Here is a 72,089-nt window from a genome sequence, read left to right on the forward strand (position 1 = left end):
TTCAGAGCCCTAAAACAGTCCATGTTATTTGCTCTCACACAAAAAAAATGGCAAAGAGACCTTCAAGGAAGAAAAAGATTCAAAAAGTGTTAAAAAGAAAGTCTCAAAGTGATTCCAAGTGTCCACATTTTCAAAACTGCACAACAGTCCATTTTTTTTGTTTTGCAATAGTTTCTCACTATGGGCAATAACAGTCTCTGGGTAATGTTCTGTATAGTGGCATTTCATGCCTTCGACACAGGAACTAGTTATGGGGTGAAATTCATGTGGTCGTGCAATTTAAAGTTAATAGCACACATATGAAGGCTGGGGGTAACAAAGGGGTGTTGATGACCAGGGTGTCACAGCTGTCATCCCACTAGATGCAAAGTGTGGGTAGTGGTTGTTGCCCACTATCTGCACATTGTAGCATGATGGGGACCCAAGATTGTCATAGGTAAACTTTTTAGGCGTTTTCTCCTGGTGAACTGGTACCTGTTTTCTCCCTCGGAGGTCCTGTCTCTGCGTGATAACGCATTTCTTTTTTCTAGGCAATCACTGCTTTCCTGTGGTCTTATCTGGAAGGGCTCCACTTGAAAGTAGTATTCATCCTCTTCACTTTCATTATCGTCCTCTGACTCACATTCTCTTCCCCGGGCGGGCTGAGTTCTGCTGTTTCTTGGTTGCTGTCCTTGTTTTAGTTTAGTACTTTGAGCTGGTGTGATTTCAAGAGGTGGATGGTCACATGGAAGGAGAAGATTGCGATGTAAAACTTGTGATCTGCCTTTACTCTGTTCAGGTTTTACTTCGTAGACTGGAGCATCATCTGCCACCTGGCGTGTAACAACATGAACCTCATCCTCCCAGAAATTTCGCAGTTTCCCGGTCCCACCTCTTGGAGTCAGGTTTTTTACGAGGACCCTGCTTCCTGGGAACAGGTCAGTACACCTCACTCGTTGGTCATGATTCCTTTTGTTTCTTTCTGCACACTTATTTGCCTGTTCTCTTGCAATCTCACAAGCTTCCTGCATTCCTTTTGTCCATCTTTCCATGTACTCACTGTAACTTTGGGAGTTATTGTCGGAGTTGAGTCCGAAGAGGTGGTCGACGATTACCAAAATGTACTCATAGCCCCCTTTGCATTTGTCCAGATGGAGAAATTCAATGGACACCAATTCAAATGGGTGGGTCGTTTTGATATTTTTAAGAGGCGCTCTTGTCTCACGACAGGTTTTTTTTTTGTTTGATACAGCAGCAGGTTCTCAGAACATAATTTTCAATGTCTTTCTGCATGTAGGGCCAGAAAAACCGATCCCTAATGAGGCTTGTGGTGCGATCAAGTCCCTGATGACCCATCTCATCATGCATCTCTCTCAGAACAGTTCTTTTGAATTGTGTTGGTAACACCAGCTGTTTTCTTTGTGACGTCTGGTGGAACAGGATGCCATGTTCATCTAGCTTCAGCTTCTCCCACTCTCTCAGAAGAACTTTGGCCGGTGAGTTGACTGAACGCCACTGCTGAGGAGGTCTAGATCCTGCTTGTAAGTGTTCACTTATTACTCTAGTGTCCGTATCATCCTTTTGTGCTTGTCTGATTTCCTCTTTTGACAGGGGTTTGAGGTGTCCCTCATTTTTCTCCACACTTGCCAGTACACTCTGACAGGCTACTACAAAAGTCACATCTGGATTCCCTTGGGACTCCACAGCTTGGATCACGGCTCCCACACAGTCAGGTGAAAACTGCTCAGTACATTCTCTCATCGTCGTTTCCAGATCCGCTGGCATCCTGGAGAGTGAGTCAGCGTCTATGTTTTCTTTACCTGGACGGTAGCGGATGGTGAAGTGAAAATCTGCAAGCTCTGACACCCACCTACACCCGGTGGCGTTCAACTTCGCAGAGGTCAGGACATAGGTCAATGGATTATTGTCACTGAAAACTGTAAAGGTTGGTGCATAGTATAGGTAGTCTCTGAACTTTTCAGTGATGGCCCATTTCAGAGCTAAGAATTCCAACTTCCCACTGTGCAGATGGTAATTTTTCTCAGCTGCCGTCAAAGTCCGAGAACCATAGGCAATTACTCTCAGCTTGCCATTCTGCTGCTGGTATAAAACAGCTCCCAACCCTTGGTTGGACGCATCCGTATGAAGGATGAACGGTTGAGAGAAGTCGGGGAATCCCAGGATCGGAGGTTGAGTCAAGCAGTTAATCAACTTTTCTTGTATCTCCTGATGTTTTTGTCCACTCAATTAATTTACTTGACGGCACCACATGATTTCATTTGTTATTTCTTACTTTGTGTCTCCCCTTTCTCTGTGGCCCAGCACCTTCTGTGTTACTTTTTAGCAGGTCATAGAGGGGACTGGCAATTCGGGAAAAGTCTTTAATGTATTGCCGATAATAGCTGAGCAGGCCCAAAATCTTGCGTAGTTCCCCCACCGTGCTTGGTGTCTGTTCCTTCAGTGCCGTTACAGCGACGGTGTCTGCGGGATCAATACGACTGCCTTCAGCTGACACAATTCTCCCCAGATATCGCACCTCTTTCTTAAAGAGCTCACATTTTCTTGGCTTTAACTTGACTCCACGGGACTGTAACCTCTGCAGTACTTTCTTCACCGCTTCCACTTGTTCATCGAAGGACTCAGTGAAGACTAGGATGTCGTCTAAGTACGGTATGCAAATTTTGTCTCTTAACCCTTCCAGGCTCTCTTCCATAAACCGTTGGAACACTGCAGGCGCATTCATAAGGCCAAAAGGAATACGAATCCATTCGTATAGGCCCCACGGTGTTGCGAATGCAGTCAGGTACTGGCTCTCTGGGGACATGAAACCTTGGTGGTAGGCCTTCCCTTGATCTAGCAGTGAGAACCACGCATTACCTCCCAGCCCATCTAGGATATCCTGCACCCTGGGTATTGGCTAGCGATCAGGGATTGTTTTGCTGTTCAGGTCCCTGTAATCAATACATAGCCTGAGGCTGCCATCCTTCTTACGGACGCAGACAATTGGGGACGAGTAAGGGGAATGAGACTTGGCCACCCACCCTTGAGCAATCAGGTCATGTAAGTAGTCCTTCATCTCTTGATATAACGGTTTAGGGACTGATGTGTATGTGCGGGCAACAGGGGTGTAATCATTTAATAAGATACTCAGATGCAAACCTGGGACACAGCCGATATCGTCGTCTGACTTCGAAAAGGCATGACACTCTTCACGTAACATCCTCTTGACTTGTTGTTGTTGGGGCGGAGTTAAATGGCTCACATCCACTGGAGGGTCCCATCGATCTGTATTGGGAGCTGCCTCAGTGATCTCTGGTAGGACCTGCGTAACAGATGCTGTGGCTTCACACTGTGCATTTGATATTGGTAAAACAGACTTAACTGGCTGCAGAATTCCTAGCTCTGTTCTACCACCGAGCTTGATGTCGTGATCTATTCCATTCTGCACATTGATAGTAATTATTGGGCGGGCCCCCTTTTCCAGAAGGAAGAGAGTATCAAAGAGTTCAAGGCCATCTGGGTACATTGGGTTAACGTGTGGCTCAAACAGTAGCACCATATCTTGTTTCACGTGAGGCATTTTTACCAGACACTGAATTTGCATAATGGTGTGCTTCTCTATGTTCACAGGTTCCTTCCTGGTTCTTACTACGTACTCGCTGAGCCTCTCTGCAGTCACCAAATTGTTGAAGGTATGTACACTTTTCTTCTTTATGCTAGGGAAAGCACTTCTGACAGTTCTGTACAAACAAGCATTAGTCACATCAAGGGATCCACTTTCGCTTCGTCTCATTATTTGTTCTATCACGTTATACCCGACGATAGGTCTGGGCAATTCTTGGTCCTTCAAAACAAGCACAGGAATGTTTAACTCTTTCTCATTGGTTACAGGGGATGCCAGCTTGAAAGTCAACTCCACCCATCCACTGTATGGCATGTTCGCTCCATTTGCTGCCACCAGGCGCAGACTGTCTGGCGCTTCGGTCGCCTCGGAAATATTTCTCAGTGTCACTTCAGGTGCATATTTGGCTTTCCACTCCTCATCTATAATGCATACTTGGGAGCCTGTATCCCATAATGCTTCAGTCTTTTTTCCCTGTAGATAACAGGTAACAAGGCACTGTTTTCCCACTAAGGACGTGATGGCAGAATGCTGGTTAACCTGACAAGGGACAGTTAAAATACTATCCAGCGGCTGGGGCTCAATCTGCCTCTGATGGCCCATGCTACATTTCTCATTTTTCTGGGACCTCTCTGCCGCTCGGGTCACACCCTGTCCCTTGGAGGTAACCCGCTCCCGTTTAACGGAGCTCCACGCTGAGGCCTGGCACCTTTACTCTTACAGCCAGCTGAGAAATGCTCGCTGCTTCCACAGTGGTAACAATGGGTGCAAGGTTCTTCTGCGTTGCGCTGCTGGCAATGGAAACATTGTCTGGCTCGTGAGGGACGGGACTGGCGGAACTGATGGGGGTGCTGTCGTGGTGGCTCCATATACTGCTGTGGATAATACTGCGGTGCTGCAAAGCTTGACGGCTGAGTTACATAGTTGACGGACATGGGGCGCTGCTGAGGAGAAGGATACACATACGGCTGTCCATGGTGCATCTCTATTATTGAATAATGCTGACGTGACTGGAGAGAATGTTCTGGTGGAACAGTGGACAACTGAACTGGGTTTGCAGGTGGGGGAGGTATTTTCTGTTCCCTCACCTGTTGTTGGCTTTGTGAGAACTGGTGTGGAGACATGTATGGGCTTCCCTGCCGTTGGTATGTAGCCGTCTCGGGTTTCCAGGTCTGATGCTCTTGGACTTGTGTCCATCCTGATGTCTGTTGGGACACTGCTGAAGCTGGGTCTTTGTCGTAAACTGCAAAACACTGCTGAGGGACAGGTAGGGCTGCTGGATGGACTCTTTAATCTGTATGATATCATCACTCAGGCTTTTTAGTTGTGACATTAAATCGAACTTCGACTGTTTGGACTGAAGCTTTTGTTCAGGGGCAGGCTCATTCAACTGTACAGCATGAACAGTACCATTTTTTTTCATATTTTCGCTTATTTTGTCTTTCAGATTCATTGGAACAAGCTACATTGAGTTTCTCCAGCAACACTTCGTCTGGGACAGCGGGATCTGAAAGGTATGGTTGAAGGTGGCTTTGGATGCGGTCGTTTTGTAATCCAGTCAAGACGGTGTGCAAGAAAATATTCTGAACTAGGGCGGGATCATATTTCAACCCGGAGTCATCCTCCTGAGAAGCAAACAGAATTTTCTGTCTCAGATCAAGAGCTCGAATTAGGAAGCTTTGTGGGGTTTCTCTAGCGTGCTGAGCTTCTTTGGTGAGCTGTTTATATAATTCAGTCGCATTTTTCTCCTGATAATGAGAACGAAGTATCCGCCTTACCGTCGGGAGTGTCAGCCCTGCCTTCCCCTCAAGATAGCTCCGCAGCTGAAGCCCTGATGACAGAATCTACTATTTCCTGTTCTGCATAGCCCTTTTTAAGTCCACCTTCTATCTGCCGTGCCAGACTGGAGAATGAGAGACGGTCCTTCTGCCCTACATCTCCTATTAGACCAGAGATTTTGAAGTCTTTCTGCCATGTCGCGTTCACTTGTCTCTGATATGTGGGTGAAGAATAAGCTGGGTTCTGGGCTGCATATGTCTGTCTGTCTGCTGTATTTTGTAATGCTGTGGGGCTAATATACATGGTAGAAAACAATTCAGCTGTACTCTCTCCACTTTCTTGTATTGTTCTCTGGGCTGTGTTAACATCTCCAAGTTTAATTTCCTCCCTCTCTGTATCTTTTTCAGGAGCATTACTTGTGATTCCCGTGAGCTGGATCAGTTTGTCATTTATTGTTAACAGTTCAGCCATACCGCCATCTTCTAAATCCTCTAGCTCAGCTCTTAGTAAATGGTTACTAAGGAGGCTCAACAGGAATAAACGAGTCACATTTGTCTCATCTTCTCGTGTTAGGTGAAGAAAGACACTGAGTTTTGTCAGTTTTTCCCGTGATAGTGTGCATAATTTCTCACAAATTTCCTCTTGAAGATGTTTAAGCTCCTCCATTTCTGCTGCTATGTAGACAGGCCGATGAGAGTGGTGTTTCACTTACTGACTTGACCGCCGCTGGTATCAGATCACTCCAGCGCACGCACTGCTCAATCAGATCTTTTTTTTTTTCACCACTCGTCCTGAATGTCTCACACAGTCGCTCGTCTGGATCACTAGTAAGGGGGATGATGTTGCTTAATGGGCTCTGCCGGTCAGGGAGTCACTCCACCGAACATCAATCCCAGCGGTGCCTCCAATTTGATGTAGCACTCCTGTAAGGGAGCACGTTTATTAATAAACAGTCAGACGAGATGCTTCATATACAGAGTTTTTACTTAGAATGAAGCGTCTCGCGAGAACTCCCCAACTATTAGTAAAAGCACGCGCACACACACGACCAATCAGATACACTCATCCCAAACATGTCATCATTACATTTTTAACCTCATACGAAATCACTAAACATATGAATTAATGCAAAACATAACATTTCAACGTCCTTGACAACATTAATATTTTATAATTATTTAAAGTGATTACTGGATTAAACCTCAGGTGAACACATACAGTAAATCTTGTTCACATTTTACTCAGCATATTACAGCTACATCAGCTGTGAGTAACCATAGCAACAGGCAGTAAACTGAAGGTGCGCTGCGCGTCGGACGGTTCATGCCTTGCCGTCGTCCATAAATACCTGACAATGGACACCTCGTCGGTCATTAACCCTTACATAACATGGGGTTAAAAATGTGTTTCATTTGACGTCACCATAACGGTGATTAGTGTTTCCATTAGTGTTTGAGGGTGCTGGCTGTGCAGACTGTGAACAGCTTCCTTTAAGGACGCTCCGCTTCCGCTCAGGCTCGGGTTCCTCAGAGTTCGAAGTCTCGCTGTTGCAGAGGCACAGTGGCAATCTATCATGTGGATCGCAAATGGATCTATCAGAGGGGTTTGAGACGGGCCCAGCCTTACCTCAGCCCTCACCTGATATATCTGGTGCCTTTTCCCAGTGTCAGAAAGCACACACTGCGGTTCCTTCCGCACCGGTGCGTCATATATCCAGCTCTGAGGATGTAGAAAGCATCGAAGCAGAGGGTGATGATGACTCGCAATCTCTGAAGAATGATTGCGAAAGGATTGCGTCCCATTCTGAATCAGTCGGTCATGTAGTTCGAATTCAAAATGCTAACCTTGAGACAGATCGTACCAAAGATCAGATCAGAGGACTGGTTTGTCACGATAGATCCTTCCACGTATGATACTTCCACGTATCCATCCTTCCTAACACAGGGATTTCCTCAGGTTCGCTTTCAGGGGCAAAGCTTACACCCTGCCCTCCCCACACCCTGTAGTTCTGTTGAATGCCATTTATTCGCATTGTAGCAGTGACTCCTGTCCACCCACATACTTGCAAATCCTTCATTTCCAATCATTCTGGCCAAAAAGAGCACGTAATGAGTCCATTGACTTCCTTTTGTGTGTGATAAAATGTAAAAGAAACAATAAAGTGCTATTTCTTGCAGTTTTTGTATTATGGAGTGGTTAACACTTGTTAAGTTTAACACTTTAATTTATAGTTGACAACAGAAAATATTCTGAATTTATTCAACATGTTAATGGTGATTCTGATATAATCATACACTGAGAAAACTTTCATTTTAATTCTGTGGGTATTAAATTGTCATTTTTAATTTGCAGCGTAGCTACTTAGAAATACTAAGAATACAAACTAGAAATCAGGGGCCAGTTGCATAAACTCAGCCATTATGTTAAGACAGTGTTTTAAGTTCTAGTATGATGATCCACTAGCAGGTAGTCAAGGGACGATTAGTCTTACTTATCAGGCCAATGTACGTTTTTAGGTAACTGACTTAAAAAAGTTTTCTGCTTGAAAAAAAAAAAAAAATGGATGACCAACTTGTAAGACTAGTGCATAAGGTTATGTAACCGCCATTATGACTTGTTCTTGGTAAGTTTACGCACCTTAAGTGGGAAGAAAATAATGTTTAAGGGCGCGTATGCAAACCCCTGTTTTATTAGAGCTGTCTGTTTCCAAGGAATAAGAAAGTCTGAACACACGATTTACTGCAAACTTATCAGGGCACCGACAAGAACCTCCTTAGAGTTACTTCACAGCATTCTCACATTAATGAAGATTATCTGAGTGTCCAGTGAGAAGACTGATTTAAATTGTTTTGTAAGCTATTATATTGGGTGTGCCGGTGGACTGACTGTCTCCCTCTCGCGCATACCCCGCATTCTCCAGCGCGCGCCCGAAGCCCCGCCCCCGCTGACCGTTAGTCAGTCCGTGACCGTGTCAGAGAGAGTTCCGCGAGTAACGGCAGGAGAAGCGGCCGGAGAATGGCGAAGCTCTGCGGGATCTCACTCTTCGTGGTGCTGCTGAGTCTGGCGGTGAGCAAAAAGATTCAAAAGTTGTTTCCAGTGTTCATGCTGACACGAATATAATCTTAAAACTGTTGTGTGTATCCTGAAAGTTTCGTTTGTTTCATTTGGATTGTTTTCTAAACACTTTATCAACACTCTTTCATCAATCTGTGCTAATAAGAGAATTGTTTTATATGTGATTTAAGAGCGTACATGGTTGTTTTCTGTTTATATTAACTTGTGTGTGTGTGTGTGTGTGTGTGTGTGTGTGTGTGTGTGTGTGCGTGGGTGGGTGTGTGTTTGTTCTTTCTGCTGGTCATTCTTACACAGATGTGTGATAAGTTAGTCTGAGAGGGGATATGAGTGTGTTATTAATCAGCTTTAGGAGAGAAATATACTGAAGAACTGTATATGTAGGCTATAGCCTTTGTCACAATACTCTGTTTTTATGGAGACAGACATTATTGGTAGGTTAAACTTGTATTACCAGATTTCCAGAGGAAGAGAGCATAATCTTACTCAGGGTGGGAATTACAGAGTTGTTTGAAGAAGTCAAAACAAAAGGTTGGCAGTCTTAAAATTTGGCTATTATTATTATTTTTCTTATGGCAAATCTTCAACTTTGGCACTTTATGTAGCAACCAGGTAACTTAGTGCTGGGCGGTATGACCAAAAATCCATATCACTAGGGCTGGGTATCGTTCAAAAAATGTCGATACCAATACTGATACCTTGATTTCGATACCAATTTTATGAAATCCATTTTAACAAGATTACATATCACTTTACCTCAGAAAAACTTTGGTTTTATTTGATCAGTTTGACTCATGCTCCTTAGCCAGTGCACAAACGAACACATTTTTTTATATAAAGAGCTCATGCTCACCAAAGCTGAATTTGTTTGATCAAAAATACAGTAAAACTTGTAACATTGTGAAATAGTATTAATTTCAAATCTTTTTTTTATATATTTCAAAATGTAATTTATTCCTGTGATGTCAAAGCTGAATTTTCAAAATCATTACTTCAGTGTCACAGGATCCTTCAGAAATATGAAAACAATGTGCTGCTTAATATTTTGGAAACTATGATACATTTTTTTCATGTTTCTTTGATGAATAGAATTTTCAAAAGAACAGCATTTTTTTGAAACAGAAATCTTTTGTAACATTACACATGTTTTAAGGCCATTTTTTAACACTTTAATGCATCCTTACTGAAATAAAATTCTTACTAACCAACACATTTTTGAACGGCAGTGTACACTCAGTAGGTCATTATTGCAATATAAACACTGTCAGAGTGATCAACAAGGTATCTCTTCATTTACCAGTAGAAGACGGAGCAACTTTCTGCTCTTATGTTTACTCCGTGCACTGTCAAGGGCTTCATCATATCTGTCGCGGTACAGGTGTCGTGCCGAATTTTGACTCCTGCCAAATTATTACCCCCCTAGTATTGGTAAGTTTAGGATTAGTTGTGGGGGAGGGGTTAGGATTAGGGGTGGGGTTAGGATTAGGCAATCAGGTACTGACTTCAGCGAGGGGGGTAATAATTTGGCAGGGGGTCGAAATTCGGCACAACACCGGTCTTTGCAGCAATTATTTTACCGCAAATATTGCATCGCGCGCTGTTGGCATCGAGCCTGGAGAAATGTAGCCACACTTTTGATCAACTTTTCCACATCTTTAGGGTATTGTGTGTGTGTGTGCGCGCGCGCGCGCTATGTGCGTGGAGAGTTTGTGTGTGCGCGGAGAGTTCCGCACGTCTCGTGTGTGTAGAATTTGCGCGTGAGCGACTTTAGGCGTGTCGTTGTGCATTTCATATGTATTTGTTTGAGCACTGACGTTGACGAGTTAACCCCTTAGGTATCGAAATCTGGTACCGAACAACAAGTCATTTTTCGATACTCGATAGTATCGAGGCAATTCGGCCGGTACCTAAAAAGTAGCCTATCGAACTCGGTACCCAGCCCTACATATCACGGTATTTTTCAAAATTATACCGGTTTCACAGTATATGACCGTTTTTATTTTTCAAGCATAACTGACTGGGTGTTAAAGCTCCAATATGTAACAATTTTGTAATAGAATTTCCGAAAATAACTTGCACAGTGTGATATATTTCCTCCAGTTGTGTACTTACAATATCTCAAAAGTCTCCAAAGATTTTTTATTTCAGAGAAATTCCGATTTTAAATAACTGTCCGTCCCGGAAAATAAATGTCGCCTCTCAGTGACGCAATGTCCGCTCTATCCTTTTTTTCCGGTGTGGACCATGTGATATTCCACCACACCGGAATATCACATGGTCAAATGCGGAAGTGGTGGTTATAGCGTTATCCATAGACTGTATGGTTATAGCTGTTATGGATCATGATTACTCTTTGGCGAGTATTGAAGTGCCAACAAAACGAAAGCGTCCATATTCGGATACACGCAGACTGTGTGACAAACGGAGGAATAAAACCCGGATAAATATCGGCCAGGCGTTTTCGAGATGGAGAGAGCTGCGCGACAATCTTGGACTTGACAGAGACTCTGCTCTCGCGAGTGTATTGATAGACAGGTAAGCAAATCAATTTTTTTTTAATTGTACAAGTAACGTAATAGTTACAGTAAAGATGATTTTAATAGATATGAATTAATGACAAATAGCTGTAAGTTGTAACGGGATAATATAACATTTCACGTTCCTTGCAGTTCATTAATTATGATGACATAAAATAATACGATCAGACATACAGGTAATACAAAAACGAATATATTACCTCATCCGTGATCATGATTCATTAATTCCATTTAGATACATCGCTAGATGGTGAAAATGCATTAAAAACGGCATCTCCCATCGTCACCTCCTTCATAGCGTCATCAAGCTTCGCCTTTGTTATTGTTGGAAACTGCGCCCTCTTGTGGTAAAAAATTTTTACATATTGGAGCTTTAACCACATTTTCTACTGAGTGAGAGAGGAAATACTGCAGTAGATTGACTTATAATGCCATAATTTACTGTCATGAGTGAATATTGTAGAAAAAAATCCACACTGGTATCAATACAGGTTTGCAAGGCTGTTTACAAAGAGGTCCAGCAGGAGGTGCTGTAGGAGCGGCAGAAACAGCGGTTTCCCCGGTAACGCAGAAACAGCGGTTTCCCTGGTAACGGCTGTACACAAAATGGCTCAGACAAAATCGCTTTATTATATAAGTCATTTGAACTACGTTATAACGCTCATTAATGTTTCATACTAGTATAACCAAAGCTATAGATTGCGAAGTTAAACATTTCTCGTTCTTAGTGTTTTTTTTTTTTAGTTAGCTTACATAGTAGTATAGCATACAGCTATGAAACATGACATATTATTGCTTATTGTCTTATTGTTACTGCTTAATAACAATTAACATGTCGCAAAACATACCTAAAAATGCAATTTCTTTCACTTTAGCTAAATAATCAGGATAAGGGGTTAATAATAATAATAGTAATTAAGGGGTTTGATTGATTACGTTAAGAATCGCGAGAACAGCTTTAGATCAGGCATACTACTGGCTACTACTGGTATTGCGGTATATCATATAACAAAAATAAACACTGGTATTTGGTATGAACTGGTATACCTCCCAGCACTATAACCAGGGAATAAGTTTTCTTAAAACTAACACAAACTTCATTTACACTAGTTTATTTTTTATTTTTTTCAACATTTATATTTGCTACTTTCGCATTTCAGTCGTCCCATAGTTGTGAATTTGTTTCCATCATCCCAAACAATGTAGCCTCAATGTAGCTGTCATGATCCCTGTCTGGTGTTCCCCTTGACTTGTGTGGACTTTTATGTTATTTCCTGTTCGGTGCCAAGTTTTGTACTCCTTTGTAGTTTTTCTTGTTTATTAGTCCCTGATTGTTCCCAGGGGTGTTGGCCAATCTCCCCTTGAGTGTATTTATACCCAAGTGTTTGTCATGTTCTTTGTCTGGTGTTGTCCTTTGTTGGATGTGTTTGGTGATGCTCATGTTTATTTTGTTATTAAACTATTTCTGCATTTGGATCCAGCTCTTCTTTTGTTTTTTTGTGTTCACCTAGCGTTACAGTAGCCTGAGCAGAATATTTTTTATTGTGCATCATCATGTCCAATCGAGCTGTAATTCTGTCAAATTATGAAACAAAAAGTATAAACTTATGATTTAATTGCATATATTTTGTATTCTTACATCTGTTTTACTCCTAAAAGCTTATCCAGTGTAGTTTATCACATTATTTGGGTAAAATAGACACTGACGTGCTTTTGTGTTTGTGTAGATACTGAACACTTCAGCTTCTGGAGGACAACAGAAGAAAATCAGACAGAAGAGAGAATGGATAATCCCACCCCGAAGACTGAGGGAAAATAAGGATTATACGAGTTGGGAATACATAGCCAAAGTAAGATCTTCATTGTTTTTTGTTTTTTTTCTGCAGTGTTTTTTGGGGGAATAAACCGTAGTGAAAAATAAATATACTTAAATGTGTTTGAAATACATTTATTTTATGCTAAGTATAGGCTACTACTGTTGTAAAGTTTTCTTGTTCGAAGCAGAGACCAGTGAGACAGTCGGGATCGCGTTCAACAGAAGTTATTCTTTATTGAGAACTCTGCTGTACGCGGCTGTAGAAACTTCCAACATGATCTAATCTAACATAACTTTACATGGTATCTTATAGGCATTTTAGGAGGAGGGACTTTTGGGGGTGGAGACAAATTCAAACAAAGCATGTAAATGAGTATACAGGTTAAGGTAACACCCTAGACTGAGGGTCTAGCCAATCCTAATTCAATCAGCATAAGGCTCCAAGGGCCATTTGGGTCTGAAAGCCATTTGCAGAACAAAAGGTGAGATTCTCAGTGAATCATTCGTGTGCTAATCCCATCAGTCTGAGTGATACTGGGACTCAAAGAGCCATTAAAGACAATGAGGAGAAAACAGGAAAGGCAACTTTGCCGAGCAGAATCATTATCTTACCCTTAAACACTAAATACAATATTCTTTACCGTGATGTTATGTAAGGAAGCATATTTGAAATAGATTCTTAAATTTGAATTACTGTTGGTATACTAAATTGGTATACTTAAAGTCTGCTAAATTGGAACTAGTAATTTTGTGCTTAATGTACTTTAGTTTTCTGGAAATTGTGCTGAGGAAAACATGGGATGTTTGCACAACATGCAAACCATCAGACATATCTTGCAAAAGCAAACACTTCATTCAAAACTATTTTAACTCATTAAAAAATTGTGTTTTTACATAGTAACTCTACACACAAACATCAAATGATTAGCCACATAAACACAACAAACACAGATGTGAAAAATGTAAAACACTTCTATCCTGTGTCTTTTGCTTGTTCAGTGTGCAGGAGTGTGTCACACGCACATGTCTGTGCCAAAAATACACCGCATATACAGTATGTGTGCACAACAGATACATTTTACATTTATGGAACTGAGCTCAATCAATACTGAACTGACTTGAGCTGAATATTGACACATGTGCTGATGTTCATGTGCATTTTATCTCATAAATACATTCTTTCCGACATGACTTGAAAACACTGTAACTGCCGAAGCTAAACCTTGACCCCCATTGGCCTGCCCAACGTCCTATCATTGGTTGATCCAGAAGTTGACACGTCAGACTGTTATATGCTTATAGACCATAAAGCCAATGCATCACACTCACCAACAACGCTTTTGCTTTACTTTAGCTAAAGAACCGAACTCGCTAGAGTGTGGGATCTGTGTTGCAGATTTGACACATTTGTCAGAAGGAAACATTTCTCAAGTCTCATCATGTACTTTAAATCTGAGAATAATTTCTTTAGATGATGCCATGTATTCTTTTTTGCAGATAAGACTTTGTTTTTGTGGAAACCAAAGAAACTGTGAGGAATGAACTGAAATAGTTTATTTCTGCTAACAGGTGCTGTAAGGGCAGAATTTCCAAACACAACTTTTGCCTACAGTGCAAATGTAACAATGAGCAATTTGCAAATAAAATGATTTAATTTGTTAAATATTTAAGTATAAAATATTTAAATCATATTTAACCTTTTCAAAAATGTACCCACACTTTGAATATCAGGTATGCTATTGCTTAATTCAATTCAGATTTATTTTTATAGCACTTTTCACAATTTTGCATGGTTGCAAAGCAGCTTTAAATAGGCTACATATAGAAAGTAGTTACAAAAGTAAAGATATGTAATTATGACAAATAAAGAAACAACATAGCCTATAGTCAGTTTGAAATAGTGAAAAATAAATAAAATCATGTATGCCTACCTGATCAGAGGTTTGTTACTTTAGTGTATTCCTAATAGACTCTAATGCACCTACTGTAGTGCATCTTTTCCCATTAAAGGAACTTTAATGTCAAATAAAATGTCAAATACTCTCTGTGGTCATTAAAAAATCCCAAAACAGAGTAGGGGTTTAACCCCGGCATCCTGGCCAAATTTGCCCCTTGGCCTCTGTCCATCATGGCCTCCTAATCATCCCCATATACACTGATTGGCTTCATCACGGTCTCCTCTCCACCAGTAAGCTGGTGTGTGGTGGGCGTTCTGGAGCAATATGCCTGCCGTCGCCTCATCCAGGTGGAGCTCACATTAGCACACTTCAAGTTTACTTGGAATGTCATTGCAATGTGTTTTAAAATCACTAAAAGTGTGTTCAGTATATCAGTATAATAGTAATGTATGTTCAACACACTTACAGTGTAACTGAATTACAATTGTAATGTCACCAAAATACATTTGAGTGAATTCTACATTTCAAAACTAACTTCAGCACTGCTTTTGTACAACTAAACTGCATTTAATACAAAATTAGTTGTTCCAATTTAGCAGACTTTTAAGTATACCAATTTATAGCATGCCACAAATACATTTAGTTATACTAAAGTACATGCAAATAAATTGTGCTTAAGTATACAATTTTTTCACTAGGGAACACTTCAGGTTTTTTTTATTAAATAGAGGAACAGGAAACAATGAGAATCTCTCCAGATCAAATAATTATAAGCACTTTTCCAGATGCTCCTTTTTAAACCCATATTAAATAATGAGATTTATTTGATTTCAGATCCGTTCAGACGAGGAGACCAGGACAAGTATCCGGTATTCACTGAGTGGATCAGGGGCGGACCAGCCCCCCGTCCACCTGTTCATTGTTAACAGTGAGAATGGCTTGGTCAGGATCACTGGAGTGTTGGACAGAGAGAAAACTCCCATTTATTACGTGAGCAGCCCTTTCATCTTTCATGCACGCCTATAAACGTTTATTGTATGGGTGTCTGTCCTTCCCTGAGTAATCTATGAAAGTGTACTGATGACTCAGTATGAAAGATAGCAGCTCGCAGCAACATTTCACAGGAGAGCTTCATTGTCATGAAGTGGTGAATGTCATGCATTCTGTCTGAATGACAAGATTACTAAATGAGGTGCGGCTCATACTTAAAAAAAACACAACTTTTCTTAGCCTTAGCACACGTTAAAGAGAGGGAAAGTAAAGTCTGTGCGTGTATTTGTTATCACAACGAAATCATGATACGTTAATAAGTTCAAATTTAAGTTGAAATGAAACAAGAATAAATGTGGAGCTTGATTTTGTCCATGGGGGAATTGATTGAATGGTTGTGGTTTGCTGGTGGATCTCATTTGAGTGACAGGTTGCCTGCAAGAGGGAGGGGAAGATATTCTTATTAAATGTTACGAGGTATAAAAAAAAACCCTAGCATACTTTGGACTTAAGCCGTGAGTTAAATATGTTGATTTACACAGCTTACATGAACATGATCATCACTAGGCGACAAATGAGTTGCTTATCAAAGTGCAGCTAGCTAATGTGAAGGGATAGAGAGAGTTTGTGTTTGTGGATCAGAGTTCACACACTTCAACCGAGCAGATAAACAGCATTTACTGAGAGGAGATCTGATTGGGGAGCTTTTATGATATTCTGATATTTTTTAGCACACCCTGGTTTATCCTCTCTATCAGGACTGCCTATCATATTTGAGTTCATTTGACGGGGTGTTTCACGTCATTTGTGTTGCAATGTTCTCATTAAATGCAGTTTTGGAAAACATATTTGTTATGGGAGGATGATGTGTAGGAGTAAGAGTGGGGAAATATGAATGCCTGCCAATAAATAAGAATTTATACTGAAAAATGAATGGCTGATGATAAAAGTTAAAAAGATTAAAAGTTTGTGAGAATATATCCAATTTCACAACTTAACGTTCATGTCACCAAAAACCAGTTTGACCATGTTGAAATGTTTGGTGATTTCCTGTATTCCAGCTTCGAGGGGTGGCAACATTTCTGAATGGGAGTAAAGCTGAGAAGGATATTGAGTTAAGAATCGTGGTGGAGGATGAGAACGATTGCACTCCTGTGTTCAACTTGACAATTGGATCTGTTCCTGAGCTGAGCGCCATAGGTACTGGGATAATTCATGAAACTCATGGAATTGCTTCCATCATTTGAAGTGTTCAAATTGTTTGTACAGCTGACTAAATGAAGAGTTGCATTATGAATTAGATTCATGATTTGTCAGGCTAGTGGTCTAAGTTTAATTTAAAGGTGACGTGGGTTTAAAAAAAAAAAAAAAATCTAAATGTGCAATGCATGCAACATTACCATAACTCATAAACATGGCAGAAAAAGTCACGGGTAATGGAACATTCTCATTTTCCACTAGATATTTTCCTCTGCATCTCATCAGCAATTTCGATTTTGGCACGCTCTGCAGCAGCTGACCACTACGGAGCGAATGTACAGTGACGTGACCAGAGTCAAACTGTGCTTTCGTGCTATGGCTGGCGCTGAGCCAAAGACGGACGTGCTCAGCTCTTGTCATATATCACAACTATTCAGTGTTTTTAACCACATAATGTTTATTTTAGGTTTCAGACATTTAAATACAAATAATTTACAGCAAAACAATACATTTATAGTTTGTAAAATACACAATGGTGTCTATGGAAGCAGCAATAACAATCCATTCAAACGTGTTTTATTCATATCAGATACACTGTGTTAGTAACTATAAAGTTTAATCTATTCTTCTCCCAGTTCACCGGCCACTTACTTTCATGTATTTCGGGAGAAACTGATGAATTCACGTGCTGTAATAAAACCAACAGTGATGCCGGCTCAACATCGTGAATGTCTGTCAGCCATTGCGATGGACTGTAAGACGCTTTGGATAAATGTAAATAGGGTAGAGACGCATCGTCTATCGGCCCAACCCTATTTACATACTTTTATCCAAAGTGTCTTACAGTTAAGCAATATAACAAGCATTTCATCTTAAAAAGGCAATAAATACGCAAGTGCCAGTAATACAAAGTTTCAGTCATCGTTCAAGATATTATAAGCTAGAACAAGGAATAATGAGAGCATAGAGATTATTATTTTTTTAGCAGGATGCAGTTAAGTGCCGTGAGTCCTTTCAAGCTACAATTGGAGGAGAATTTGCACCACTCCTAATGATTGATGAGGATGTTGAACCTATGACAACTACCTTCAACACAGTCATGAGGGAAACTGCCAGAGACATCGTTGGCCCCTATCGCTCAAAGAACAAACCTTGGGTTACAGAAGAGATTCTTGAAATGTGTGATACCCGGAGAAATCTCACAACTAGGCACACAACTGGGGCAGCAGAATACCATGAATTCAATAAAAAGATCAGAAAAAGCATGAAAAAGCCTAAATAAGACTGGACAGGACAGCAGTGCTTAGAAATAGAGAATAGTTTGGATAAAAACATCAGCAGAAAAGCATTCCAAATTGTGAAAGACCTGACTAAACAAAACAAAAAACAATCAAAAATCATTTCATACCAGGTAAAGACGGGAAATGCCTCACTGAGGAAAGCAACCCAGTGTCATGACAACACCGGCCCTCCTGGCCAATAAAACAGACCGGCCCACCGGGAATTCTCCCGGTGATCCCGATTAGCCAATCCGGGCATGTCACTGTTTGTCATTAACTTTGTCTTCTCAGCGCTTATCTCCATGCCAAACCTAGAGGATGTTTCATCCAGGTTTTCACTAAGGCGGCCAGCTCAGCTTCGCTAACAGCTAGTCCATCAATGTCGTCTGCAAATCGGAGATTGGTGATGTTTCTTACTCCAATGCTGACTGTGCCACAGTGGTTCTCCAGGACAGGGGTTCCCAAACTTTTTAGCCCGCGACCCCCATGATAAATGCGCTGCTGCCCCACGACCCCGCACCTCCCCCACCCCAGGGTCCGAAATTAACTTTTTGGCTCACCTGCCACGGGGACTGGTAGATGAAAAAATCCACCAGCCAAGCATATTTTTTCCGGCCAAAATAATAAACAGCCTTTTTTTTGTCACATATACATTCATTTCAGTACTTTTAATTGAGATAATAAGGTAACGTTAGGCCTATTATGTTGAATACAAACATAAAAACATGTCCAGAGCAAAATTTGAAATGTATAATAAAAAAAATCTCTCTCTATATATATATTGATCAAAATGTGAGAAATATATGAAATATTACTATCACAAATATTACTACATTTTTTTTTTTTTTGTCAGTTTTGTTACTGACTCATGTGGAAGGGAAGGCAGAACGTACTTGGTTACTTACTTATGTTACCTCGGTTCCCTGAGAGATAAGGGAACGAGTGGAGTGCGTTGCAAAAGCTATGGGAAAACTCGTTTTCTCGAGAAAAGAATGGTGTGTAAAGCAGAAGCAGCCTGGCCAGCGGCGGAGTATGCACGATCCGCGAGTGCTGAAGACGTTCTGCATGGCTGGGTGCACAGCCTTTGCTCTCCAAATGCCAGCAGGACACAAATGGGCGGCGACCGCTTCTTCCAGTGGCGGGAGCTTTTTCCTCAGCGCCGTCAACAGATAGAGCGTTAACTGTACGAACACACCGCCGTCGACTTGAGCTGCAAAGAAGCTCTGGCCGTCCTGTCAAGGACGCTTGTCAAAAAGTACGGGGAAGCTTGACGCTTGGCCGCTCTGAATATTGAATGCGCGCGCGCGGCCGGGGTTCTCTCTCTCTCTCTCTGCTCGTAGAAGATTTAAAATGTCATATTTTGGGAACATACACCCGCCAGTGTGGCGGATAGCCTTTTGAGATTTAGCCTACTCGCCAAACAGAAAATCGACCTGGTGTGATCGTACGTGCGAAAGGGTTAAATTAATTGCAACAAAAATATATAGGGCCACTTTTTTTAAAAATCATCTCGCGACCCCCACTTTGGGAACCACTGCTCCAGGACATCACTCATGATGTGCTCTAAATATATATTAAAGAGCGTGGGTGACAAAAGGCAACCTTGCCATACGCCTACTGTTGTACAGAACCACTGTCCCACAGAGCCCTGGGTGACTACTGCACTGCTGGCCTTCTCAAACAGTCTGATGTTGTTGGTTATCTTTTGTCCCATGGTGTACTACTTCATTGTTGCCCATAAAGCATCATGCCATACTCTGTCTCTGTGTTGCAAGTACTTTGATACTCTATTCTTGATGAGTTCTGCTGGGATGTTGTCTACTCCAGCTGCCTTCCCACTCTTCAGCGAACTTACTGCTGCCTCAACCTCTTCTTTGAGAATGGGAAGTTGTCATAATTTGAGGACTCTGATACCTCAAGCACTTCTGGGTCTCCTTTGGTCTGATGGTTCTAGAGTTCTTTCCAGTACTCAGTCCATCTGCCTATAATGTCACTTTCCCTATATAGGCTCCAGTCACAGCTCAGCCCCACTATTTGTTTATTATTATTTTCTCACAGCCCCACAAAAAAAGTCAGTTGTTAAAGATGTGCGGAAAAAAAAAAAGAGTTCTGTCTTCGCGAGGTTGAGAGATGTCTACCAAGCAGTCTTGGATCCATGAAGTTACTGTGGGATTATCTGGTTGAAATGAAAAGTAGAGCTGTGTGTCATCAGCATTGCAATGGTAGGACAAACCATGTGCCTGTATAATGGGTCACAGTGATGTGGTGTACATGGAGAAGAGGAGGGGTCCAAGAACTGATCCCTGAGGAACCCCTGTGACCAGTTGATGTAATTTGGATACCTTCTCTCCCCAAGAAACCTTAAAGGACCTATCAGTGAGGTGAGATTCAAATCAGCAAAGTGGAGTTCCAGTGATGCCCAGTGATAAGAGGGTGGACAGAAGGATTTGATGATTAATGGTGTTGAATGCTGCAGATATATCTAGCATAATGAGAACTGATGACTCAGCTCTTGTACTCCGCTACATTTCAGAGACTTATGGATCATGTGTTGTCTGGCCTATCTGATTACGCAGCTGCATACTTGGAAAACATTATTGTGTATAGTTCATCCTGGGAGCAATATCTTCAACATCTGAACGAGGTGCTCCATCGCATTCGGGAGGCGGGTCTCACCATTAACTCTTCCAAGTGTGCCCTAGCTAAAAAGGAAACTGAGTACCTAGGGTATGTAATTGGTAATGGGGTCATTAGACCCCAGCTTAAAAAAAGTTAGGCTATCCAAAACTGCCTTCTTCCAAAGACAAAAACTCAGATCCGATCATTCTTAGAATTCCAGATTTGCTGGACAGAGAAAGCAAAGAAAGCTTCCTCTGTGGCTTCCTCTCATTGGCAGATAAGCACATGATACGTATGCACGATTTTTTCAACAATCCAGTTCAGCGCAAACTCCGCCCCACAGCTGATTCTACAGTGCTGATTTCCTCCTACTTCAACAAATTCTAACCCTTAATCCTACCCTACACCTGACCCTAACCTTAACCAGTGAAATAGACTGCATGGCAATTAATAAGATTATGCGATATGAGATCGTCGAGCTGGGCAGATCCGTAACTCCCCAACTGTACCTCAGGACAATGGGACCTTTTTAGTTGCACTCAGCGTCACTACACCCTCCTTCCCTGCGAATCTCAAGCCCTGGGACTCCCCCATTGCTTAGAACACAGAGATAAAGTAAAAACTCCAGCATGTGCCTGGAAAAAGTAATACCACTGCTGACTTCCTCTCCAGCTTACCAGCATGAGATCTTAGGTGAGGGTGTGTGTGATGGCCAGGATTTATGCCACACATAATTCTTATACATTCATCTTTGCATTGATCACTAAATAAAAGGACATTACTATATTGGTTTGTTTAAAGATCTTGTTTTTGAGTTTGAGCCAGTTAAAACCAGTTAAAAATCTAAAATTAGCTAAAAAAAAAAGTTATTTTTTTAATTAAGATGACTTGAAATGTTTAGTACCTGGTGTGTTGTGGTAATGGACCAGCCAAGTGATGAAGAGATTCAAACAGGAAGTTGATCTGTTTTTATAGGAGTTCTAAAGGAAGTGAGAATGGAGGAATTGTACTTTCCTAATCTGAAACTCAGTGGGCAGTTGGTTATCACCTTTTATAGTTTAAATATTTTCTATTGAGCTAGATCTAAAGGAAATTTCGATCAGATTTGAAGGGGTGGTGCAGATCTGAAATAAGTGTAAAAAATATAACAAATATTATATCAATTTGATAAAAAAAAAGAAGTCATTTGCTTGCATATGCCTTATGACCTGGTCAGTGGAGGAGCCTGAATATTTATCAAATATTTTCATTTTTATTTATATCTCTTTTTAGATGTGTCGTTGTAACGGATCCACTACTGGAGGATTTAGAATCCATTTTCTGGAGTTTATTAAACAAATCAGCAAGTCCAGGGCAAACAAACCAGTTAAACGTTAAACAGGAAATCGTAATCAGTGTCCAGACAGAAATCAAGAAACCCAAATAAGCAGTCAAAAAGCAAACAAACCCAAAAACAAGATCCAAAGACAGTAATCCAGAGAAAGGGTCATGCACATGAGACATGATAGTGGTCTGTAAAAAACAGGTTTTACCTGGCATGTTTAGGATTCAACCTTTTTGCTTCATTGATGAACTCCAAATTCTTGTGATCTTAATGGTTACGCCTTCTTAACTTTGTTCATAACTGGCTATTCCAGAGACTGCCTTGAACTTATTAATATCCACATCCATTCTGCTTGTTCAAATGACATAGCCAAGAAAAAGAAAAAAAAAACACAGAAGAGACTTGAAATTCACACTTCTCTAACTCTAATTGATTGTTTGCTAGGTGAGGCTGTAGCACTGTTTTCACATGTTTAATGTATTGAGCTCTGGGAAGAAAACATGCTTACATAGCAGTAAAGCATGTCAAGAATGCCATTTTTCTGGAGTTAGTGAGATGCGGGCTGTTAGTGAAACCAAAGAGTATAATCCCATACTCATACTTGAAAGTCAGCAGGGGGTATTTATTATTCAAGGTAGCCAAGACTTGGTCTTAGTTCAAATCAGTAAATGATTGATCAGCCACAACGTTAAAACCACTGACAGTTGAAGTGAATAACATATCGTTATCACGGCACCTGTGAAAGGGTGGGATATATTAGGCAGCAAGTGAACAGTCAGTTCTTGAATTGCATGTGTTGGAAGCTGGAAAATGGACATGTGCAAAGATCTCTGACGAGGATGACTGGGTCAGAGCATCTCCAAAACAGTGAGTCTTGTGGGCTGTTCCCAGTATGCATGTGCTTTTAAAGTTGTGGCTGATCGGTGTATGCTATGCAGGTCACTTTAAATAAACAATAAGTCTAATTTAACATCAGATCCTCCTTATAATTAACAGTAATTACCATTTGTTATATAAATATTTACCTGAGCAGATGATAAGAATTGCACATTCTGTACTGCACATACTTATGCATCAATCATCAGAATGCACACTGTGAAACAAAACAATTAACTGAACTCTGAGTTTTTTAAGTCAGGAATCTTCATGCTTTGGGCATGTAAGCACAGGCACACAGATAAAGTCTTGCCCACATGTTCATGCTCTGATGGTGCATTAACCCTGGTGCCTGTTCCACAATAGACGAAGCAGGAGCTTCCACTCTACATACACACACCTTATACACAGCTTCCATTCTGCTTACGTGTCCAGTGTGAAACAGAAGTAAGATTCTATCCTTATAAAAACATATGATTGGGTTAGAATGAATGACTACTCTGACTTAATACAGTAGTCAACAAGTGGATCAAAAGACTTCATCAAAGTTGTCAAGAACGGGTATTGTTCAAAAATGTATGTATAACTTTGATGAAAGGTTTTGATCCACTTCAAAAGTTGACTACTGTACTATAGGGGCTTTTGCACCGGATTAACCTTTTCATAGTTCCTAGAAATAAGGGCAGAAGTACATGCTTTTTGGCATATTCGCACCACAGGAACTGGGAACCATTTTAGATCTAGGAACGCTTTTAGGGGAACTTAATAAACTCCTACTTCAGAGTAGGGTCTAAACCAGCACTATAGACCTTATGCGCCAGAGAAACGAGGGTGCCGCCATCTTTAGAATATTGTCTTTGAACTTCCGTTTTTGCAGTCGCTCTGTATATTTCTATGGCATCGCTGTCCAGGAGTAATTAGCTTTTGAAGTGGATTTTACTTAATGTAAAGTTAACAAAAGTTATCATGAGGATTGTAATGTTTAAAGCAGATGTCTTAACAAATGTCAGTAGACCTGGAAGATTTTAAAACGAGCCGTTCATTCATAAATACGCAAGATCGCTGTGAAAATACAGACCGGAAGTCAAAAGACAACGAGTGCAGCGCTGAAAAAGGGCGGGGCTACATAAGGTCTACACCAGGGGTGGGCAAACTTTTTGGCTCAAGGGCCACACTGGGTTTTAAAATTTGACAGAGGGCCGGCCCAGTAGCAGATTATGAAACACGATCTCATGAAAGTGCGTATCTATACCACGAATTTTATTTCTCGTGCCATTTATATGCCAAAAATGTTTTTTTTGCGTGCATATGCTACGCACTGTAAACCCCTTGGTTAGGATTAGGGGTGCGGAGTGCGTGCCTATTACACGCCATAAAGTGCGTATCATATGCACGCGAAAACTGCGTATCATAAGCACTACAAATACAATTCGTGGTTATTCGCACTTTCATGAGATCGGGGTGAGCACACATTCACGTTGTGTCAACATCTGAGCGAAATTCAACAACTGAGAGACGATCGACATTCTGACAATACATTTTTTATACTAGATATCCCCCATTTAGCATGTTATGTTTTGAGGTTAATTTTTAATTAGTCAGATGTTAGATAATTATAGCCTATACTTTTTAAATATTGTTTATCCTTATTATTATTTAATGGGCCTAACAGTAAATTAGAAACAAAACACCTGCAAGTGTACACTTAGAAGAGTAAAAATGACAGAACGTTACGTTAATTCAACTTTATTAAAACTGCATATGGCAATCAATTTGCACTTCCAAAAGTCATACATTTGTGGAAAAAAACGAAAAAAACGAATATACAAATTTATTTTAAGAATAATAAAATAAAACATAAAAAGCAAAGGCAGATCAGAACATTTGATGAACAAAACTGGGTTCTGTACATGGCACACAGGGGAGCGTAGTCGAAAGCCGGGCGATAAAGGTCGGTAAACGGAATCAGTCAGGATACGTCCACAAATCCAGAGGAGCAAAGAAATAGCAGACAAATCAAAGGAAAAACTAAACAGGTGTGCAAGCAGGTTTTTTTTTTTCTGTGAGTTTCCAAAAAAGGAAAAAACATTAACGTGCAACAAGTCTATGCGCTCAAGTCGCTGTCTGTTTGGTTTCCATGGTGACGCGTCATTGCTTGTTACGTGACACACCGCAGCCACAACAGCGCTGAATGAATGATGATCTGCTTTCATGTCATTTTTCCTTTTTTACAATTGTTAGCTATGGCATGAAATATCTGATATTCCGATTGTCAAGTATATGCAACGCAATATATAACGCAAAGTATTGCAAGAAAAATGCTAAATGAATGCGATCTTAAGACAATTTTTTAAATACTCGACGGGCCGGATTAAACAGCCTAACGGGCCGTATGTGGCCCGCGGGCCGTAGTTTGCCCACCCCTGGTCTATAGGAACTACCAGTGGCGTAAGTGTACGCTGACTGGCCGAACACACGCAAAACACCAACACTTTGCTTTTACTTTCATGTTGTTTATATATTTTTTTATTATTAAAGTTATGTTTACCATTCGCCGGTTCCAGCCTCCTCCTTTCCTTATGAATAAAGCTTGTTGTCGGCCCAGGATGTATCCAGGAGACTGCCCCGTGAAGGGCATCAGGCTGTACCCGTTCTTGTGCACCAGCATTGTCATGTCTCTTTCTATTTTCCTTGAATTCATGGAGCATTTAGCACTCTCATTCATCTCAAAGCTTAAAGACAGCATGAAAACTCTGCTCATACGCACTCAGTTTTGTTTTGGTGCAAATTCCATGTGACTAATCTCTTTGGAGCTGCAGGAAAATATGCCAAGATGGCATTGACTGGCTGATAGCACCACAATGACTCATACAGTGGTCAGAGGTGTGGCATGCTGGCCTGTGTTATCGTTAACTGAAACTAAAACATTTACCATTCAGATTTTTTGTTTAGTTTAACTTAAAGTATTAAATAAGTAAAAGACAAATAAATCTAACAAACAAACAAAATAAATTTCCTACTATATATTGAAAAAAGAGCTCGTACAGGTTGTTTGAACACTTCTTCACAAGTTTATTTGTATTTAAGGTGTGCTATATTTTACCCTTGTTTCTGCATGTCATTTTTCAGACACGGCTGTGATGAAAATCACAGCAACTGACGCAGATGAACCAGGAAAACTGAATTCGAAAATTTCCTACAGCATTGTTCAAGAGAGTCACACTAACATGTTCTACATTAACCGAGAGACTGGTTGGATATACGTCATGCGCAACACGCTAGACAGAGAGGTATACTGTACAGTCACTAACATGAGTTTAGATTATTGAACCGCTTAGCATACAGACTCATTTAAAACTGATTTTGTAGTTCATTTCAGACTTAGGTGTTAAGTCAAATTTATTCTTGAATAAATGTTAGATTAAAGATTGAAAATTTCCCATTGACTGACATTCAGAACATTGATTTCTTCTACTTTTCTGGGTCGTTTTACCACAGACATTAACTGAAGGTTTTGAAATGAAGTTTTCAGAATTCAACGTTTTTCGAAGTTAAATAAAACTGTTAAAATGAATCCTAATTATATTTCTGATATTTGTCTTCCTCATAAGTTTGTGCTTTTCTCATCGCAGAAAAAAGACACTTACACGTTGACCATTAAAGGAAACGATCTGGATGGAGCTTCAAACGGAAATATAGGGACGGGGACAGCCATCATCAACATTCTTGACGTCAATGACAACATTCCTACTTTGGAGAAAAACTTTGTAAGATGTCTTTTTTTTTGGAGTATCACTACATCTCAGGTCCAGCTAGAGCCACTGCAACATATACCAGATGACTTAAAATGACATCTTTAGTTCATGATGTGATGACAGATTTATGCAAACGTGAGCTTGTAAAATGCATGTATTATATTTTATATTACATATTTAAATTACACTTCATAAGAATTGAAAGGACAGGGCATTTCATTGATATGAAATGTTTTCTAGTATAGTTTGTAAGTTATAGTATAGTTCACCCTAATATTAAAATCAAGTCTTCATTTACTCACCCTGCTGTTGTATCCCGCTCTTTCTTTTTCTGACCACATAAGGAGAGTTTTTAAAAATGTCCCACTCGCGCTCGTCCATATAATGGCAGTGAATAGCGATCAAAAAGACGCAAAAGCATCACAGAATGATCTCATTTATTCCAAGTGTTCTGGGGTTCACGATAGGGTTTGGCGAAAAATAAACAAAAATATAATGTATTATTTAACAAAAATCCTTGGTCTTCTGTGGATGGCACATGTTCATGACACTCTATTAGCTCCGACTCGCCCAGAAAAAGCACACAAAACACTGCATGCAACACAATGTCTACAAATCCCAAAAAAGTATCCGTGTAGTTTTCTTCACCAAGTTGAATATCTCCGGACCAGAACAGTCAGAATGGCGGCTGACAGATGTGAACACAGTAATAACTTGTGTTGTGACGAACACATCGGATATATTCACCTCAGAGAAGTACTGTAAAAATGAAATTGTATTTCATGTCCCATTTTTCTTAATCTTGATTTCTCACACCTTGTGTGTTTTCCTGGGTGAGTCGGAGTGAACTGAGTCTCATGAACGCGCAGTCGAGCACAGATCAACCGCCAAGGTCAGGATTTTCGTTTTAAGTCCCCCTTTGGTGAAAATCCAGCTTTTAGTGTTATTTATATGTCTATGTGGTGTTATTAATATGTTTTAAGACTAACCATGTGCAAATTCATAAGTCGACAGCATTGCTGAGTATTTTCTCCTTAAAACTGCAGTGAACCAAAGACAGTCTCAAAAACACGCTTTGAAATCGCTGGTGTTTCTGACATCACAAACTACCCTGTAACCAATCAGATCAACGTGTGATCGTCAACCAGTGGATCTCTGATCTGAGTGAGTGAGTGGAGGCGGGGCTCATTTGCATATTCATAGTTTTCCGCCTGGGAACGCTGGGGGAGCGGGAAAAGTCACCATTCTCACCAGAACAGGTTATTTAACCATCCAAATGATTTCCAAACGGTTTTATTAAGTTGAAATAGTTGCCAAGTTCCCCTTTAAGGGATACAATTATTTACTAAAGGGGGACTTACATTTTGTTTCGCCAAACCCTGTCATGAACCCTAGAACACTTGGAATACACGAAATGTGTAGCATCGGACCATTCGGTCATGCTTTTCATATTTTTAAAAAAGCTTGATGCTGGTCGCTATTCATTGCCATTATATAAAAGAGCACAAGCGCAACATTTACATTTTTTTTTTTATTCTCATTTTGTGGTCCAAAAAAGAAAGAATGGCATAAGGCATTAGAACAACACCAGGGTGAGTAAACGATGACTTAATTTACTTTTAGGGTGAAGTAACTCTTATTATTAATACATGTGTAATCATTTTGTTTGGTTTGTAGTATGAGTGCAGGGTGGAGGAAAACACTAAAAATGTGGAAGTGACGAGAATTAAAGCGATTGATGCTGATCTGATCTATTCTGAGAACTGGCTGGCTGTCTTCACAATCGTGTCTGGAAACGAGGCCAGTTATTTCTCCATAACCACAGACAACAAGACCAATGAAGGCATCTTGATTCTCACTAAGGTAAACTGACCAAACTGTCCTTTTTTTCTGTTCTGCCTTTACAAACAGGGCTTTGTTTTCCCTTGTTCACTAGCTGTGTTCAAAAACCGGGGGAAAAGAATGGCCATGTATTGTTCAATTTCTGATTAGTTTTGATGTAAAAATCTTACCAGCATTAAGTGGACCTCATGGAACAGGAATAAATGTGAAGCAGTTCGATAGGAAGTGTCCTACATCCTTGCATCCCCCATTTCCTGCTTTTCACCCTTTGTTTCGTTTTGAAGGAACTGGACTATGAAGAGCTGAAGGAAATCAGTCTGCAGGTGTCTGTCTCTAACAAGGCACAGTATCACTCGTCAGTAGTTATAACAGAGAGCAAGACGTACACCATCCAAGTCAGTGTGGTCAACCAGCCCGAGGGCCCTCGCTTCAAACCTGCAGTCAAAGTCATCACCGTATCTGAAGAAAGCACCACTAGTATTTTAACTAAAGTCATAACCAACTACGCAGCAATCGACAGCGACACACTATTAGTTGCTACTAATGTGAGGTGAGACTGCAAACATTTTGTGAAAATGAACATGCCTTTACAACATACTCAAGAATGTGGTTTTGTTCAGATGTTGTAATAAAAGTAGGGATGTCCAGATCCGATCACATGGTTTCAGACTCGATCGGAATCAGGACTCGGATATATATGTATATATATTCTCATAATTTTTTAACACATCTATAGTTATGCGGTGGCACAGAGTTAGACCCTTTTGACTCCACACAGAAACAGCAACGCGTGCGGCATGACATCACTTTGTTGCAAAGACGTATGATGTGTAAAACCAAGTGAAAGCGTGGGCGCACCGCTGTCTCCTTCTTTCCACAAGCGCTTGCTCTCTGTGGCGTCTGTCGTTGCTATGCAACCATGAACTGCGCTCTCCCTGATGACAAGGAAGTATCAGCAAAAGATTAATAGATTTCTAGCCCTTGCATTAGCTTTACTACTAGATATATTTATGGAGATGAAAAATAAGGCGGCGCCCTGTACAGCTATGATCAGCTGTTCGGCCGAGCATTCAATGTTGTTATGCTGCGAGCTGATCAGTTGGTTCGTTGCTGCCGCGCTCTATCACTCGCACATCATAAAGAGCAGATTGTTTTTTAATGTTTCAGTTTCTTGATTAAAATGGCATAATTTGGAAGCGGATAATTTCTTCACAAACAGCTCATTATGACTCAAAATGATAGAATGCTGCACCTACACTCGATAGTGTGAATAAGATCAGCGCAACGCAGACCACTGCATTGACAGCGTGAAACATATGATCTGTCTACGGCCAGGGCTCAGCGGAATAAAAGACAGTTTGACATTTTTTCTCGCATCTGTGAATTTTTTTTTAAATCATTTGCTCTGAGATGAAGCAAATATATTTGTGCGGGAATTTCTCGCACTATAAAAGCTAGCCTTGCGGGAATGGTTTAAATTATGCGCAACCCCCGCATTCACGCACCGAAAATTCTGAAGAATTTATGTTATTTATTACATAAATGATTGTTCAAGCTACCTCACAGAAGTGCTCTGTTTGTAAGAGTTGTTGAATGTTAAAATAAGGTGAATTAAATACAAAAAATAAGGAACATCCTGGATCTGTGTTTTTTTTTTTGCTCGTCTTTATTCTTTTTTATCGAAGTATCGGATCGGGACTCGGTATCGGTAGATACTCAAAATCAAATGACTCGGACTCGGGGGCAAAAAAACCTGATCGGGACATCCCTAAATAAAAGTTCTCATTTCATTCATTTTAGGTATGCAAAAGGCCAAGACGTTGACAACTGGCTAATTATAGATGAGAGGACGGCTGATATAAGACTCAATAAAATTCCAGATTATGAGTCCAAGTTTCTAGTCAATGGCACATATTATGCCCACATAATCTGCATCACCAATGGTAAGTCAATCTGTGTACATTTCATGATACGGATGTAAGACAGTTAGCATTGGCAAGCATAAAAAAAGAAGAAGCAATAAACATTAGGGGTGTAACGATACCCTCATGTCACGATTCGATACATATCACGATACTGAACACACAATACGATATAATTTCGATACTCCAAGACATGATAAAAGGTTAACAGGTTTTTTTGTTGATTAAACAGGGTATTATTGTCTTGTGTGTATTAAATTTGGTATTACACATTGTGGGTGTAAATGAATAGGCTTGGACTTGGTGCTGGAAACCCACTGAACAGGACAATAGAGACACCAGAATAAAAATATCCATGATTCTGAAGCTGAAAACACAGAATTATTGTAGACGAATATGCTTGCTCTCTGTCACTGATTAGATATATTTCAAATAATTTAGGCCACTTTTTACTGGTAACGTAAGACATTTGGCATTATCAGGACCCACAAATATTCCCCATTGCATTATTATACATTATATTCAACATTATATATAGTAGATTAATGTAGTACTGACACTAAACATTTGTTTCTTTGGGTGAACTATCCACGATTATAAATATTGTCACTATCCACGATACATATTGTTGCATTTTTGTATTACGATATATTGTGACACGATATATTGTTATATATATTGTTGTGTTGCAAACATTTTAATTGCATTTAAAGTCATGGGAGGAATATATCACTTCTGTTACAGAAGTCCCAGCTAAAACTGCTACAGGTACCATTGCCATTCAAGTAAAGGACTTTAATGACCACTGTCCTGTGCTGATCCATGAGTCTCAAAGACTGTGCTATGAAGAGCACGTGGTTTATGTCACGGCGAAGGACGAAGATCATTTCCCCAATGGAGCGCCCTTTGGTTTCACAGTGGACACCAAAAGAACGAAGGAGTCATGGCGTGTCGAACATCTCAACGGTAATGAAAACTAGGACTGAAACTTATTGTCTTATGTGTACATTTTAAGATTTTAAAATACTTTATTAACCATACTTTCCAAGATTACTCCAGCTACTGTCATCATAATCGTGTTTCAACAATAATATAAGATAGCGATTGTAGCTGTCAAAATCAAACGCCACATAAAAGTAGTCCATATTATTCATGTGCATTATTTCTACTGTCTATCTATTCGATTGCTGTGGTGTGAAAGCAATTGATTGATTGACTGATTGATGTGAAAACAGGCTGTAATTTAATTCTTCAGTCATAAACATCCATAATTATCATCCGTTCACACTTAATAAGCAGTGTCTGTAGAAATCACTAGCTATGTTTCCATCCACCTATTTTTATGCGCATTTTGGGATATCGCATCAAAAAAATCATGTGACTTTGCACTTTGGGACGGCATAACTGGACTAACCAGCAGACGATCTTTTAGCACAGCATCTGAAATAATGTTTTGGTCGTTCTGAAAAGCCTCTGAAAGCAAGATTATTGTGTTTTTTTAGCAAGTGTAATGCATTTTATCTGAGTGCTCTGAGACACAAGTAATGAATTATATATGAAAATTATTATATCCAGTCAGTGGCTTCCCCTGCTTTTCTTAGTTATATTTAGCACCTGTTTATCAGGAAGTGAAGATTTTGTTCTTTATGACTCACTGGATGGAAACTGTGTTGGAAATGTTCTGTGTTATATTCCAATTTCGCACATAAGTTTAATTCCCAACTTTGGATGGAAACAGCTACTGAGATGGGTTTGTCTCCTGCATTTACACAATGTCATCACTTGTTTCTGACCTATCACAATGTATTTAGCTGTTCTAATTTATTATGCTGGAAATATTAAAACATGACCATATATCAAAAAATAACTTTTGACATTAGCGAGCCTGTAATCACCCTCGCTTCACTCTATTCCAGTCACAACGTTACATGCCTGGCTGCTTTTTTATTTTCGTAACCAAAAGAAAATACAGTCCTTTCTTTGTCTTTTATGGGGCTAACAAAATGTCAACAATTTGAACATTTTAAAATGAATTTAGAGTTGTATTACAAGTTTAATGACTCTTAAACTGTATTACCTAATGACAGCATAATGAAATGCTTGAGAAAAACATGCTTCACCTCTTTAAGTGGGAAGGGCATCAGTTCGTTTAGTTTTGTTGCGGCCAGTGCCACATTATTATAAATATAAAGATTTGCCATATTATGTGCCATATTTATATATTTATATTAACAACACATTATATATATATGTGTATATGTGTGTGTGTGTGTGTGTGTGTGTGTGTGTGTATGTATATAATAATTCAATAATTCTTGGGAACGTCAAAGCCATGAGGTATTATTTATCATCATGAATCACCCACTAGCGAAAGACGGAAAAATGCTGACTTGAAATCAGCATGAGGGGCAATAGAGTTTGCCTGTTATATCTCTTTTAAAACACTTTAAACCCCCTTCATGGGAATAATGCTGTAGATGCAGATGCATGACAGATGTGTTATGTAAGCATTGCATTTAGATTTTCCATTAAAATGGAAACCATCAATAAGTAACTGATTGTAATTAAAACCAAGAAACTGAGAAACACAGGGAACAGAACAGAGCATGCAGATTAAACATCCATGTATAAACAAGACCTGACAATGAACACTTGAAACACAAGGGCTTAAAGACACAATAACTAATAGATTAAGACACACCTGGAAACAAGGACTAATGAGGAGAAACATGACCAGAACAGACTACAAACTGAAAGTCCACACAACAAAAGAAAAGCACAATGAACATGTTACACTAGTGAATAAATAACTGGATGCAGTCTAGTGCATCAGCAGCCTGAGGGTACTTTCAAGGACATTTCTTTACAAGCACAAGAATGCACTGTTCAGAAAAAGTCTGATTTTGGACAGTATGACACTATGTTGCTGTCTGGGATCCTGGAGAAGCTCTGGTAATTATCACATTACCCCACATCCCATCAGAATAGGGCTTAAGAGTATGTTTACATGACAACGATGTACTAAAAACAGACGATAACGTTGTCTAAACGATCCCCGTTCACACAGATCTGCGAAAATGACCAAAAAGGCTGTATTATGCATGCCAGGCCAGTAGTTGGCGATGTCAAGAAACACCCCACGAACACGTAATACACATGTGTGCAGCGTGAACATGTAGTATGCATGCGCATGACGTCACTTTGAAACCCGTTTTTAAAAGCTTTTCAGGCCCCCAAAATGCCGTTGCCGTGTAAATGAACGGCCAAAACGCATTAAAAAAATGCGGTTTTCAGTTGAAAACGGTGTCCTGTAAACATACCCTAAGACTGTTAGAAAATGAAGTCATGCAATTAGTAACCTAAAAATATTAGAAACTAATTTTTGCCTCAAAACAGGTCATTAATCATGTATGAATCTTTTGATGTCTTCTTGTTTACCATCATATTTTCAGACACTACAGCGATATTCAGATCTCAAACAACACTATGGCCCGGTGCGTACGATGTGTTTGTGGATGTGAGGGACCAGCAGGGGAAGATCTGTGCTGCTCAGAGGCTCAGCATAGACGTCTGCATATGTGACGCATCCAAAGTTTGCCTGCCACAAAAAACAGTCTCTAGATTTGGGATATCTGGTGTCTTTCTAATGTTGCTGGGACTGCTGCTCCTTCTGTGTGAGTAGCAACATTTAACCTCTCTCTTGCTGTAGGGACGCGCTGTTTGTCAACATAGAAATGCTTGCATCATGATTTAAAAGTAAAATGTGTGTTTTCCTAGAAATATCTTTTTTACAGCTTTCACACAGACAGTTTAGCATGGAAGCTTGTTTCCGCCAAAGAATAAAAAATACAAAATTGCGACTTTTTATCTAGCAATTCGGACTGATGGATCCTACACCCACGACCAACAGCACAGGGCATCGTACCCATAGACTGTAAAAAAAATATGGACGTAGTGTCCGTGACGTCACCCGTAGGTTTCTGAAGACCGTTTTTGAAGCCTAAAGTGGGCGTGGCCGACTGTCGCCATCTTGGTAGCGCGTCACTCCCGAATTTTTTTATTTATTTTGAACAAAAACCTTTATTTACCCACCTCTGACATCTGTCACACCACTGGACTGACGCAATGCTTCACGACGCAATGCCATGTGCTTCACGACGCAATCACGCAGAGTGTTCCCACAGTGTCAATCGTCCTTGAAAGGGAACCTTAATTTCAAGAGGCATATTATTCCCTTTTACAAAGTCAAGATGTGTTTTTTGGGCTCTACTAGAACAGTTTTTCCTGCTTGAATGTTGATTATTTTCCCCATATTCTCCATTGTTGCAGCTTCTCTCTTCCCAGTCTCTATGAAGCCCCTCCTTCTGAAAAGCACAATGCACTCTGATTGGTCGGTGGACCAGTGTGTTGTGATTGGTCAAGCGCTTAGAGAGAAATGGGAAATGTTTGGGAAAATGTCACACGCAGGACCATCACAAAGCTCGCAATTATCTTTTAAAATGTTTTATTCTGTGGCGGAAACAAGCTTCCATAGTTTAGTTTGAAGCAGAGCAGGGTTTGCATGAACATTTGTTAATGTGGAAGCTGTCATGTGTACAGAGGAGTGCAGAACCCGAGACTACCTGTAGAAAGTGGTCAGAGCTCAGTTGCACTTGAACTGTGGCGCGGTTCACGGTTGAAAGCAACTAGAACTTGGGTCCGCACTTGTTCAGGAAGTAATGTGCATTCTACCCGATGACAATGTCATTAGTTCAACATGTATAGGGTGGCAGTGGTGATGATTTACCGTGGATACGAGTGAGAGTGAGCCGTAAGTGCGATTAGCGGCAAATGAGTGGCTCTCGATCAGCTGTCTGTCTTTATCAATTATTTTATTATCAATCATTATGACATTTTTTTCTTTACACTCTACATTCTACTAACTATAAGTAAATGTGCAACTACATGTCAATTGGCAGTCATTAGTTAGGGTTAAGGTTAGGGTTAGGAGAATAAGTTGACAGGTAGTTGCAAAGTTACTTATAATTAGTCAGGCATGAAAACTCCTCACCTTTCGGCGAAATTCGCCGTTTTAAAACCTAAAAGGGTCACCTACGTGATTTGTGCAGATCCGATGAGAAAATATTTAGAGGGGGGGGGGGGGGTCGAGGTCGAGGTCGAGGCCAGCATTTATCCCCTATAAAGTTACCATAAACTTCGCAGCTTTAAAAAACAATCATCATTCCTAATGCCGAAACATGACAGCCAATACGAGTCAGAGTAACGTTAGGGCAGAAATGTTTTCAAAGTCTTTTACACCGCGAGTCTGACAACTGGACACACACTGCCGAACAAAGTACCGCACGTCGGAAAGAAAGCCTGAGGTAAGTTAGCTTACAATGTTAACTGTCCTGTCAGATACAGACAGCGATGTTGCCAATGTCATTATTTTGACATAGAAGTGGGCGAGATAATATCGCGAGCGGGCGCGGGCGCCGTGAGCGCTGAGCGAGCAGGAACAGTGCAGTGTTATTCATTGCGCGGCTCGCGAGACTCATGTGTCTCGCCAAGCTTTAATTTGTGGCTCGCATGGCGATAAATAATACGGTGATATGATGCATTCACTAGAGATATTTCATAAAAACATTAATAACATGTAGGGCTTTAACATAACCCGTTAAAAACTCAAAGTGTCAGCTCTATTACAAATAATTTCGATCGGATTGAAAGGGGTGGTTTATCGAGAGAACGTGAAAAAACTCGATCGATTGAAAACCGAAACTGAAAGGACGACGTATGACGCGCTGAACGAGCCGTTCTCCTGATGAATAAAGTGTCATATAAATGAGTATCCTTTCATTCTATAATTCTCCTTTCACTCAGCATCTGTGAAGTGAAGCAGGACAACGGCCCACCAGTCCTTGTTTCAGATTATCATACAGACGACTGGTTTGGGGCATTTTTAATGCGTGATAAATAGTAGTAGTAAATAGTTTTTTTTCTCTGACACTCGATGAAACACGTAGATCAGCGGCCCATTGGTTCTTTTCTTGATTGACACTGGGCTAGCCCAATCAAATCTTTAATGTGAAGTATAGAAATATACTCTTTCAAGTATAGAAATTAGTACAAAACTAATTATGAAAGTTTCCTTTATTTTTCAGTGCATTTGTTTTACAATATATGGCTATTACTATCATGGGATTAATATTATAACTATTATTGTAGTAGTAATGTAGACAGACACTGTAACTAAAAGAGTTTTGAATTTTTCTTTGTTTAATTTGCACCAGATTGATGAATTTAACATTAAAAAGCACCAAATTTTCTTACGGGGGAGCATGCCCCCGAACCCTCCTAGAGTGGCAGAGGTCCATAAATGAGAATTTTGTACTTATTTCAGCTGTGCGTGTTAACTCACGCGTTCCTACTCACTCATTACATTTATTTATTTGTTTATTTATTTATTCATTTTTTTTTGGGGGGGGGGGGGGGGGGGGGGGTATATATATGCCGCATCCTTCTCACCTTTTTTACCCCTGACCTGTTTTCATGCCTGATTAGTAGAATGTCTAAAGTGGACCATCGAAATAAAGTGTTGCCTATTTTTTGGAGCCCTACATCACTGTCACACTAAAGGCTACTCTATTCAAGTAATAAGCACTTAAAATAACAAAATACTAATTACATCTGGTCCTCCATGTACACATCCTGGATTTTGAAATCTAAGTATACCTGTACGTACTAGTGAAATGTAAGTGTTGCATAAGAATAAGTGGTTGTGGACATGTTTAAAGACGACTACAGCTGAATGAACACTGGGTTGTCTGTGTTTGCAGTGGTTCCTCTTCTGCTGCTGTTCTGTGTTTGTGGCAGTGCCGCAGCTGCAGCAGATTTCAAGACCATCCCATTTGATGCTAAAGAGCACCTTATCCCATATAACACTGAAGGACCGGGAGAGGACAAGGTATGTGACACTACAGTACAAGGCAGAATTTTACTCTTACACATGCCCTAACCAGTCGTGGCGCAGTAGAGGCATTTCTGTCATGGTAATGAGAGTTTTTGTCCCAGCCAGCCGTGACGATGACACGAGTCTGTTGAGGTTTATCTCATAAAACCCAATTGTGTCACATGCCTGTCCTGTCTTGTGCTGCACATGGGTGTTTTGTTATTTTGGGCCATGTGCTCGTGTCTATTGTCTAGCCCCTCCCATCTTGTTATCTGATTATTGGTTTATTTGTCCCACCTGTCTGTCTCGTTACCCTCCTTTGTTTGTTCCCCTATTTAGCCTCCTTGTGTTTGTAGTCTTGTGCTGGTTCGTTGTCCGAGTTTCCCCGTTCCTGGAGTCCTGAGTTTTTTAGTTTTTGTACCTTGTCTGCATGTTACTAATAAATTTCCTCTGCATCTGTATCCTCGTCTCATGATCATCTATCCCGTGACAAATTGTCTTTTTCACAAAACACGGTTTCTTTTGAGGATCTAAATATAAAGAGACTCAAGAAGCATAATGTTCCTCCACAGATGATCTGTTGATGTGGAGATTTTGTTCCATTTTTGTGGCTTTATGTAAGGGATATTGCACATTTAAGGAAGGGGAAAAAAACTAAAGACGTCCCAGATTAAATTTAGAGCAAACGTCTGGTTGTATGTTTTAATTTCAGACGGTCTAAAGTTCTGATGTTTTATTTAGTAGTAAGAAAAAAGAGTTTTCTTTTTGTCTTTCATCATCATGCACATCCCTTACATCTGCAAGGGTCAAACTATCATTCCTATCAAGTTAAAGTGATTTGGTTATATATAATTTACTCGCCAAAGATGATTTTCATACCTAGCAAGTGTTAATTTAAGACCCTGCATTTTGCTTGCATGTGAATATTGTGCAACAGGCACTGTTAACAGAGGCATATAAATATGTTGTGCTCTGCCCTACAGGAAATGGCTTTCTTACAGATGTCAAAAGGTCATGATGACATCATCAATTTGCGCCCTTTAAAAGTGGAATACGGGGGTCATATAGGGAATGTGGGAAAAGATGGTGGAGGGAGAGCTGAAGGATCACACTGGTCCTCTTTCCACCGATATGACCAGCACGATAAGGCATATCATCACCACAAGAGTCAGATTGATGGGGACTACATGCATACAAAAAGGAAAGACATGTATAGCAGATTTGACACCGATGATGGGCTTGCACTGTCTGGCGCTTTCTTAGGCAACTACTATTCTCAAGTAAGTATGAGTTTTATACAGCTTAAGAAATTAAATAGCAATGCCGCATTGAGTTTAAAGGGGTCATGACATAAAAGATCAAGGAAAGTTTGATTTAATCGATTCCAATAAGTTAAAAAAACAACAACTAAGATAAAGATATCATTCACATTTAGTCTTATAGCAAAACATTTAATTGTAGCTGAATATCTTGAACATAAATCAACAGGCTAAAGAACACTTACACAAGGAGTGTTTGCCTGTGGTTTAAAAATACCACAGATAAACAACTAGCCTAACTTATATAAATTTCAAGCATTATTAAAGACATGTAAACACTCAGTAATTAAAAAAAGGACATATAAAAAATGAGCAATCGCAACAAATAGATACAACTGAACAAATATATGATTGAATTAAACAGTGTTGTAAGATTTTCAGGTATTCAAGTACAGAAACTAATCAAATGTAAAATAACACTGCACTATACATTACAAATATAGTTACAAAACGTATTCAGTCGAGAACGAGTGCATTTTCCAGTTGTTGTTTGATTAGTGTTATTTTAGAGCAGGAATATTAGTCTGCGGTCACTTTAAGAGCTGCCCAATATAGTTACTCATGCCTGCAGCACTGAAGACAGCGTGCGAGTCGTCTTGCGCTTGAATGGTTTAAAATCACTTTTTCTGTAAGCGCGCTTTGGATGTGTGTGCAGAACATAAAACAGCTTGTGAGTCGTCTCACACTTGAATTGTTTAAAGTCATATTAAAATGCACACAAATGAATCGATAAGAGGAATCGAAATTAAAATTTTATAACAAGCATCCGATTCCTGACCTCGATTCCCAACCCTATCGACAGACCATGACTACGTTTACAAGCTGTCAAATATCGGGTTATGGTCGGGTTAAGGTCACTATTTGGGTTTCTGAAACATTCGGAATAACCCGTTTACATGCGTGAGCAGAGAGAGTTACTCCTGTATACATGGAATTTGTAATCAATATGCAATTTCCCGATGTAAACGGCGACGCACGGTTAGCGTCTGGACGTACGGACAACCTTATGACGCAATATGCGTCATTTCCGATTCTTCTTCCTGTTTCCAAAGACAACAACAGCAGCAGCACGCGGATAATGAATATTTCGGGGCAGATAGTGATCGCCTTTGTTTGCGCTTTCCTCCTCGCTCCAAAAGTGTGGTGCTGTGCTGCGTCTCACCATGTTTACCTCTACGTCTTGTTTACTTCCGGTATACTGCACGCGGGTTTTTGTATGCGCCGTCTCTACTCAAAAGACCAAGATTCCTTGCGAATAGAACATGCGCAGAACACAAATCATTGTTCCTTTTGATGGGGATGTGCCGATACGCGTTTACATGACCAAATATTCGGCTTAGAAAAGGGGTAACCCAGGGATCATATCCAGGTTTTTAAAAACCGGGATATGAGCAATTTCGGGTTTTTGCCGGTGTTTACATGGCTGTGCGCGACCGGGTTATTGCTAATATCCCGGTTTTGAACGGGTTATTGGCTGCATGTAAACGTAGTCACTGTTGTGACATGCTGGTGCTGTGCATGTAACATACATAGCAGATCTCTACAGGTGGAGCTGGGGAAGGGGAAGGGTTTCTGAAAGCTAACAGCAACACTACCAGTCTTTGAATGTTGAGCTGCAACTCATTGGCCGCTGAACCAATCAGCTGTGCCATGTAGATAATGATGCAATCGCTACCAAATTGAGCTGAGGACTTATCAGCCTGTGCCATCTAGAGTTTCCTGACAGAACTTGGTATATGTAAATGCAACATTATTTCTGTGTCTTTACAGAAATCAGACTATGAGGATGAGAAGCATGAAACGGGAGACTGTGTGAAGGTCTATGACTACGAGGGTCGGGAGTCTTGCATGGGCTCATTGGAGGACATCTGCAGTTTCTTGCATGAAGACGATGACCTTGCTTTTCTTGATAACCTTGACATAAGGTTCAGAACCCTGGCTGAGATCTGTAGTGGTTCTACAATAGAGGCTGAAATTAGCACGACCACCCATGTGACCTCCAAACCGGTCCTGTCTGCCACACACAAAGATGACGAGGTACATGGGACGGCTGGTCTGCTGCACTCTCAGGAGAAAGCCAGCTCTTCCACCACTATTCATGCTGGAGGAGCACATCAGACAAGCAGCATGTCCTCTACAGGAGTGTATGTCCATGAGAAGGTGATGGCTCCTAACCCAACTCTGTTAGTCCAGCAGCCTGCGCTGTACTACTCCTCTGCCAGCCCCATTTATGTGGTTGAACCCCATCCTACTGTGTTGGTGACGTCCGGCCCAGTCCTTGGCATTCAGGAGAATATACTAGTAGAGGAGCAGAGGAGATCTGATGTCGGCTTGCGTGGAAATGCCAATCGTGAAATGCAGCACTACCAGAGCGTAGTCCTTGTTGAGAAGCAGCCGGTTACTAAAGCGTCTGTTCGGGCTCAAGGGAGTGTCTCTGGAGGGCTTGTCTCTGGAGGGAGTGTCTCTAGAGGGAGTGTCTCTGGAGGGAGTGTCTCTGGTGGGCTTGTCTCTGGAGGGCTTGTCTCTGGAGGGCTTGTCTCTGGTGGGCTTGTCTCTGGAAGGAGTGTCTCTGGAGGGAGTGTCTCTGGAGGGCTTGTCTCTGGAGGGAGTGTCTCTGGAGGGCTTGTCTCTGGAAGGAGTGTCTCTGGTGGGCTTGTCTCTGGAAGGAGTGTCTCTGGAGGGAGTGTCTCTGGAGGGAGTGTCTCTGGTGGGCTTGTCTCTGGAGGGCTTGTCTCTGGTGGGCTTGTCTCTGGAAGGAGTGTCTCTGGTGGGCTTGTCTCTGGAGGGAGTGTCTCTGGTGGGCTTCAGATTGTTAACACTGAAGTAACGCAGTCCACAGAGTCTCGTGAGGTTAGACGGGCCATCCATCCGGTCAGAACGGGGATGTCAGGAGGGGCCAGAGAGAGGGAAGTTATTGGTTCGTTGGATATGAGGTTTCCTCAGAGTCTGTAAGCAGTCTCACGATCTTATAATATATCGGATTGATATTTCCATCCCACATCTGTAAGTTCATCTCCACTCGCTGCTGATTTATAATGATTGATTGAGTGATTAACCTTTATTTAACCAGGCAAGCCATTTAAGAACATTCCAATCATTGTGGAGCAGCTTGAACAGTTTTCTTTCTAGGCAGACCCTTACGAAAAAGAAGTATACTTCAAGTTCATTTTATGAAGTATACTTAAGTAATGTTCAAGTATATTTTTAAGTATACTTTATGTAGTAAGTATACTAATATCAATGTGTACTAGTAGTAAACTTGTAAGTGTCCTATTTCAATACTGCTTGGGACTAAATTGGCCCACTTTTAGTTTATAAAAGTATACGTTTAAGTGTACTATAAGTGTAAGAGTAGTAAACTACTTAGTTTACTATTTTAATACAAGTAGTACATTTTTTAGTTTATGAAAGTACACACTGAAGTGTACTCTCAGTAAACTACTAGTTTAGTAGTTTATACTGCAAGTATACTTGTAAGTTTTCTTTAAGTGACCATAACATCATACTTACAGTTTACTATTTATATATTATTTTTGCACTTGCAGTATACTACTATGTTCAAACGTAGATATTATTTTTTTATACTTGAAAAATACCTTTAACTGTACTTTAATTTTAAAACATTTTATTAGCTTCATGCATCCTTTTTTATCAACACTTGAATGTTGGTAAGTTTCATAAAGAAAGGCAACATTTTAAACAAAAAAGTTGAGAAAATCACATTTTTGTCAAAGACTACGCCTTGATCAGATTCAGAAATGTGATCAAAACACAGATGGAGTAGATCGAGTCCAACACCCCCAAAGCTTCACAGTCGTTTTCTCTTCATGGGTTCGATATTTCATTTGGAAACATTAAGCAGTTTTGATTTACATGCTGTTTAATGTTTGATGATCACGTTATTTTACATTTGTGTGAGCAATCTTCTTCAAAAACACTTGTTTCAGCTTCTTCATCTTCATGTTTTGATCCAGAGATTCTGTACTAGAAGATGTGTCATAGCGCCCCCTACCGTATAACAGTGAAAACATGGATAGCTGGAAAATTCAGTCAATGGTGGGGAAAGAGTAAAGTAGAATTAAAGTAAATTCCTATGTGCACTACCAGTGGACTAGCCTACCCAAAAATTCAGATACGCAGAATTAGAAACATCTGTTTTATATCAATATTTTAATCAATATTTTCAAACAATGTAAGTTTCATAAGACTATATGGAAAAACTATATATATTTATTAGGCTGCTCGATCAAAAGAGTTAACACAACTACAAGCCAAGTATACTTTGAATACTTAATTATATCTTGATCAAAAGATTGAGTACAAGTTCAGGCCAAATATACTTAGACTTTTCACTCAGTATAAGTCAAGTACACTTAAGTGTAATTTGAAGTATATTTCTGAGAAGTACATAAAATATATTTTTGAGAAGTGTATAAAATGTAGACTGAAAGTATACTTTCTTATTTTTAGTTTAAAAGAAGTATACTAATAGAACACTTGCATAAACTTCTTTTTCGTAAGGGGAATCAACCTAAGATGAGTGGGTTGAATATGTACTAACGTGTGGTTGCAGCAACTCTTCCAGGTATTTGAGTAATAGACCTAACAGGACTTTATAAATAAGAATACACCCGTGTATTTCCCGTCTAATATGCACTGTCGTCCAATTTAAAAGGTATCCAGTTCACAGTGATGCGTTCTGTAAGGTGCATTAGTGATCAGTCTAATAGATGCATGATATAACACATCTAATTGTTCTAAATTTGTGCATTCCTATGTACTACATCACCTTAGTCAAATAACGCTGAAATACTGGTTTCAACAAGATATTTCTTGGCTGATGTAGATGGTGTGATGGTATCTCTCTGCTTTGGCTTCATGTAGCTTCCCTTTTCATGGAAATTGTGCAAGCTTATTTTGTCCGTTAGATTGAGAGATCTGAAAAAATCCACAAATTTGCCCACCCATGGACCCTCCCCTCGAAGAAATCAGGACAGAAGTGGGTGAAAGTGGAAAAAGAGACGGATTAAAACACCAGGTGTAAACGGGAATGTGTCTCTCGTCTACGTGTGATCCGATCCACCAAAACAGATCTTAATAGCAGGTGTGAACTGGCCTTGCTCTCTCCCACTGTGGTGAAATGATTTCAGCCTTCAACAGACCTTCTGAGACCATTACACAACTCCTCTATGAGCATTAATCCATAACCAGAAATAAACGCTGCTTCTTATCAGTAAAACAAACAAAGAAACAACTATTTTTGTTGCATTTATATTTCTTCACTAACTTTGTGCTTTTCTGGTGGTGCACACACTTTATATCGCAGCACTGCTAATATACAGTTTTTATTCTATTTTTAGTATTTTTTTCCAAGTTTGTTGCTTGTGTTTTTGTGTATTTGTAAGTTACTTTGGATAAGAGCATCTGTTTTAGGAATGAATGTAAATACTTGTCTGCCGGCACCTAACCACTGTAATGATCATCCGCTGATAAACTCCTGCACGGATTACACTGGGATGTTTGTGAGGATTTTGTTTGTGATTCTAATTATTCTGAATTTTATACAGATCAAAATCCAGATTGTGCTTTTTTTTCTTTCTTTTTTTTACTAATCTAGAAACAAAATCTAGAAAAATCGCCATTGTATATGAGATGTATTTTATTTTATTTTGTGGGATTAGATTTAGTTGGCTTTATCCTTTCCACAAGATGTGCAGAATTAGCAGCTGATGTCTGTCAGTGTCTTAATGATGAGCGAGAGTCCACTACTGTATACTTCAGTTCACATGTAAACTACATTTGTTTAAACACCTTTATCAATGGTATGTGTAAATGGGAATTAAAGTATTTTTTTTTCCAGAATGAGAATAAACAGAAAACAAGTAAATATTTAACTATAAATAACTGTAAAGTGATAGACACTGTAAAATTAGTTTTTTCCACCCAAGCATTAATTTAGTACATTTATTTTCAGTAAGTAATGCTGTAGGTATAAAATAAAAAATAAAAAAAAACTTCCAGTGAAAGTTCCTGTCTTTTCAAGGCCAGAAAAGGGAATGATTAAAATCAGTATGATCTTATTTGTATGCTTTTATGTGAATTAAAAAGTGTATTGCTTACTGTGGATGCGTGCGTTCGTAAGAGTTTTCATTGAAAATCATCTTTAAGGAACATTTTCAGTTTATTGTATTTAGTTAAGAATGGTGGTTAGATCTGACAGTACAATGTGTTAAAAGAATTTTTTTGTAAATAAATGAATAAAAACGAACAAGCAAGTCATGAAAGTGTCCCGTTATTTTGTCTTAATTTAAAATTCACCTCAAGTAAAGTAAATTTTACTTATATATCACTTTTCACAATACACATTTGTTTGAAAGCAGCTTTACAGAAATGCGTTATTTTAAAGCCATGAGTATGAATGAATGAGGTATGAATGAATTAGACGAGTATGAGTATGAGTACGCTTGACTAAAAGAGTGCGAGAGTGTGTCTGTCTCCTGGGCATTGCTATTCAGAAGCCAAATATAGGAAAAGGATCAACCTTCTTTTGTGGGTTTTGAAATTTTGTTGCATTATTGCACAATATAAAGTACACATTAGTAATGATGGGTCCATTTAAAGCTTTGCATGTAATTATTGGAATTTGAAACATTTCTACTGTACCTGACAGGCCAGCATGATGATAAAACTGGGCGGATACGATATGATATTGTTCTCGTAAGCTCTCTAGCCACTGAATGTTGAACCAGCTGAAGTTTATTTACTGAGCCTGCAGGACTTGCACCCAGTAGTGTACTGCAATAATATGGTCTAGAGGTTATGAACACATAGCCTATACGTTTTTTAGCATCAGCACACAGTATGTCTTAGTTTAACAACCTTTATAAAGGCCACTTCACACCGCACCAACAGACACTGACCAGCGGCATCAGACACGTACACCAGGTTTTGTTGGATCAGTGTGTTACTCCCGTCTGTGTCTGCAATAGGTTTCATCTGACTTTCAACTACTTTAAGCGTTGTATGTCGGGTCTTGGAATGCCTGAACTGCAAAAAAACTCTAGCGTAATCTGACCTGGCCACGAACCGTTGGTATGACGAGGGTTCTTGACAGAAACAGAAGTGCATGTGTGTTTGCGAGGAGTGCTGATTTAATCAGTGTTGTGAGGAAAATGGGGAAACTGATTTCTGGAGGTATCAGTTTATCCCTTAAAACTCAACTTTGATCACCAAAATTACATATTTAAGCTTTTTTTCCGTGCCTTAAAATAGCTTGAATGTAACTCTACACCCTTGCCTCATTTAGTATATGTGGTTCTATGAATATGCAAATGAGCCCCGCCTCCACTCACTCATTCAGCTCAGAGATCCACTGGTTGACGATCTGATTGGTTACAAGGTAGTTTGTGACGTCAGAAACACCAGTGATTTCTAACCGTGTTTTTGAGACTGTCTTTGGTTCACTGCAGTTTTAAGGAGAAAATACTCAGCAATGGAGTCGACTTATGAATTTGCACTTGGTTTGTCTTAAAACATATTAATAACACCACAGACATATAAACAACATAAACAGCAAGCGGGAACAGCAGAATAAGTGAAACTTTTTATTTCTCTGTGCTATGATCAACAAAATGTGGAAGAGATTAAACAAAATAATAATTTGCCAGAGAATATTTACAAAGGTAAATATCTATGCACACACACACGCAATAATTAAGGGAACTGGACCAAAGCAAAGAACAAAACAAAAACGCAATCTTTCTAACTTGTTTTTACTTAACCTGTCTAATAAAAAAGAAATGGTAGAAAAAAAAAATCTTCAACGCCCAAGACGTCTTATCTACCCTACAATAAAATACAGCAGGCGCACATGTCCTTAACCTGGTGTTTTATACAGAAACAAAAACTAAGTGTGTACCATGTGTGTCACGTGACATGACGAGTGAGGAAGAGAGAGAAAAAAAGAAAGAAAAAAAAAATACAATATCACTAATCAATAAAACATACCATAATCAATTTCCTGATTAAGTCCCTTAGGAAATAATGCATCTAAAATGAATATCCAAACCGTTTCCCCGGACCTGCGGGTCACATCCACATCCGATCCGATGAGTCAACTTCAGTCCAGAAATAAGAGTTCACCGACTGAATGTGGACAACATGTGTTACAGGGTGTAACATCATTGCTATCTATCATTGTGTTCGATGCCCCACCAGATTAGACTGGGTAAACCCAGCCAAAAGATTGAGCCAGACTACCACTAGATGGCAGTGTTATGGAAAAATTCAGTATTTCTTTATTCATTTGTTTCCAAACTGTTAATTTCATTTAATCATGTGTTTCTGTGAGGGTTTCTAACAGCTGAATTGGGGGCAGGAAAGAGCAGACGTAATAAACCAGATGGGCCGGGAAGATAACAGACACCTGGGCACGAGAAAGAGTTTTAGTCAGGAATACAGGGTGTCGTTTAGTAATAAAATGAAGTCCCAGGCCCCCTCCTGAGGGAAGCAGGAGGTTATTTAGATCGTAAATGAAGGCCTTTTGGCTTCTCAGGGACGAGAACAGTTTGACCTGCCCAGGGGGGTAGAAAACCAGTCCAAACCAGTGGAAGATAGGGGGTTATCTTTAAGGAAAACTACTGAAACTATGACGGAGGGGTTAAACTGTATAAAATGTCCATGTTTTATTGAGTCTACAGGCATTCTGTTTCAAAGCTGGGTGGCTGCGGTTGTGAAAAGAATCCTCAAAGAATAAAACCTTTTCTCTTTATTACAATTTGCCTCTTGAAAGTTTCTCACACCTTTGATGCTGTTTTCATTTAACCTCTGAAAATTGCTCTTACAGCAGTTTAATGTAAAGTGTCGGTAAGAGCTGTTCATGTAATGGAGAACAGTTTTGTATTTAAGTGAAAGAATATGAAGAATGTGCTAAGAATAAGTGTATACATTGAAAAATCAATGTATTTAAAAAAAATATCAAAATGAAATGATTTAAGCTTTCTATAATTTTAGGGCTACTGGCCCGTGAGGGAAGGATACAGGTACGGGAGGAGAGGATGAGGGTTTAAAAAGCAAAGGCAAGATGGAAAGCTTGAAACCACCGTATAAACTGAAATGAAGGAATGTGGACAATAAATGGAGAACTTTTAAGCAACAATTTGAGCTGTTGGACTGCTAGACCACATGCTAGACCAATAGCATCGCTCCTGACTGTTCAAGTGAGAGTTTTTAAAAACAGAACAAAGTATGATGTAATACTCCAGAAGTTCAACGAACACTGTTTCCGTTCCCGAGTTCAGCAAAATGATAAAGCATTTGGACTTTTTCTGACTGATTTTTTAAAATTGAATTGAAGGCCTAAACGTGTAATTTTGCAGACTTACAGGAGTCTATGATTTCTGCTCAAATTGTTTTTGGGATTTCTGATATAAAGGTCAGAGAAAGACCCATGTGCAGTCCCGGTGAATGAGAGACTGCCTGAGAGTGAGAACTGAAGACAAACACTGCCAACAAAGAATGCAAAGCATGTGAAGACTTTCAACTGCAAACGTTGCGGTTCCCGACACCAGCCTAGTGCACTTCCTATGGAAAACAAAAGTAAAATCACTTTTCCAAACAGTTTCTCAAAAAAAAAAAAAAAAAACCCTGATGTTCGTCCTCTGCTGCCTGTACTACTAACACTCTCAGAAATAAAGGTACAGAAAAGTAAAAAAAAAGGTACAAATGCTCGTCGCTGGGGCAGTACTCCCAAGGGGAACAAACTTGTACCATATTAATGGGTACAAAGAAGTACCCCTTCAGTTTGTGCCTTTTAGGTACAAATATGTACCCTTGAATATGTTCCTTCAAGGGTACAAATGGCTCGTCGCTGGGGTGGTACCCCCGAGGTACAGCAATGGTACCCTTACCATAGGTACAGAGTTGTACCCTTTTATACTGTACCTTTTGAGAGACAATTTGGTACCTTAGCAATACATTTGTACCTTAATCCACTGGTACAAAAAGGTACCCCATTAGATGGTACCAATTTGTTCTCTTTAGGGGTACCACCCCAGCGATGATGCCATTGTACCTATAAAGTGGCAAAAATGTCCTTGATAAATAGAAAAGAATGAGAGCAAAAGAAAGCAATGTTTTGTTTTCCCACAATCAATGATTTAAAAGAAGTTAAATTGTACAAATTAAAATACTGGAAAGAGAATAACTACCGCACACCACAATCTTCGTTTGCAATAAACTTTAATGAACAAAGTTTTTCACATTTAAACAACTTTAATGGAGAATCCCTTTATGAATACATTACTTACTGCAACATAACCAGACTCCCTTCACATTAATTTTCGCAATACATCGCTGGAGGAAGGTCAGAGTGTTCTTGTTTTTGGGTTGGTATTCAAGATTGAAAACAAAATATGAATTAAACGATGGGATTGTGGCTTCCTCTACCTTCATGCCTTCACACACCTCGACCCTGTCTACCTTCAGGGAACAGGAGCTTCGTCCCCCAAATGTGGACTTCCAGTCTTCTTGGGTCACCTGGACAATTGGGTATGGTGTGTTGGGTTCACCCTGAAGAATACAGCAAAGCAGACAGGGATGCAAACACATGTTTGGTCAAAAAAAAAAAAAAAAAGAGATAGTCGATGGACTATCAACTATCGACATTTGAATTTGATCATTACTTATGAATTATGGGTATATACACAGTAACTGGTTGTCCACATTTCAGAAATTCCCACAGATTTCATTTGTACCGTAGAGCAGTGTTTCTCAAATAGGGGTACGTGTACTTTGGAGTATGTGAATTTTTTGCAAAAATACTCATTTAAAAATATGTCATGCATAATTCCTACAATAATTATACTATAATAATGAATGAATTAAGTGATGGATTTTACATTTGAAATGTAGCATTTAAATGTTTTTGTTTAAAAAAAGGCTGTTTAGTAAATATCGGGGCTGTATTCTTCCACTTTATATATAAAAAATGTTCTACCAAAAATGTTTTGCACTGGTTAGGGGGTACTTGGCTTAAAAAAAGCAATTCAAAGGGGGTACAATGTTGAAAAAAGTTTGAGAAACACTGCTGTAGAGAAGACCCGGGAATTCTAACGTACACAACATAGACGCCATCTTCTAACGTTAAACTGTGTTACACATTTCCACGCGCACAAATGGAATCGAACATCATCCAACATCTTCAACTTATATACAATACCCGTACACTAAATACTTACATAATTGATTATCTACATAGCTGCAGCACTATTTGGGCATCAACTTAACTGCTGTATGAGGGACACGAGCTAGCTAACGATAGCTGTAGCCAACTCTAAGTTAGCTAGCTAGCCAGCTGAATTAACTGGCAAACGTTAGCTAAGGTCAGCTAACGTTATGCTTTCTTCTTTACAACTAGCTACATGTAACGAACTTAGTGGTAACTTACAAATAAGTCCCGATATAATGTTAGTTTGATCTAACTGTAGCTAACGTGCGCTAGCGTTAGCTAACGTTACGTTAGCAAATGCTGATCAGCCAACTTTAATCAGCGGCCGCAAGTGTCAATTTCAATTTCATTTTAACATTAATACATATTAATAAATTACATTTTGATGTTTGAAAGTTTAGGTTTTGACAAATGCAGATATAAATGCAATGGAAAAAAAATATTATCGATTTTCTAATATTGCACCTGTCAATACACGAAATATTCTGTAGCCTATTTTGCCGTCAATACTGCTGACGTTGTCTTTGCTGCTATATATTTATGTTTACATTAAGTAGCCTATAGGCCTTCCACAACTCTCTCCCCATTATGTCGAATATATCACCAATGAGGCTTATCATATGTCACGTTTCTGGTGTGCAAAGACATGTAAAACGCCACGCAACAGAAACGCCACGCAGCCAGTGTGTCACCGGTCGTAGGGCGCCTGATGATTAAAATGTCAATGATTTCGATGATTAAAACACTCCTGCACCAAGTAAATCTTTCTTTTGTACCAGTTATTATGACAACCTCTAACTGCACAAACAATCCCGGTCTTCCTCGAAGCCATAACGATGAGTTAGTTGTTAGGAACGCTTGTTTGATTAACCGCTACGGTGAAAAGTGAGTTAGCGCGCCAGTGACCGGAAGTGCCTGACCGGAAGTCTCGCACAAAATACCGTCAACTGGCTGGGTCCGTATTTCCGTTAAAAATAAGGTGAATAGGCTACTGTAACAAGGTGTTAAAGTATGTGTTACATATAACCCATGTGTTTTGGTTTAGAAATAGCCTAGTATTGCTTATGGCACCATTACATACGCTGTGAGCCCGCAATGTTGAACATAAATATATGCGTTTCATTTAGAAATTCCAGTTCAGTGTTGGTTTTTTATAACCCAATTTAAAACAAAGAAATATGTAACTTAGTCATAATGATTTACTATCTGATACAAAATAAAACCATCTGTACCTGTGCATGTTTCAGCTCCTGAAGTTTAGGGAAAATGTGGAATGACCAAAACCTGTCTATTACTAGTACTTTACTTGAGCGAGCTCTTAACGCATTATAGCGATGTTCGCCGGAGTCAAATGTGACGTCACGATATGGGCGTGGGCGCGAACTGGTTGGCAGAAAAGCGCCTTTCCACTGCAAACGACAAGCGACAGCCGTCGGACAGGAAGTCATTCATTTCCAATGGAGAGTCGTACGGGAGCTGCGGGGAGTTCCGATCATATGCGTATGCGGAAATTTCGGATCCGATTTGAGCTTCGGATGCGTTGAAATATCTGAACTTCTGCGGCTAGACTGTATGCGACCAGTCGACCGGATGTGATGTATTCTAATCAAAACTATGAGCATGAAGCTAGAATTACCAGAGCCCGTCTACGGAGAGCCTTGGCACTTCCTATTAGCCCCATTGTATAGATCTTGGTTGCAGTTCCATTAGAATTCCACTGGGGGTGATCGCGAGCGAGTGCAGACTGAATGGGAGTCTATGGGGCTAGACGGCTAAATGTGTCTCTTTCACCCGATTGCCGTTGAGAAATCTCAGATTTTATTGTAGGTTTTGCAAGTTCAACATGGGTTATAGGTCGAAAGTTGAATGAACGAGTACTTATTTATTTTCGATTTCTTACAGGTTGAGTTGTTGTTGCCCATAACACGCTAGCATTCTGCTAATGACGTCAGCATTCTGACGTCATTGACATTTTAAAAGACTTTTTAAACCAAATAAGTGAAATAAAAAAAAATCTAACACCCAGCAATGTGTAATTTCTTTGCATCTTCTTTCGAATACAACATTCAAATTACTAGACAAAAAATTATATCCTGAGAAAAGTGGATTTTGAGGGTTTTTCGCCATAGACGACCTCCATTCATTTCTGCACTCGCCTGCGAGCGCCCCCGCATGGACAGAGACGTGTTACTGCAGCCAGTCCAGAAACCGGAAGTAAGCAGAGAGTGCCAATTCTCTTCCTATTAGACATTCTCTGGAATTACCAATATTTTAATACTTTAATGTAAACTGTCACGGCAAGGTTGAGTGCAAAAAGGTATGAGGACTCAAGTGCAGAAATAATTAATATTTATTACAAAAGAAACACTAAACACAAAACAAAACCCACGAGGGGGAAAACATAACTTAATAAATACAAAGCCAAAACAGAACATAAACTTTCAAGAGGATCACGGGGAAACAGGAACATAAGACAACGTACCGACACAGACTGCAAACAAGAGGGGACTTATAAGGGGAAACTAATCAGGAGGGAACAGGTGGATGAACTCAAACAATAATCAGATAACAAAGGGAGAGGGATCAGACAATGACACGAGCACATGGCCCAACATAACAAAACACCCATGTGTAGCACAGGACAGGCATGTGACATAAACGCTATTCCTGCAAAATGACGGTTATTTAATGGCTGAAAAAATATTTGTATCATTATTAAATCAATATTTATATTTATTAGCTCTATAAAATCGACTGTTTTTTATATTAGATGTATTGAGGGTCATTCGTTTTGTGTGGATATATTCATGCGAGTGTAACGGAGGCCAGCTAGTAGTTGCTGTGCGAGTAAACCTCACTCCTCTGATCTCAATAGCACTTAAATGTGTATTCTTACAAGTTAAAGAACAAATATTTGTGCAATTCCTTTTTTTTTTCACCTTTTATGAGACCAAACAAAAAAAAAAAAAACTGGCTGGTAGTCACAGTGTCTGGTGGTCAAAAAAGTTAACTTCAGGCCCTGTATATAACATTGGTTAACGTAAAAATGTATGAATGAAAATACAATAATTTGCCCTTAATTTATAAGGGTATGTACACAGATGATACACACAGTATAGTACCCAATCTTGCCGATCACACAGCACGATACAACCATTTTTCTTCTGTGTTTGTGCTGCGCAGCAAGCGGCTATTACTTTTCTTCTGCCAACCAGAGCGCACGTAACCGCGTCGTGACGTCACGGGCGAAGATCGCTATAGTCCTTCACGTCTATTGCGATCTCAAAATTCCGGCAAGTTGATAATACCTAGAATATCAAAATCGACTGCTGACGGTAGATCCTTCTCCTCTCTAGCACCTAAACTTTGGAACAGTCTTCCTAACATTGTCCGGGAAGCAGACACACTCTGTCAGTTTAAAGCTAGACTAAAAACACATCTTTGACCTAGCATAGGTCACCGTGTTCTCGAGACACCAGGCACTGTTGTTGTGCGGATGAGCGGCCGGAGCGCATTAAAGGGATACTCCACCGAAAAATGAAAATTCTGTCATCATATACTCACCCTCATGTTGTTTCAAACCTGTATGAATTTATTTCTTTTGCTGAACAGAAAGGAAGATATCTAGAAGAATGTCAGTAACCAGACAGTTTTAGATACCATTGACTTCCATAGTAGGAAAAAAATATACTATGGAAGTCAATGGTATCTAAAACTGTCTGGTTACTCACATTCTTCTAGATATCTTCCTTTCTGTTCAGCAAAAGAAATAAATTCATACAGGTTTGAAACAACATGAGGGTGAGTATATGATGACAGAATTTTCATTTTTCGGTGGAGTATCCCTTTAAGGGTTTCCTGTTAGAACGGTGTTGTGTTAGCGGCCCCTAAGTTAATAACTAATGATCTTTGCAATGGAAGTGAATTAATCAAAACTAACTTTAACTGGACAATAACTTTATTCTAGAGCTGCTGTAAAGCCAAAACAATCTCTGTTACTGTAATTTCCTATTATCAATGTAAAGCTGCTTTGAAGCAGTGCATATTGTTATAAACGCTATATAAATGAAGGTGACTTGACTTGACTATTGCACAGACTGCATTAATGATGCCTGAGGAGTCCATGTGAGGAAATCAGCAAATGCCCGTTTTCTGAAAGAAATACATAAATAGTAGTTATGGAAATACAATGTCTGAAACATATCAAGCTTAATATTCATATGCACTCCACTTACCCTGCCATGCAGCCACAATGACCTGTCATTACAGTCTCGTCCTCCTGCACCGCTACCCAGGTCTCATGGGGCTGTTCAGTAACCCTACAAGATCGCTTCACATCACAACGAAATAAATTGTGATGTAATGTATCTCTACTTTAATATCTTTCAGCCATACCTTCCTTGGCATTGAGATAATCGTCTCGTTACGCCTTTATTTAACGATGTATAGTATGTTACGATAAAATGTATTGTACTATTTGACCTTAGCCTGTGTTTGGATTTTTGGTTGTGGATTACCCTCTAAATAAATGACTGCATGTGGATCCTCAGCCTTTGTGTCTCTGTGCAATTTCATTACAATAAGTAACGTTTTACCTAAATGTCAACTAAAGCCCTATTCGCACGGGATTAGTATTACCCCTGGACCTCTGTAATTAAGAAATTACCCCCTGACGTCTGTGTTTTTGGTGGCTCTTCACACGGGCAAATAAATGTTCGTAATTCCCTCGAGTTTACGGACTTTACAGCGTGCGCCCACCCATTCACACTTCACTAGCTGAACGTGCTGAAACGAAGATCGCGCTGCAGTATTGCAATCATAGACTGTAAAAAAATATGGACGTAGTGTCCGTGTCGTCACCCGTAGGTTTCTGAAGAGCATTTTTGAAGCCTAAAGTGGGCGGAGCCGGCCATCGCCATCTTGGCCTTTCGTCACTCCCGGATAACAGAAAATGGGCAAAGAGGCTGAGAAATCACGCCCAAATAGCTCGACGTGATCGAGTTAGCTCAGGCTGTTAACGGCTCTGGGTAATGCTTGATAACGTTATGCTACTGACAGTACCAAGTCTGCGACTGCACAGTGCCTCGCGCTAAAGTGACACTTGATGATGTAAAGCCAATTAAAAGTTCCTGTTTTTGCCCTTCGAAATATTATAATAGTTAAAAGACATGGCTACAAGTGAGACTGTGTATCGTGATTCTGTACTATTCTGCTAGTTGAAAATGTATTATGCAGTACACTCTGAGAGTGTGTGTGACAGTGATTTATGTGCATACAGGTCAGTCACTCTTTTATAGTCTATGGTCCGTCAGCGCGACATCGCTCGTCAAGTTCGTAGAGAGCTTTTCAGTCCATTTTAAATTCTGATTTTGGCCGCCTTTCAAATGGGTTAAAGTTAAACCATAGATATATTGCTTATGAAGTTCAAGTAAATGCGCTAGAAAATCCGCGCTCATTCAAGGATGTGCATTTATTGCATGAACGGAGAAAGCGCCGACGCCTGCATGATTTCATCTGACGGTACATAAGCATATTATAATCTATCTGTTCCGTGAGAGCAGAACGAACGAGCCTTTATTGACGTTTTTAAATCTGAAAACTCCAAAAAGCGACGAAATTGTCAGACATCCATTAGTGCATGTTCACAGAGGAAAACTGAAATACAGCGCTGGTTGTTCTCTCGAACGATACTCGACGACAACGACGGAATCCAAAGCCGTGGGCTTTGTACCCAAGTAATGGGTGTATTAAATTGTATGAAATAATCCCGAAAAAAAAGCACAAACACTGCAGAGAAAGCAAGTTCAGCAGCTAACATTTGCTGAGGTGAAGTGACGGCTAGTAACAGCAGACAAACGGCTAGCATTGACATCAGCAGCAATCCACCTGTCACTCAAGTGGCCACACCCTTAAATGCAGAAATTTAAATATTAATCAACTAAACGGATGAGTTATAAAAAAATTCACCCCCTTCACAGTTGTTATGAAGGGCAAAATTAACTGTATTGACCAAAGCCACATAGAGATCCAGGCTGTAAACATGTTTTTTTCTGCTGTAAAGTTGGTAATTTTAACATGGGGGAGATACAGATTTGACTCACTTCTGCAGCCAGCCCAAGCGGCCAGTCGATGAATTGCAGTTTAACTCACTTCCGTGTTGGTTTCAAGAGAGAGACGGGGAGGTTGCCGCTTGATTGCAATTCAAAAAAGAACTTATTTAAAACCAATTTATTAGATAAATATATTATATATATTATGGAATATCATATTATTGTATAAATATATAATATATCTTCTTTTTCTTTTATTCTTTGTCCATATTTACAACAAGCCTGCCTGAAGAAGGTATTATAAATACCAAAACGTCGCTATAGGCTTGTTTTTCTATTCATTTTATTTGGTTTATTTCATTTTATATCATTTTTACTCTTTCACACTTTGATTTCTTGAGATACTTACAGGATGGACGTCTTTAGAGGCCGTGTGAGACAAAGAAATGTTCCACGATACAGACTACTAAATTTCACTACCACAAAAAGCGTCCAAACTTTCCAAAAGAGCTTCCATGTTGCGCCAAAATACTTAATTTGACGTTTCCATGACAACGGTCCGAGTTGAGCTTCCGGATCACGTCTTTACTGTAGTTTGTTTTCTCTTTTGCAGCACTTCATAGTTTTTATTGGAGAAAAACTATAATCGGATTGGAGTAGATCATATCGAGAGATTTTATTGTTAATATAGTTTTAATACAGACGTAAAAATGGACTGTTAAACGGCCCACAATGGTTATTACGTTCTTTAGGAAACGATAGGCTCACAGAAAAACAGCCCAAATCACAGACATGGGGATTCGCACGGGACTGGTATTATCAGAGGACCCCTGTGTTGGCCAAAATACGGTAGGTAATTTTCGGGGGAATTTTTACAGACATTTTTACATACATGGCAGATTCGCACGGGATAAAAATCACAGACGACCTCTGAGATTATTACAAATTACCGGAGGTCCCTAGGTAATACTAATCCCGTGCGAATAGGGCTTAAGTCTCATTAGAGTAGTAGAATGTCTGCTTAATATCTGCTAACACTTAATGTGATGGTCCACCAACAGACATTCCACTGACTATAAGTAACTTTGCAACTACATGTCAACTTATTCTACAAATCTTAACCCTACCAGTCTACTAATAGTCTAATGAGAGTTAGTTGACATGTAGGTGCAATTTTAACTTGTAGCCAACAGCATTTCTGAAGTGGGCCAATCAAATAAAATCAACTTCAACTTTATTTTATGTCCCCCAGGGGACAATTAGTTTTACGCAAGACATACAGTCAGACAACATATAGAAAACAATACAACCCCCAACTGACCATGAATAAACTGCTGACGCTACTAACCACCTCTATTACCTACAAATGAAATTGGAAATGTCTGTGAAAATAAATGAGTATCTAAATCTATTGATCTTGACTCGAGGAAACTTAAACCACAAGTTGGAGGGTAAAATCTCAAACTCAGAGTAAAAGGGGTGGTGTTTGCCACTTTTAGTTGCTAGAGTGCTCTGTCATACCAGTTTACAAAGTCATCAACGGTAGGACTGTGATCATTTGTAACCAAAATTATCACAGAAATTATGACAAAATTAATTTGAAATAATTTAGGTTGCAAACACAATACTTTAAAACATCTCATAAAACATTAATCTATCAGGGCTAAAAATATGACTGCACATAAGTTAATTAAACATGAAAAAAAGAATATTTCAGTACAGTAAAAGTTATGTGAAACAGATAATGAGTGCAAAATGAAGTCCAAAGTATATCATTTTTTCAAACAAATACAAAAATCAAATAATGTTTTAGCACTCAGATATCATACAGATGGGGGATGTTGAGAGTTTTTAGAAGACAAAATGAAAAAGATCAAAATTGTTGTGTAAGTCGTATTCAAGGCATGAACCAACTCTATGCATGCAGTAAAGTCTAACAATTAAGCTATATTAAAATTGTAAGTGAATATAAATATAACCCTAAAACAGGCAACGAGAATGTATTTTTCATCCAGTACTGCTGTCAATATCATAGTTGAGTCTGTTTGGAGTATGTGGGTCACATGAATTGGTTAAAATTTTCTGCGTTCGTTTTGTCAGTTTGACCTAAAGCCAACATGTCCGCCCATAGTGCTGGGCATTCTGACTTTGTATAAAGTAGGCATATATTAATAACAATTAAAAAAAATAAAAAAATACAATACACCTGCTAATATTAATTGTGAACATTGTCTTAAGATGTTGAAATAGAAAATTAAGTCATATTTTGATCATGCTGTTATTTACCACATTTTGAAAAGTATGTTTCCCCTGAGATATGTTGCCAGATTAGAGTATAAAAAAATAATTATCCACAGTATTTACAATGAATGGTGTCTAAAGGTAAAATGGGCCCCATGTACTGGTCATGGCATTATTGCGCATCCCGGGGTGACGGGTGATTTCTTCAGTAGAAATCTCGTTCCAGGGCCCTTAGAGAAGATCCTTATAGTCCCTCCTGGCATTAGGGCCCCTTGTACACAGTCCCCTTTCTCAATCTATGTATTTTCAGTTAAAAACTTTGCAAATGGTAATATTCAATTCTGATATTGAATATAATATAATATTCCAATAAAACTGATATTATTACATTTAGTTAGTAGAGTTTAGCTCCAAGCCTGATCAAACACACATGAAAAGTCTAACTAAAATCTTCAGGGTTAATTAGAGAATTAGAAGTTGTATCATAAATCAAATTATATGACTGATTAAGGATGCAGCTAATAAACCTCAAGGGCTAGAGTTTCCCCATCTCTGAGGTTGAAGACGAAACTGTTCAACAGTGGAAAAAAATAATAAATGTATATGCCCTAATTTTAGGACACTAAGACATGTCATACATACAGCATATTTAGCATATTTACATTTAACATTTTATTTTATTTATTTTTTGCATCAAACAAATCACAGAAACATTGATGACTTGGGCCTTTTTGTATACCCTAATAGGGCAACGTAGCCTGGGAGATACAACTCATACAATCCAAACTATATCAAATATTTCCAAAATTCCTTTGGACATGTTGTACTTAAGTCCAGATGATATTAAAAGACTACATTAAATTGAAAGATTGAACATTAAAATATTTTTTGATGATCATATTTCACTCTTGCCTGTTTTAGGATTAAACATGGCAATTGAAAAAAAAAATATCTTTTAAATTTTTTATTAATTTCAATAGTTGTGATGTGTATCCTCAAAGGCATACCACATTTTTCAAATCTCTCTGTCTCTCTTTTTCCTTATACAACCTTCTAAATCATAGGGCTGGAGCGTATTCCATTTTTCTAGTCCACATTTTGAACATACATGGTCTAATTTCAATTTTCTTTGTCCTTATTTTCAGTTGATGATCCAGGTTTGAAATACTTATATATCGCTGCTCCAACTCCAAAAGCTCCAGCTGCTGCAGCAACACCTACACCCCCAAACACTGAAGCGCCAATTGCTGTACCTTTAGCAGCACCAAATCCTGCAGCTGTTCCTCCTGCTGTTCCTGCTCCTATTACTCCTCCTGTTACAACTCCTGCAGCATTTGCAATTAACAATTTCTTTTGAGTTTCCTCATATTTCTTTTTAGTGTAAAGGTTATTGTTATTCCCCTGTATCATTATCCTTATCTTTCCCACAAGCTCAGTGACCTGGGAGCGATCATTAGTTCTGTTTTTAAAAACTTGATATCTTCCATGACACTGCTCAACTAATCCCTGCAGCTTTGCCGATTCATTTATATATTCTTCAATTGTCATGTCATTGTACTCTAATTCATCTCCATTTGTAAACAACACTATGGTGTTTTTTGAAGCCTCTTCACCAAAGTTATCCTTGATCCACTGCACAGTATTCCTTTCCTCCTCTGTAAATTTAGTACACAGTTTGATAACCAGCAGAATTGCATGAAAACCATCACCAGAATGATTGAACAACTCTGCTATTTTATGTTTAAGCTGTCCTTTGTTCATTGATGTGTCATAGAGTCCTGGCGTGTCAATCACAGTGATTTTCTGGCCATCCACTATCCCATCATATGCATTACATTTCTTAGTGACAGACTCTGAAGAATATTTCACCACAAAAGCGTTTCTGCCCAGGATGGTGTTTCCCGTTGCGCTCTTCCCGGCTCCAGTTTTACCCAGCAGAACAATCCGGAGATTATCTATTCTTTTGATATGCTCTAAAATAAGACAAAATACATTAAAAAAAAAAATTCTTATGCAAGATATTTGTTATATTAAAGGGGTCATATAATGGTACATGCACTTTTACAAGTTGATTGTACTGAAATGTGTGTTGGTAGTGCCTGTACACAACCATCATAAAATGATAAAAATCCATCCAGTGTTTTTTTTTTAATCTTCTTATACGTTTTCCCCTGTCTCAAATCAAGCCGTTCGATATTGTTACGTCACAAAATTCTGGGTGAGCAAAGCTCATTATCATTTAAAGACACATGCACTGAAACGGCGTGCTGGAAACAGAGCTGTTTTTGACCAGGTAAAATGAGTGTTTTCTTACAATACTAATGAGAATTTTTAATTAAAGTATATTACAAACTTTTAATTTAGACCCTATAGAATCATACTAGCCTGTACAAAAATGGCATTATATGACCCCTTTAAATAATATTGAATTAACTCAGAAACATTTTTAAAAATCACTTAGATTATCCAAAGATGATAGATGATCAGAAAGCAACCTCAAAAGTGCATTAAATATGTAATGCCTTATTCTTTAAGACAAATAAATAAATAATATATTTAGGCAGTAATTACTTAACAATAAGTTATTTTATACTGATTTTGTTTCAAATACAGTATACCGTATATTGTGTTGCCTTTATCTCATAGGAAAGTCCAACCCAGGACTTAAACATGGGTCCCTATCAGCCTCAGCTCTTGTCTCGAGCTTGTACACAGGCTATTGTGCCATTACTTTGATTTGGCAAATCTTTTAACAGCCTTTCACATAATGCCAGAACAAACATACAGATCAGTACTCACCCATCTGTGCAGTAGTTTTAAGGCGTCAGGTAAATCTGTGACACAAAATTATAGTTTGCAGTTACACACATTAACAAATTCTACAAATGAAACACTTCTACAGTATAACAGCACAGCCTCACAGCCTTCTAAATAACTATTAGGAGCCTCAATATTATATGTATGTGTGTGTGTGTGTGTGTGTGTGTGTGTGTGTCAAATCCTGCCTTTTTAATCTTTTTTGTTGGGTATTAAAATAGATTCAATAGATCACATTACATTTATTTAATATAGGAAAAAGAAGAAAAAAACATCAGCTGGTCAAATTGGATTAATTTATACATTTTATTATTGTTTATTTTGATGTATAATTGTTACAACAATACCATTCCAGCTTACATTGCCATGTTATCACATTCACGAATAAGTAGCTCTTTATGTTGACTCTTCAAGTTATGATTTATTATATGAATGGTTAAAAAAATCCCAAAATCTGGGTAGTCATGCATTACTTTTTTTTCATGCAGATCAGGACCTGTGATTCATACAGATATATGAATAATTTCCCCTCAGACAAGATCTTGCATATAGTTTTGATGCTACTATTGATATTACAAGTGCTCCTATTGATATTAAAGCTACTTTTGCAAATTCTCTCATCATTCTTTCACCAGCTCCATCTTCTTTTCCTTTCTCTTCTTCCTGTTTCTTTTTCTCTTCCTCTTGTCTTTTTCTCTCCTCTTCTTTTCTGATCTCACTCTGAGCCTTCTGATACATTTCCGCAGTGTAGTATTCATTTATTCTTTCATTTTTATTCATCATGTCCTTTATTTTCTCCAGCAGATCAGTCACCTGAGTTCGGTCTTTCTTCTCTGCATTATTAAAGGCATGATATGCCACCTTCCATTCATCTATAGCTAGCAGTTCATTTATCTTGATGCTTTCTTGCAGAAATTCGTCTAGTGATTTTTCCAGTTTATCAAATCCAGTGAACAGCGGGATGATGAATCTCATAACATCTTCTCCAAAGTTTTTCTGAATCCATTTCACTGTGTTCTCCTCTTCCTCTGTAAATCTGCCGAGTTTGATGACCAGCAGAATCACATGAGGACCAGGATCAGACATCTGCAGATTCCTCTCAATCTCAGCCTTCAGATCTTCTTCACTTGTAATGGATGTGTGAAACAACCCAGGTGTGTCAATCACTGTGATGTTTCTACCGTCCACTTTTCCCTCATGTTTCTCACACTGTTGAGTTGTAGATTCAGAAGAGAAACCCACTTTAAACACATTTCTGCCCAGGATGGTGTTTCCTGTTGAACTCTTTCCTGATCCACTTTTACCCAGCAGGACAATCCTTATGTCAGACACTGTGAAACAAAGACTAAAATAAACTTTCTTTGTATTAAGTAGTATAAAACACAATTGTTATAAGTGTTGGCTGTATATCAGTGTTTCAGTACAGAACAGAGCAGAGATGAAGTCAAGACCAAACCAAGACCAAGACCATGGGCCTCATTTATAGAAGGTTGAGTAGAAACCATCACATTTGATCTAAGGTAATTTCCTCAAATGTGCTTACATGTGATTCAGAGAACTAACACAGCAAAATCCCTGGTGTTAAATTAACACTGTTTGGTGTTTATATGGGTGCCACCAGCAGTGTTAAAGGGGACCTATTATACCCCTTTTCACAAGATGTAATATAAGTCGCTGGTGTCCCCAGAATGTGTCTCTGAAGTTTCAGCTCAAAATACCCCACAGATCATTTTTATAGCTTGTCAAACTTGCCCCTATTTGGAGCCTTTACAGCTCAATTATTTGGATACTCAACAATACATTATTTCATCTGACTCCAAAAATGAAAAAGGTTTAATTGATGTTTGTTAATCATTACATTTAGGTGAATGTTTGATTATTCTATTTAACTCTTTACATTTTACACTCGTTCACCCAACACTTTGAGTCTCGCACCAGCCGGATAGACAATCACATAATCACAAACTCGTCAGTCTTGGTCATTAGACAAAGGCGATTGACTAATATCCTAGATGGCTGTACTCTACTTGCTCAGTCTAGAATATATCATTTAGTCCCCATAGATCTGAACACACTTAATTAAGGAAAGACTATGGGCCCTATTTTAACGATCTGAAACGCAAGTATCAAGCACGAAACGCAAGTAACTTTGTGGGCGGGTCTTGGGCGCTGTTGCTATTATACCGGCGGGATAAATGACTCTTGCGCCCGACGCAAATCTAAAATGGGTTGGTCTGAAGTAGCTTCATTACTCATAGGTGTGGTTTGGGCATAACGTGAAATAAACCAATCAGAGCGTCATCTCACATTCCCTTTAAGAGCAGGCGCGCTTTTTCCATAGCGGATTGCTATTATAATGGCGGATTTGCCAGGCGCGCCAGGAGCGGTTCACAGCCGAGGAGACAGAGAAGTGACATTGGGGATGGAGAAACCCACTCAAATTAGCTTCGGTTAAACAGGCGTATGATAATTTTGGTAAATGTGTAAGCTAGATTTATGCTTTTATAATAAACTATCTATCTATCTATCTATCTATTGTAATAATGTATGATGTGTGAAGATGAGAGAATCAAAGTGTATGCGCGTTGTGCACTCGCTACATTGATTATGGCCAAGCATGCACTCTTAAAATAGCATATGAATAACATGCGCATCGCGCCACTGACTTTAGACTAGGTTTTTCCTGGTTAGTGGCGCAATTGTTTTCTAAACCTGCAAAATAGCATCAGGGAACGTTTGCGCCGGAACATGCCTCCTCTCTTCGCTGCACCGCCCCGGGGAGCGCAAGTTCATTTGCTAGTTTACCGACGTGCGTCTGTGGAGGGAAAAGTCCGCTGTGCGTCGGGTGCAAAATAGGAATGATACATGCGTCGGTGTACAAAGTCAATTGCGCTGGGTGCAAGATAGGGCCCAATATCTAACCAGAGGTCATGACCATTACCATAGAATCAGGCTGACCAACCTAACTTCCTCTAATGGTAACTTTGTATAATCATGTTATGGTTTTCCACGTACACTTAGTTGAAATAATACTATACAATAATCAGAGGTTGAGGCTCACCCTATTTAGATTTGTCTAACAACACTCTGTTGTTCCAAACGGAAAACCCATTATTAGCCTCTAGTCTAAGAATACATGACTAGTGCCTCTCTGGTCCACCTAAGCATTTTAGTTTGTTACTAACCAGAGCGTTTCAGAGTAACTCGGAATAAATTCAAACGTAACAATTTATTATTAGTCAGTAAAAGTATGTTGCCAAAGTATGAAAATTAATACAATAACATTGAATGATACACAATGGTGATACTCAGCATTATGGGTGAATGTTTTCAGCCTTTTTCAGCATTTCTTAAAATACCCAGACCAAGACAAAACATCCCATAATGTGGAGCATGAACTTCAGATAGGAATTTGCATTGACTAAGGTCATAGACCTAGGGAGTTTGCACCTTATCGAGGAACAGGAGGTGGTTTGCATGAAGGACCCTGGGAAAAAAGGCACACTAACCACAGTAAACAAAGTATCTCTAAACTCTTAACCCATATAAAACGCTTAACGTAGCTTAATGGATACCTATAGTAATATAAAAGAACAAACTCGCACCCTATTGGGGATGTAGGCTATATTATATAGGCTACATAGACTCACACACACACACACACACACTCAACTTTACACTATATAGGCAATATGGACTCAGAATATGAACGTAATGCACAAAGTTTCACGCTAAGCCTTTCCCAGTGGAATGAAGTTAGCTTGACATTGGAAGTTCATTAGAGACCGTCTCTAAAGTTACATCCGACATTGAGGTACACGTTCCTAACTTTAATAGCATTTGAAGAGAATGACTTACAGTCATAAAACCAGCTGTAAAGAGTTAATGTAGGTGTCAGGTGTAATGCATACCTTTTAGATTTTTGATAATAAAATAAACTGTCAAATCATGTGTAAATATTGCTATATTTTCACTACACCATGAGCCTCTTATTTATTTTAATATCAATAATATAAAAGCTGTGCATCATTCCTGGCACATACATGAACACTTTACAGTTGGTTTTATGGATTTAAGTCATTCTCTTCAAATGCTTTTCAACCGTGTATCTCAACGTCGTATGTAACTTTAGAGGCGGTCTCTGACGAACTTCCAACGTCAAGCCAACTTTATGCCAGTATATCACTGGGAAATGCTTAGCGTGAAACTTTGTGCATAACATTAATATTCTGAGTCCATTTGCTTGCCTGTAAGTCTATAGCCTACATCCCCAATAAGGTGCGAGTTTGGTCTTTTATGTCTCTGTATTTGTCTATTAAGCTACGTTTTCTGAAGTATGACGTATTGAGGGAAACACTAGTACTGTATAGCACAGCGCCACAATATAAAGTTAAAGAAGCTAAACAACCAAGAGAAACATATGTCTACCTCAGATTTAACGTTTGATCTGTACATCAGCACTGAGGAATAACGTTATTATCTCATTCATAGTAGAGAAAGCTGCTTACATGTACAAAAGTAACCGTGAAGACTTTAATGTAAACACAGCTTTTGTGTCTATATCAGCTTTATATATATATATATATATATATATATATATATATATATATATATATATATATATATATATATATGAAGAGTTCTGATGCAAAAGCCTCTAAGTGCCATCTGAAATTTTCTATTAATTACCTATTAATTGCCATTTAAGTGAAATTGCTTAACTTATATACAAGCTTTATAAAAATGATAATTCTAGAAGAAAATTTCAGATGGCACTTAGAGGCTTTTGCATCTGAACTCTTCATATATATATATATATATATATATATATATATACTGGCCCTGATAATCATCACAAATACTTACTGCTTGCTCCATTTCTGTAAATCCGTTTTTATGAATTAATGACTTGCTCTAACTCTTGCTCTGGTCTTCGTCAACAGCCGCTTGCACCCCCTGCTGGTGAGGTCGACGAACAGATGGAGATTATTATTGGTACTCTACTGCTATTCCTGCCGTTCCCGGATGTCAAATGTTACATTTTCTGTCGAATTTGAATAACTGAATTTGTGGAAGCAAATTTGTAAAGTGAAATATGGATGGACCGAAATTTACCTGTCAAATATTATAGGTTGTATTTTTTAAATATTTTGGAAGTGAAATCTGAAAGGTGAATATGGATTATTGAATTTTTAATAATGAAAATGTGTGTGAAATGTTTTGAATTGAAATATTCACAGCAACCCGATATATATACGACAAAAAATGCAAGCCCTAAAAATACAATGCATTAAAATGCAAGCACGGTTAATGTATATTTTTCCAAGCTTTCAAGAGAAGGAAGTGGGGAAGAAGGAACCAATCTGAAAGAAGGACAGGAGGGTGAAGCTTTGCCACAACTTCATTTTGTGGGGTGTGACAAATGGCAGAATGTGTTTGTGTTGTTTATATCTCAGGAGATCAAAGTATCTGAGGTTCTGTTTGTCTTACAGTATGTAGCCTACCTTCATGTTAATCTTTTGTGCAAATCTAGCATTGAACTGACCCTCGTTTGTGAAGCATTCCGGTGTTTGGACGAATAATTGTCATAAATAAGATATCATCACAGCGTGTGTGTGTGTGCATATATTAGCAAGTATATAAAGATTTCTTCACATTTCTTAATTGACCTTTCGCAGCGAGTTTGATTGACAGGCGATCTGACCAATCATAATCCGCCATCCGCCGAATCTGCCATTTTTGTCCGACAAAGCAGTCAGGAGAGTTAGTAGATTAACGTTGGAGTATTTGAACTTGAAAAACTTGAGTGTACTGACGTCTTTCCATGGTTAAAACAACATTCCTTCTGATCTTCATTCATGTTTATTTAATGCTATAAATTAACTAGAAGTAAGAGATGATCGGTTCACGAGCAGCTTTAACTGAGGCGACACAGCAATCTGTCAGACACATTAAAGAGCCACAAAACGGTATTTATTGATTAATTTTTTTTTAAAATGACCACATTTGAAAGTTTGAGACTTTGTTTCATATCAAAAGTAACCTGGTCTGTCCTGTCTGTGTGTTGTCAGTGTCCTCTCTGCTCCACGATGTATTTTTCACTGCGTGAGAACATGATGTGGTGTGAGAGTGGCGTGGCTTGTCGGACATAGCAACAGTAACTAAAGGGGGGCAGGTCTTTGCGAACGGTCAAATTGACCTATCAGTAAGCCCTACCCCCCTTAGTTACTGTTGCTATCTGAGACAAACAAACAGAGTTGCTAACTGTCAGTGTGAAAACCTTTTCCCAAGATGCTTTTGATAAATTCTGAACACAGAAGGACCACCACTCGTCGAGGAGCATTCAAGTGGGACTTATATATGCCATGGAGGGATATGTAAAAGATTTTAAAATAAATATAGTAGGTAACGAGATTAATTTGGAAGCTAAGTTTTACAGATCACAATGCAAGCGGGAGAAGCCTCATGTTACGGTGTTGACCCGAATTTCGACTCCCTGCCAAATTATTCCCCCCCTTCGTTGAAGTCAGTACCTGATTGCCTAATCCTAACCCCTCCCCCACAACTAATCCTAAACCTACCAATACTAGGAGGAAGGTAATAATTTGGCGGGGGTCAGAATTCAGCACAACAACGGTCGTCACGATCGCAGATGGCTGTTTTTGAGCCATCAGGTGTTTTTGACCTACACTGTACATGACTTGAGAACAATTAGCTATATTTAGGGTTGTTTGTTGGACTCACTAACTTTAATTGTAACTTAATGAGAGTATGACAACCAGAAAATGAACTTTTTCATCTTCATTAGGATTGGGGTTGAATCCTTAGGGAACCAGGTTACTGCGCCCACATCAATGATAAATTAACCGGGCTTCAGACATATTGTGCAGATAATTGGTCCGTTCGGGCAAATCTTATCACACTTTTGAAACGCGCTGGTGAACGTGCACACAGTAGTACGGTGATTCAATACATGAATATCCATGCCCATCCTCTCAGGATACCTGGAATCAGTGTTACAAGTATCCCAGACACAGCATTTTACCATTTTTGTAGTATAAACACCATAAAACCGATGAGAGCTTCGGATCTTCCAATGTTTCTCTATGGCGCTGAAACCTAAAGATGTCAGAGTTTCGATCCCCTTGCAACTGATATTCAACTGCCATTGGCTCATCTGCGTTCAAGGGGAGGGGCTTATTGATTTTAAGAATGATCACTGTAATTTTAAAAGTTTAAAGTGCCTTTCAAGTGTTCAACACAAATGGGATTTAATAAGATTTCACACATTGATTATTAGGCTATTTCTTTTTATCTCCTAAACTAAATTGCAAAATGAGTATCACTAATAAAGAATATAATCATTAGAAACACATCCATTCACAATACTTTTTTTTTTTTAATTCACCATTAAAATGTAAGAACCTTTTCCCCTTTTCATAAGGATAAGTTAGAAAACTTACTTGGTGATGATTTGGTTATAAACTGCTGGTAATCTCTGACCTGTTGTTTGAACAAGATGTGCTGCTCTGTGATAAGAATGAATGTACATGTGAATATATCAGTCTAAAAGGGAATAAAGAGTTACATTTCCCTCCCTCTCTGTAAATTAAAATGAACAAACACGCCCAATGCAAGTGACACAGCGTTTCCTCTAAATGAAGGCTGTTTTTGCAAGTCAACCTCTTGATGTTTTGTTGAAAATGTTTTGTCTGACGTCACCATTATAGTGATTAGTGTTTTCTTTAGTTGGGTGTGTGTTTTAACTATTATTGTATTTTGGGAGGTTTCTTATACTATGTATGTATTTTAAGAATGATCACTGTAATATTAAAAGTTTAAAAAGTGCCTTTCAAGTGTTCAACACAAATGGGATTGAATAATATTTCACACAGTGATTATTATTTATTTTTATCTCCATAACTAAATTACAAAATAAGTATCACTAATAAGTAATATAATAAAAATAAAACATTTTCACAATATATATATTTTTTTAATTCACCATTAAAATGTAAGCACCTTTTCCCCCTTTCATAAGGATAAGTTAGAAAACTTACTTCGTGATGATTTGGTTATAAACTGCTGGTAATCTGCTGTGACCTGTTGTCTGAACAAGATGTGCTGCTCTGTGATAAGAATGAATGTACATGTGAATATATCAGTCTAAAAGGGAATAAAGAGTTACATTTCCCTCCCTCTCTGTAAATGAACAAACAAACACACCCAATGCAAGTGACACAGCGTTTCCTGTAAATGAAGGCTGTTGTTGTAAGTCAGCCTCTTGATGTTTGGTTGAAAATGTTTCGTTTGAAGTCGCCATTATAGTGATCAGAGTTTTCTTTAGTTGGTGTGTTGTGTGTGTTTGTGTTTTAACTATTATTGTATTTTGGGAGGTTTCATATATTTATATATATATATATATATATATATATATATATATATATATATATATATATATATTAGGGCTGTCAATCGATTCAAATATTTAATCGTGATTAATCCAGCCCGATCTCATGAAAGTGCGTATATACCACGAATTGTATTTCTCGTGCCATTTATACACCAAAAATGGTTTTCACGTGCATATGATACGCACTTAAATGGCGTGTAATACGCACGCACTCCACACCCCTAATCCTAACCAAGGGGTTTACATTGTGTAGCATATGCACGCAAAAAACATTTTTGGCGTATAAATGGCACGAGAAATACAATTCGTGCTATAGATACGCTCTTTCATGAGATCATGTTTCAATCACTTAATCTTAATCTTATATATATACACACAGTAGCCTACACTATATTGAAAAAAATATTGGGACTAGGGTTGTAACGGTGTACCGGTATGGCAGTTTTCCACGATATGGCGGTTTTCCACGATATTGACATGTACGATTATCATATTGTGAACATTTGCTTATCCACGGTTTTGAAAAAAATAAAAAAATTAAACCAGATCTCACCTGCGCATGTGCAACTTCTTTCCACTTGACTGCGGAATGGCTGCAGATTGGCTCCGCTGCGTGTCGGCTCTGTGCTCCGCCGTCCTTCAATACTCACCAGGTCCGGATTTGTTGCGGAACAGCTGCGGCCATGACTGACAGCTGAAGTCACGAGGACCCATGAGAGCTCACGAATTCACATATTGATCGCGCGATATAAGTGCTGAATTGCTGCGGAGATCTCCGGCATCCGGCAAAAATAGAAGCTCTGCGTATCTGCTCCGGAGGGCTGCGTATCGCTGGAGTCGGAACGCAGCCGTTCCGCAGTCAGTGAAAATACACACATTGACTTTAATGGAAACCTATCATCCGCCGCCGTTCCGGAGCAGATCTGCATCCGTTCCGCAGTTGGTGGAAAGGGGTTAGACTCCACCCATACATGTACAGCGGAGAAAATGTATGAGACAGAGGCTGCGAATTCTAATCTCTGTCCCCCGCCGAAAAAAAGTTAAAATCAACAGTTTGGGAATACTCTGGGTATCCGAAAAACGAACGTGGGGTTTTCCTTGAAGATGGATATCCAAATGTGGAAGAAGAGTGGCTGCTAAAGGAGAAAATACGTCGAACATGTTCTCCCATATTCGTGAACAACACCATTCCTCCCTGCAGATAAAGCTCCATTTATAACTTAAGGCTGTATTATTTCCGTGTTGCTGAGGGAATTTACAATATAATGCAGATGTCACGTAAAATGCGCGATTTGATAGATGGATGAATAAATCTAAAATATAGCTGTGTAATAAATCAAATCGCTATATGAGTGTGTCTATTAATATACAGCGCAAAAAAACCTATCTAAATCTATATTCCGCGTATCTGTGTGAATGAGTAGCGCCGTTTTATTTCGCCTAGTAGCCTACATACTCAAGTATGTGTGACGCTCATGGTTTTTGCGTCTGCCGACTACTATACAGGGGGCCAGTGTTTTGGAAACACTTCCCTGGGCGCCGCCATTGATTAGCAGACCCCCACCTGCTGTTAGCATTCCATTGACTCATTTTGGCGTCACTTTGACAGTGAATAACTTTACATCTGAGGCGTTTAAAGGGCATGTTGCAGGTTAGAGTACCCAGTGAGCCAATGTATAGAAAAATAATGTAGGAACTAGATTTAAATATAAACATATACTTATAAAACGCTATTTAGGCTTCTGAAGTCATTTTTGTGAGAAATTTTTACTTCCGCATTTGAAAACCGCCGAACCGGAAGTGACGCCACATGAGGGAGAGCGGTCAAAGTAAACAATAGGAAAGCAATGCATCGCAATGACAGCTCTGAAAGCTGAGGGAATTGTAGCCTAAATGTTTACTCATATGATATATATAATTCATATAATTGATATGATGATATGAGCCTAATATGAAGCCGAGTGAGCAGGACAGGCCAGGATTAGACAGAACAACGGTGAGTTGTGGTGTGAGGAGAACAGGGCGAGAGAACAGTGTTAGCTTATAGATGTAAGTTATTCACGTTAGCCGACGAAATGTATAACACTATGCTCAGATCACAATTGTACGGATTATTATCATCATGTATCAGGCAATAGCAAAGCTAATATTTAGACCCTTACCTGCATGTGTTGTGTGTGTCAGCCATTAGGAGACAGTTTCCAGAGGAAGAGGGACTTTATAAAGGCTTTGAATTGACCCATTTGGTGACGATGAATAAAAAAAATGATCACAATCACAACTGTCTTACTGTATAAAAACTTTATATGTAGAAACAGCCAACACAAACATTAAAGTCGGTTTGTACAGATTGAAAATGAATTATATAACATAATATATTATATTTATAATAATAATAATAATAAAGTCAGCTGCAGACTAATAACAAACACATATGCATTACATTACAAGTTTATGTAAGATATGTTAATGAATTAAATTAAGACAAGGCACATTTTGTAAAACAGATGTAAGTTACAATAAGTGATCTCTGACGGATCCGTGAGCGTCATGTTTCCCGCTGGCGGCCGAACCACATGC

At 39.1% G+C, this 72,089-nt stretch overlaps 2 protein-coding genes across 4 annotated transcripts; one reads left to right on the forward strand and one right to left on the reverse strand.

Annotated features, from left to right (window-relative positions):
- The first annotated feature begins 8,305 nt into the window (after positions 1–8,305).
- On the forward strand, positions 8,306–45,039 carry dsg2l (desmoglein 2 like). Of its 2 annotated transcripts, XM_084120571.1 has the most exons (15): positions 8,306–8,446; positions 12,717–12,839; positions 15,538–15,693; positions 16,755–16,893; positions 26,122–26,282; positions 26,625–26,759; positions 28,425–28,610; positions 28,874–29,139; positions 30,390–30,532; positions 31,256–31,477; positions 33,964–34,185; positions 37,330–37,457; positions 38,426–38,722; positions 40,532–41,219; positions 41,428–45,039. In XM_084120571.1, the coding sequence occupies exons 1-15, from the start codon at positions 8,396–8,398 to the stop codon at positions 41,586–41,588; spliced, it is 3,078 nt and encodes a 1,025-aa protein (XP_083976697.1). In that variant the 5' UTR covers positions 8,306–8,395; the 3' UTR covers positions 41,589–45,039. The 2 variants fall into 2 exon arrangements, with proteins under 2 accessions (XP_083976697.1, XP_083976696.1); XM_084120570.1 differs by having other exon boundaries at positions 40,532–45,039.
- A 12,216-nt stretch (positions 45,040–57,255) lies between these two features.
- Positions 57,256–69,291, reverse strand: LOC311087279 (GTPase IMAP family member 4-like). 2 transcript variants are annotated; one of them, XM_084120574.1, is made up of 4 exons: positions 69,157–69,291; positions 68,560–68,625; positions 61,079–61,113; positions 57,256–60,252 (listed from the first exon to the last, which is right to left on the reverse strand). In XM_084120574.1, exons 3-4 carry the CDS (start codon positions 61,080–61,082, stop codon positions 59,399–59,401), a joined length of 858 nt encoding a protein of 285 aa, XP_083976700.1. In that variant the 5' UTR covers positions 61,083–61,113; positions 68,560–68,625; positions 69,157–69,291; the 3' UTR covers positions 57,256–59,398. The 2 variants fall into 2 exon arrangements, with proteins under 2 accessions (XP_083976700.1, XP_083976701.1); XM_084120575.1 differs by lacking the exons at positions 57,256–60,252; positions 61,079–61,113 and adding an exon at positions 61,384–62,427.
- Between the last annotated feature and the right edge of the window lie 2,798 nt (positions 69,292–72,089).

This window comes from Abramis brama, assembly GCF_963993115.1.
Source record: "Abramis brama genome assembly, chromosome: 7".
NCBI lineage: Eukaryota > Metazoa > Chordata > Actinopteri > Cypriniformes > Leuciscidae > Abramis > Abramis brama.

What these genes read in the sequence shown, in the direction of transcription:
- dsg2l (XM_084120570.1), top strand. Translation starts at nt 8,396, where the DNA reads ATGGCGAAGCTCTGCGGGATCTCACTCTTCGTGGTGCTGCTGAGTCTG. An exon ending in AGAAAACTCCCATTTATTAC is followed by an intron (nt 15,694 to 16,754) that starts GTGAGCAGCCCT and finishes CCTGTATTCCAG; the next exon opens with CTTCGAGGGGTGGCAACATT. An exon ending in TCCTGAGCTGAGCGCCATAG is followed by an intron (nt 16,894 to 26,121) that starts GTACTGGGATAA and finishes GTCATTTTTCAG; the next exon opens with ACACGGCTGTGATGAAAATC.